The sequence below is a fragment of the Curcuma longa genome, unplaced genomic scaffold (genome assembly GCF_044706935.1).
Source record: "Curcuma longa cultivar G26 ecotype Majalengka, Jawa Barat unplaced genomic scaffold, ITB_CL_G26_1.1 contig_21901, whole genome shotgun sequence".
Taxonomy (NCBI): domain Eukaryota; kingdom Viridiplantae; phylum Streptophyta; class Magnoliopsida; order Zingiberales; family Zingiberaceae; genus Curcuma; species Curcuma longa.
Window position 1 is genome coordinate 1 of NW_027431765.1, and position 58011 is coordinate 58011.

Sequence of the window (58011 nt, forward strand, 5' to 3'; positions counted from 1 at the left end):
TTACAATTCATACAACTATTTGTTCCCTATACATGACGGATAAGAAATATTGATACAAAGTCATTTTCCTTCACAACAGATGCACTCTCTCTAACATATTATAGGTCCTTGGGTTCCGACTGTAGGCACCGAGCAAGCTGCATTCTTCTCTGCTTTGAGTCTAATGCAATTCCCCACTTGAAATAGAGGTCTTCTCTTTCCACTGCCCAAGAGAAGGCAACTGTGATAAGAAGGCAACGACAACTTTGTAAAACCACAGAATATATAAACGATTTACATTGTCTAACAGATATTGTCGTGCAACATTAGCTACTAATTGAAAACAATAAAATTTGCAATTGCAGCAAAAGAACCGAATCATACCTTTCAAGTAGCACACAACTGATGTATTTATAGACATTTGCCTATCTAACAATTTCCTTGCTGCAGTAGCACTTTCAGGAATTAATTTCTCTTGGAAAGGAAGAATTACCTCCAAAATACTTTGATAGTGATCACGAAAAGTCATACCTCAAATTCATCAGACGTTGTAGAATTTACAATGACATTCTTTATGCTTTGATAGTGATCACGAAAAGTCAAAGGATTTAATTTCTCTGGAAATTTATTCAAAATGTGCCACAAGCAATATCGATGCACCGTATTAGGGAAAACATGTGCAATAGCTTTTGTCATAGCAAGATCTTGATCAGTAATGATCACATTTGGTGCTCCTTTAGGCATGGCATCTATAAACTTATTAAACAACCAAACAAAGGAATCAGTTTTTTCATCGCTTAGAAAACCACAACCAAAAACAATTGTCTGATGATGATGATTAACTCCAACAAATGGTGCAAAAATCAACCCATATTTATTGGTGTTATATGTCGTATCAAATACAACAACATCACCAAATACAATATTAGCCGTCCTCGATACATGATCAGCCCAAAAACATCTACTAAATCTATTTTCTGAATCAGTCTCATAATCAAAGAAAAAAGCTGAATTTTTTTCCTTCTCAGATGTAAAAAACTCAATCAATGCATGTTTCAGCATCAATACCCTTCAAATCATCTCTTAGTTGTTGGTCAAAATTTCTAAGATCTTTTTCTGTGCAACCTACTCGATCGGGCCCCCCGGACTCTATCTCAAATATTCTCATTTTTTGAGAAGTTGGCAAATTAGCCTCAGAAAACTGTTGAGTCAATGCTTTCTTAGCGGCTGAAATATGACGATGTGAGCGAAGCAAATGTACCTTTGAAGGAGTCGAGAGGGCATGATTATGACTTTCCATGATGTGACTGATAATCCAATTAGGTCCAGTTTGTTCTTTTACAAGTGAAATGTGTGACTTACAACCGGTTCTAATATCACTGCGGGCTCTTTCCATAGATTGTTGATCATAGTTTACATTTCTATTTGCCCTCATTTTATCTGTTTGACCTTCTTTAAAGCAAACAAATTTTTTCCATACAACTTCATTTGTAATCTTATTCTTTTTGCTATTGCTCATCCTTGCACTAAAACCAGCTTCTCGTGCATATTGATTATAAAACAAAAATGCTTCCTCTAAAGATGAGAATTCCATACCAACTTTGGGCTTCCTATCATTTTCAACTTGGGGAATATATAACTGATTATCACAGTCATTTCCTTCCATTGCCGAGGATTATCAGATTCAAATTAAGTGATTACCACCCCTGTTTAACAATTAATCACTTAGAAAAAGAAAAAGAGAAACAATATTCCTTTCACATTAAGTATTGTTTCAAAAATTTTAATGATAGTTAATGTTCTAAAAATTCTAATCAAAACATATCGATAACAAACATCTATAATGGTGTAGGTAAGAATACTGATAATTGTCTTTCAACATGAGTGTGCGCACTATAGATAATACATGTTTGGTGGAATGAGAATATTTTTTAATTTCTTTGGTTACTAACTGGTTGTTAAGGGGATGCAATTAATAGGCAGACACCCTAGACCTTAGGCAAGTTAATGCTGCCTTAAGGATGTATAAGCCCTTTTACTCTAACTTAGTTCCTGGACCATAACAAATATTGAAATAACTTTAGCCTATGAACATGCCTAAAAAGTCAACAATAAGACATGCATTATTAAGACCATTTGTTCTGGTATTTTGCTCTAGCTATGATAGGTTTTTCAATCTTTTTCCACCAAGGTTTTGTATTCTCACATCCCCTCACTAGTGTTTTGTGGATAACGATATGCACAAACATAAGAAAAAATAGGGAAAAAATAGGGTTAGGGACCTTTAGCTGGCGAGTGGCTTCGGATCACGATTTGCAGGGGCGAGGCCGAACTGTGGCGAGGAAGAAGAGCTGCTGGGGCGAGCCTCCTTGCGCTGGCGAGTAGCGAAGGAAGAAGAGAGGCGCGGTGAAACCCTAGCCTAGAACAGGGCGAGGGCGCGCCGGAGCGGTCGGCTGGGGAGCTTCGGCGAACAGAGGGGGGAGGCTCCTTGCGCACGGGGCGAGGCTCCTTGCGCTCGCGAGGAGTGGTGAGGGCGAACGGCAAAACCCTAGAGAACAAGGCGAGGGCGTGGCGGAGTAGTCGGCTGGGGAGCTTCGGCGAACAGAGGGGGGAGTGGGAGAGAAACCCTAGGCGAAGGAGAGCTTCGGCGAGCAGAGGGGGAGTGGGAGAAGAAAATCGCGCTTTGTCGGGGAGAAAAAAATCGGGAGAGAAACCCTAGCTTCGAGCGCGGGAGAAGGAAATCGCGGCTGTAATGGAGAAGGAAATCGTGATTTTGCTGCCAAACACGCGAAGCGGAGCCACGTCAGATATCCAACTCAGCAGGCGCGCAGGAGGCGCTTATACAGGGCGCTCAGTATAGCGCTTCTGTATATATATATATATATATATATATATATATATATATATATATATATATATATATATATATAATTGCTATCCTGGGCGACAGCTTCCTGCGCGCCCCGTGAGCGCCTCCATCCGAGCCGTCCGTCCGTCCGATCGCCCGATCCGAGCCGTCCGATTGCACAATGTTTCTCCTCAGACCTTCGCCGCTTCCCGCCGCCCGTTCATCGCCGTCCGACCACCGCCGGCCGCCGGACCGGGCCCGTTGGAACCGCAACTCGACGGCGGTCTGGAGGTGGCCGGATTCCGGCCCCGATTCGGCCGGAATCCGGCTGAATTCCGGCCGAAACCGGCCAACAGACACTGTTGGCCGGTTTCGGGCGGATTTCGGCCGGATTCCGACCGAATCGGGGTCGGACTCCGGGCGCGGTCCACGCGCCCGGTGCCGACGCGTCGACCGCGGCCGGAGTCCGACCCCGATTCGGCCGAAATCCGGCCAAATTCCGGTCGAAATCGGCCGCCGGTGTTTGGCGTCGATTTCGGCCGGAATCCGACCGGATTCCGGCCGAATTGGGGCCGGACTCCGACCGCGGTCGACGCACCGGCGCCGGGCGCGTCGACCGCGGCCGGACTCGGGCCGCAATTCGGCCGGAATCCAGTCGGATTCCGGCCGACAGTGGCGCCAGACACTGTTGCCCTTGTTTCGGCCGAAATTTCGGCCGGATTCCGGCCCAATCCAGCCGAAATCCGATGCCGAAATGTGCGCCGGTGAGTCTCGATTCCAACGGGTCCGGTCCGGCGGTCATTGGTGGTCGAACAGCGATGAACGGACGGCGGAAGCGCGTGGAGGTCGGCGGTCAACGTGCACGGACGCGTAGGAAGTCGGCGCTCATAATAGCAATTATATATATATATATATATATAGTTATATTAAAAAATTGGGGCCCTAGACAGGCCTATGTCTAAAGCCGACCCTGTTGGGGAGTGGAGATCATGCCTTGTTTTCTTGTGTCTAGTTGAACTTGATTAATTGATTGGACTAAAGAATTTGGTCTTGTTGACTTGGCAAGTTGAGAGATTGGACAAACTCATCAGTCTTGGAAAGTCATAAGGTCGGCGACTCAATTGGTCGAATTAGTTGGACATGTCAAACTAATTGGGAAGTCGACGGGTTGAATTTATCATGAAGTCACTGAGTAGGATTGAATGGGAAGTTGATGAGTAGGGTTGAACTAGAAGTCGATGGGTTAGATTGATCAGGAGGTCAACGACTCGATTAATCAGACTTGGCACATCACATGGAACTCGATCTTATCGACTCAGTAAGTCCAAAGATTGGACAAACTTGACAGTGCTTGAGAAGTCAGGAGGTCGATGACTCAACTAGTCGAGTCAGTTTGACAGGTCGAAGTCGATGGATCGTATTGATCGGGAAGTTGACGGGTCGAATTGATCAGAAGTTGATGAGTAGAACTGATCGAAAAAGTCGGCAAGTTGAATTGATCATGAAGTCAACGAGTAAGATTGAATTGGGAGCCGATGAGTCAGACTGATCGAGAGGTCGACGACTCGGCTAGTCCGACTTGGCACGCCACATGGAACTAGATCCTACCAACATGACAAGTCGGGAGATCAAACAAATTTAACAGTGCAAGTCAGAAGGTCGGTGACTCGACTGGTCGAGTATTTCAACATGTTAAACTACTTGGGAAATCGATGGATCGAGAAGTCGATGGGTCAAATTGATCGGGAAATCGACGAGCATGATTGATCAGAAAGTCGACGAATCAAAATTATCAGGAAATCGATGAGTCGAATTGAACTGGAAGTTCGAGCTCAGATAATTGGTAGGTTGACGACTTGACTAGTCGAACCAACTCGACAAATCAAACTCGACACACCACATGAAATTTATGTCAATCAAGTTAAAAGGCTCATGATATGGACTCTTACTTACCTCTATATTACAAGCCATTCTAAAATTCCATTTTAGGCAAAAATATAGTAGTGGGAGCATTCCATTTTATTAGTTAGCACACTAGATAATTAAAACCATCAATTTGGGTTAAATCTATTAGGTTATCTTCCGTCTAATAATTTAAGTGAGTTGAATTGATATTTTATCGATTTATTTTAAGTTAGATCCAAGTGAGTTGGCCCGCCTAGGCCCGCGACTCGCATGAGTCAGTCTATGAGTTGAGACAAAAATTTCTTCTAAAATTTAAAATAAAATTAAAAATTTTAATAAGTTTGTGAGCTTAAGCCATCTAATTTCAAACTTGAAATTTAAAATTTTAAATATTTTTTATTTTTTTTGATAGACTCGTCACCTAATTTAACTTTTATATATATATTTTTAAATTTTTTGATAGACGTGTGAATTGATCCTCCTAACTTATAATCTGCCTTGAGTTAGGTAAGATTGAAGATTTTCTAATTTGCTCAAATGGATATTGGTCTGATCTTGAATTTCATATGATAAATTTTTAATGAATTAATTCATCCCATCATAAATTGACCGTTTGACCACACTGATAATGCATTTTAATACTTTCAACCAAATACTCTATTAGTACATGGCTCATCATTTGGTTGTAATAAAAAAATATATCATTTTATATAAAATAAATAATATTTTATATTTTATTTAAAATTCTTTTAATAATGTAATTTTTACAAATTTAACATCTACTCAATGATTCACAGAGTGTTTTCACTTTAGTTGGACTTTTATTTGTTATCAATTGGATTTTTTTACGGTCATAATAATTAGGATTCACCAACTAGAATCATCAGATTAAGTAATTTTTTTAAAAAAAATTTTAAAGAAAAATTATTTTATATGAAACTGAATATTAAATTATAATTCTAATATACAAATAAAAGATGAAAATTAAAATTACATCTAATAAAAATAAGAACATCTAATTAAATGATTAATAAATACTTTAATTAACTAATATAAAATTACAATAAATACATATATTAAATAAAGAAATTAATAAAAACTTAATTAACTGCTATAAAATTAAACGATTAATAAATACTCCAACCCTAACAAGCTAAACTCGATCGATACTGTCGCGAGGGAAAAGAGAAATCCCCAAACTGCTCTATTACGTGCCCTAATCGTCGACTAAACGAGCAGCGACAGTCACATGCAGCAGTACCGACGCGCCCACAGTTGGCGACGCAGTCACGTGCGCCAACAAACACACAGCCACAGACGAGAGCAATCGCAACTGGAGATGGCAAACGCAGCCAAAAGGATAACCTCACCCTCCTTTTCCGCCCGTTCCTCTCCTCGCCAGCCACATGAAACCCAGGAATAGTCCCAAAATCCATCCCTCCGATTATACAAAGCGCTGTCAGTTCCATTCAAAGTAAACACAACAAATTTCTCCAGAAGAAGCCCTAAGTTTATGGAACACAAAACCTAAAAACAAATACAAACATAATTATCGAGTCGACTGATCTACTTCTTCGCCTTCTTCGGCGTCGCCTTCTTCGTCCCCGATTTGGTCGGTTTGGCCTTCTTCGCCGCCGCTGCGCCCTTCGCTGGAGCAGCAGGTCTCTTCGTCGGCGTGTCCTTCTTTCCGATCTTCGCAGCCTTTGTCGGCCGAGCGGCTGCCTTCGATTTTGGTTTCGACGCAGGCTTCCTCTTCTCGCCTGATTTTTTCGCCGGAGCGGCCTTCTTCACGACCTTCGCCGGAGACTTCGCTGCCGTCTTGGGCTTTGGCTTCGGCGCTGCCTTGGGTTTCGCAGGAGTGACCTTGGGCTTCGCCGGAGCGGCCTTGGGCTTCGGCTTAGCGGACGGCTTGGCCTTGGCCTTCGGTTTGGGGGCAGCCACTGCCGCTGCGGCTTTGGGCTTAGATTTGGCGGCGGATGCAGCAGGTTTGGCCTTCGGCTTGGGCTTCGCCGGAGCGGGGCGAGCGGAGGGGCTGGAGAGCTTGAAGGAGCTCTTAACTCGGGTCAGCTTCCCCTCGGCGGTGAGCTTCTTGAGCTGAACGAGGAGAAACTTGCGGAAATTGGGCGGCATGTGCGCCTTGTGCTTGTCCTCGATGAATTTCCCGATCGCGTACGGGCTCGATCCGCCCTTCTCCTTCAGCGTCACGATCGCCTCCTTGATCATCTGAAGACCCAGAGCCACTCCAACATCAGAACCCACTAAAATCCACAAACCAGATCGAATCCAACCCTAATCTCAAGAACACTAACCTCTGCATAGGGAGGGTGCGCCGCCAGCTTCTTCGCCTTCGATCCCTTGGACGCCATGGTTCCGGTTTCGCGAGCTCGAAGGAACCGAATCGAGCAGTCGACGCAAAGCGAGAGCGTGGGATGGAGTGGCCGCAGGAGAGAAGGCGGAGTTTAAATACAGATAGAAAGCCGGCTCGGCGAGCGCCTATTGGTCCGCGGGGGCAACACACGGATCGACTGCGCCCCGCGCTTCAAATTTGGACCGTCAGATCGCCGCTCTCGGGCGGCTCAGATTGGGCGAAATGTTCAGGTCAGGATGAAGCTTGGAGCCTTTGAGGTAGCTATGCAACTTGGTGAGGGCTTTGGTGTGCTTCTCTTCTCACTTTGGATATGAATAAATCGTGTTGCCATGGTTGGTTTTGAGTGAGTTTTTAAGGAGGTTGTAGCTTTGAACCTTAGCTTTCCGACGAGTATAATCTCGCCTCAATCGGCTAAGGGATCAATGAGAAATTTAATTTTGAAGATTTAGTAGTCCGACGTATGTTTTTGTGTGAGTTGGTCGAAGATTTAGAACTATCAATGGAAATTCATAAAACTTTTTTGAAAGATTATGGTTTAGAATGATAGTAGCTTGTGAAGGAAATGCAAAGAACTCAAAATTATAAAAATGGATTGAGAATCGGATGGATTAGACTCTCTTTAATACTTTCGAACTCACACACTCTAACATAGCTAATTTCACATGACTATTAGGAACTAATTGCTAAGATCGTATTCTAATATCATAGTAAAACAACTTGCTATGTTGATTCTAATATCAAATCGAGTTGTTGTGCAAGTTTATAATTTTGGATGTGTTCCTTTATTGTTGCTTCGATAATTAATAATGTCTTAAAATGTTATGATAATATTCTTCTTTGAATGGACTAAATTGGGTTGAATTATAGGAAGTATTTAAAATACTCTTTAGGCAATAGATGGAAGATGCAAACGATTGGATGATCAAATTAAATTAAGAAAGAAATATAGAATTTAGCTTTAAAATAATTTGTAGAATTGTTGGATAAATTGTGTCATTACTCCTTTACTAAAAATCTTGCACAAGTAGAATTTTGGGTGTAGTATCATCTTCTCTAACAACTATTTTCAATAGAATATAATAATATTTAATGTACAAATATTGAAAATCCTACTTTACTAATATTAGTAAAAATCTTTATTTACTAATCTCTTAAATCCATTCAATCTCTCTCATAAGGATGAAACACCTAATTAACTCAATTGGTTTCAACTTATTTTGTGTATCAAAATCTATTGTTTGAGCTTTTTATATGTGTTCGAGTGCACAAATAAATGAGAGAGATTGATTCTTTGTGAGTTGGTGTGATCGATAGGTTGAAATGAAGGATGACATCAGATGTCTCTGTGATTGTAAAGTACTTTTAAAATTTAAAAGAAAATTTTATAAAATGATAATTAGATTTGCTATGTTTTATATAATTGAATGTTAGGCTATGAAGCAAACATACGAGTAAATGATAAGAGTCTCATATATGAAGATGTTAAGATGGATATACAAATATACGTAGATTGATAAGATAAGAAATAAGAATATTAATGAGAAAGTTAAGGTTATATCTATTGAGAAAAAACTCTGAGAGACCTATTTAAAATGGTATGTGCATGTACTTAGGCATCCAATAAATATCCCAGTTAAGTGATACAAGACTATGACAATACACACATTAAGAAAGGAAGAAGAAAATCAAAAAAGACTTAGTATGTAATAGTAAAATAGGATAAATTTGTTTAAATATAGATAATAAGACAGTAGTAGGAGGTTAAGTCTAATAACGTAGGAAGATCTATATAGTTGATCTCATATAGTGGGATAAAGATTTGATTATTGTCGTTGTCTTCTTTAGTTGGTAGCTTGAAGTGAATATTTATATGATTTGGTTTATTATAATGATTCACCATTTAAAATGATGTTTTCGTATTTCATGAATGATATCATTTCATATTAGTCCTAAGTAGATGATGGAGAATTATGAATGATAAGCAGGTTTGTAGAAACCTCCTACATGGCATAACCTTGACTCGGTCAATATAGATTCCACATAATATCTTCTTAATTTGGTCAGCATGTTTCCACATGGTACGCCTTTTGATTTGATTGACGAGAACTTATGTTATAAATAAGGCAAGTCAGACTTAGACAGAGTTCGACAACATGACAAAGAGCTCGGCAACACACAGGAAGAGTTTGCGACATGTAGGGAGAACTCGGTAACACACAAGAAAAGCTTGGCAACATACAAGGAGAGCTTGACAACATGTAGAAAGGGCTTGACAACATGCAAGAAGAGCTCGACAATGATCAACAGGAGCTCGACCATACTCATTGAGGGCTAGCTAGTAAATAAAGGCCAACCGAGTTCAGCAAGGAGGTGTGTCAATTATGCAAATATTAAAGACTATTCTCTTCAACGAGTGACAGTTACATGTATGAGCTGTCAGGAATAGATAATATAAAGCAAAGGGGTGTCAGTTACTGTTAGTGTTAGCCCTTGAACCAATCATGAGATGTATTACATTTTATTAATAAAGGTAAAATTTTGGTTATTATATTTATTTCATATTTATGTCAAATGAATAAGTATAATAATGTCCTTGGGTAGTAGATTTTAATCTATATCATATTAATTGGTCGAATTGATAGTGAGATGATGTAAAGAGCACGACTCTTAACTATTCCTAATCAAGTATTAATATACAAGGATAACATTAATGCGTTGAGACTAGTGTGTAGGTCAGTTGATGATTTGATCTCACAAGTCATGGATATGAGATATCACGTTGACCCTCCTCCGTCGTGGCCAACTACAGCTTCTCGATTTACCTCCTCACAAATGGTCGTGGGACCGACCGTGTGGGGCCGCTGGGATGGCAGATTCCACCTTTTGCTGAAGAAAGGGATATCACGTTGATATATGAGTCTATATTAGAGAATATATACTAAATTGACCTGCCATGAAAAAGTTTCATGGATCGTTATATGAATATCATAAACTTTCTCATAGTGACTATTGGTATGAATAGTCCTTAAATCTGAAGTCACTACGGTTCCCTACATAAGGAGTTGTATACTTTAGATCGTCAAACGTCACACATAATAGGATGGATTATAAAGTCAATCACTAGGTATGCAATAAATTATGCGGAGGGATGTGAGTGATGTAGATGAAATCTATTCTTCCCATATGACGGAAGTGATATCTATGAGTCTCTTAATCGAGTAAGAACTATTAGAACGCATGACCATGCTCAAATGAGTCAATATGAGATATTGAACTCATTTACTTAAGTGAGTCTACTCAGAGTTTCTTGTTCTTACAAAGATTGATAAAAGAATGACACGGTCTATGACTCATTGATCAATTTTGATATCGAGGATAGAAGGATAAAGTCATATATTATAAAGATACGGAAAGGTTAGGTTGGATCTTGACTTTCTCGTCACTTGGATAGCAATGATGCATTGCTAGATGTCGCTCATTGTTTATGTGTTTAAACCGGTTTAGATACATTGCTAACGTTACGAGAACATATTGAGTCACACACAAAGAACACGATGTTTCAAAGATAAATTGATTTTAATTTGACTAAAATGTGATCTAAAATTAGAATAATTGAGTTAAACTCAAATGAATCCAATTGGATTATGGGATTGAGTCTAATCCGAGTTAGACTCAACTACTTAATAATGAATAATATTCATTAAAAGGTTTAATGAAACATTATTAAAGAGTAAGACCAAGAGACATTCTATTCATTGGATGGATAGAAGATGAAGAGCAAAAAAAATACCAAGAGTTTTTGATATTCATTATGATTTATGGATATGAAGAGGAAGGGAAGCTCAAGGGGCAAAGCTCAAGGGGCAAAGACCCTTTGTATTTATTGGATGAATACAAAAAAACTTTTTATAATTTTGAAATTGAGAGAGTGCTCATCATCCCTCTTTTTCCTCCTCTCCTTCTTCTTGGTCGAAACACTCAAGGTGTGTTTTTGGTTCTCTTATCTTGTGAATCATTCCAAGTTGCTAGCGCAACTATGGTGGTTCATTTCCAAGACACGGTCATTCTGATCATGTAGAGATCCGACGAACCAAGGACTAGCTAGCTGTATACGCTAAGGGCATGCAACAAAGGTATAACTCTTAGTTAGAACTTTATACGAATTTTTCGCATGGATCATTGGAAGGGATCCTATTTTTTGCTGCGTATATTATTGTTTTTCGCATAAGAGATCCCAACAGTTACAACAATTATAGAAAATTAGAGTTATACGGTTGTTGTGAGTAATAATAGTGTCGTCCAGAATAAAGACGCCACATAATGACAGAGAGCCCATTAATACAAGAGAAACACTTTTTCTTCTCTTTCGCTATAAAAATGACATAATCAATTCAACGGGAAAAGTATGCTTAATTCATTACCATGTCTCAATTTTTACTACTGTTCTCCATCCTACTAGCTACTTCATTCTTTTCTTAGTGACTGACTTCAGCATTAGAGGGGTCACACCAAGGTATGCCTTGGTTCCCCTTCTAACCTCCAGTTGGTTTATTTCAGAACAAAAGTAGAGTGCTCTACGAGTTAAAGCAAAAGTGTTCAGTGGAGTCAACATCATCAAGGAAAGCAAATCCTTTGTGAGGGTCCCTACAAGGCACTACATAAACATATTCTGATATCACTGTTAGATTCGATAGAATCCATATATATCTCCAAAATAGTATGATATTGTCCACTTTGGGTCCACACTCTGATGATTTTGTTTTTGAGTTTTACTCAAAAGGCCTCATACTAATATAGATATTTTCATCTTATAATTTTAAAATCTTTTTCATGTATTTTGAATATGAAATTTTAATTGTATTCTAGCAGACACATCCCTCACATTTCGACTGGAACAACGAAAACATGCACACTTGGTCTAATTTCCATTGCATTTTAGGTTTAGAACACATTTAATATTAAACTAAGGTTGTAAGAAGAAAGGTTCTATGACATACCATGCTCTCTTATAAAGTGACAGTTCATGTGTTTTGTTCGTTTATGAAATACGAGATTGGTTGCAATCTTGGAAGAAACTTTGTTATTACAATAAAACACATCCATAATATTGAAAATTTTGATTTTTCACTCGTTGACTAAGCTCAAGCTCCAATTGATTGACATACGAAAAAAAATCAAATGGTGAATTTCAATAGTATAATATTCAATCAACCGTTATTAAAACCTTTCTTTTTTTAAAACCTTTCTTTTTTATTCTTGCAAATACAAGTCTATGCTATATATTAGCAATTAATATGGGAAATTAAGCAATAGGAAAATGATAAAAGAAGACATTCAATGATAACACAAAATTTAACGTAGTTTGGAATCTAAAGTTCCTACTTCATAATCCATAACTGTTATGATGAGTCACCCTCTGAAATCCTCTACAAGAAATACTTTCTTCTTTTAGAAGTGGAGAAATCTAGATTAACTTTTTTTCCTTTTTGTTCTTTTATAGATAGATAGGAAATATAACTACAAAAGAGAAATATAATATTATTCTGATCAAATATCGTAGATGATCAAACCATTACCTAACGAACGGACTGACGTATATGCTCCTCGAAGATAATCGCTGGAAGGGATGAAGAAATCTAAAAAAAATACTCAAAAAGAGAGTTAGAATGACACCAATGATTAATTCTGGCAAGTCACTCCGACATTTAAGTTCGAGTTTTGTATGAGGAAGAAGATTAAGGATTTGAAAAATTAGAATTTTGTATGTGTATACCTGTGCCAATGGGTTGGGCAGCTTTTTATAAAGTTATCAATGTCTCCAATCTCTAAAATATCAATATCTATTTAAGATATATTCTGAAATATGTAGTACTGTTTATGGTATACTCCGATATACATGCTTTAATTGTCTGTCTTTCAGGATATTTTTCTTATTTTTTTGAGTAAACAGTCTTAGAGTTTCATGATCTTACGTGCGAACCGATTTTATAGGCTCAACCTAGAAGCAGACTAAGAAAGACCTGAGGCTGAGATGAGATTGACGCATGAGGCTGAACTGAGATTGAGACCCAAGACCAAGCAGAGGTAGATGTTGGGATTCGAGACTAAGCAAAGGTCGAGGACGAGATCCAAGACTGAGCAGAGGTCGAGGTCCAAACTCAAGATCGAGTAGAGGTTTGACGCCCAAGGTTGAGATGAGATCAACATTAGGACACGAGACCAAACAAAGGTCGAGGTTGGGATCTGAGACTGAGTAGAGGTCGGCGCCTGAGGCTAAGATGAGATTGACGCATAAGACCAAGCAGAGGTTGAGGTGTAGGGATCTTATGCGAAAAATAGCAAATAATGCAGTGAAAAAATCAATCCCTCCAGAGATCCATGTGAATACAGTATATATGTTTGATCAAGTTGTCACCTTTATTACATGAACGGAACAATCCCGACAGCAACTTTGATTCGGCAGATCTCAGCACGATCAAAATGGTCGTGCCTCTTTGATATCCACATGAACACATCCTTTGTTCATCATATGAACTCAGCCTTTGGAGAAATTACCACCTTCATTGTGCTAGCAACTTGGATGGTTTAGCTAAGAGGAAAAGAAGAGGAGACTAGAAGTGATCATCCACAAATGCATTGCAAAAAATGACTTTTGTACTCATCCAATGAATACAAAAGATTTTTACCTTTTGCTCTCCCTTTCTTTAATGCTCCATTAATCTCTATTAATGGGCATTAATCCTCTTTAGTGGTTGAGTCTAATTTAGATTAGACTCAATCCAATAATCCAATAGTTGAATTCATTTGAGTCTAACTAATAAGTCTAATTCGGATTAGACTTAATCCAATAATCCAATAGTTGGATTCATTTGAGTCTAACTCAATGAGTCTAATTCGGATTAAACTTAATCCTATAATCTTAGGTCCATCATATTTTAGTTAAACTAAAATAAATCCATATCCAAATCAATATATTCTTTATGTGTGATTCAATAGATTCTCGTAACATTAGCAATGTCTCTAAAATAATATTTTAGATACATAAGCAATGAGTGGCATCTAGCAATGCATCATTACTAATCAAGTGATGAGAATGTTGAGATCCGACCTAAACTTTATGTGTCTATTATCTTGTATAACTTATTTCTATCCTCGATATCTAAATTAATCCATGAGACATAGATCATGACATCTACTTATATATTTTAATAGTCCTACTTAATTAAAGGGCACATAGATATCACTTCCGTCATATGAAAGGGATAGATCCTATCTACATCACTCACATCCCTCCGCATAACTTATTGTATGCCTAGTGATCAATTTTATAGTTCATTTTATTACAGGTGACGTTTGTCGATACTAAAGTATACAACTCCTTATGTAAGAAACCGTAGTGATTTCATGTCTAAGGACTATTTATATTAATAGTCACTATGAGAATGTTTATGACACTCATATAACGATCCATGAAATATTCTTATGGTGAGTCAGTTCAGTATATATTCTCTAATATATACTCATATATCAATTTGATATCTTATATCCATGACTTATGAGATTGATCTACATGTTAGTCTCAACGCATTAATATTGTCTTTGTATATTAAAGTTTGACTAGGAATATACAGTTTTCCACTATCAATTCAACCAATTGATATGTTGTAAACTAAAATCTATTACTCTAGAATATTATTATACTTATTCATCTAGCATAGATTTGAAATAAATATAATAATAATAAATTTTACCTTTTATTAATGAAATATAATTCAAAAATTCTTTTATCAATTATCTCATAATTGATTTTAAAGGTTAACACTAAGGAGGTCGAGATCCGATATCAATTGGAAAAAGATAGTCGACTCAATTGCATAATTCTTCTACCTTTTTCTTCTTCTAATTACTATATCTTTAATCCATTCACCTAGATATTTTTGTGATATTTTCTCTAGTGGATTGTTATTCTTCAATTGACTCGTCGTTTGAATAACCTCATGATCTTTTCATTATTGATGCAATTTTTGTGAGTCGAGACATTTAAATCAACTCAAATCCTATAGCCACGAATTTTATCATATGAAGACAGTCTCAAGTCGATTCATGATCATTCTAATTGACTCAAATATAAAATTATAAAACAATTGATCGACTCAAGCTACATCAATTGATTATATTCTAGTTCAATTGACTCAAGTCAAATAAAATATTTTTCTTCAGCAGTAACAAGCCTATACTATTTAGTTAACTAAGAATCTTAACTATTTTATACTAAATTTGCTTGACTTTGAGCTTATTCATTAACCAAAAACACTTGTTCTGCAATCAAGTATATACCTAAATTTGTAATTTTTTGATTTACCTTCTCATAGATAGTCATGGGGTCGACCGTGTAGCTGCTAGGGTGGCGGATCCCACCTTTTTACAAAAAAGTATTTACGTAAATTGAAAAAGTTTACCCAAAATATCCAAATAACATTTGCTCGACAAGCCTTTAATTAGTCCTTTGGAACTTAGAGGGATTAGGATCTATTTTAAAGATTAATTCAAATAAAATTAAAAATAAATTAAAATATTAAGAAAAGAAATAATTTTATATCTAAAAGAATTTAAGGAAACTTGAGATAAACTCTTATTCTTTAATTATAACTAAGAGAGGAGAAAATATCAAAAAATTTTGATATACCACACATATTATACCCATATACTATTTATATTGAAAATTTTAGTATATCAAAAATTTTGATATGATATTATACCATACCAAATTTTTTGATATTGGTATAAGATTTACTATTTTTAATATTTCAGTATATACTAAAATATTAAATGAATTTTTTATATATTATTTTGAAATTGCTGCTTTACATATGATATTGAATTTTAAAATTCATCACCATATTTATATTGATTTTAAAAAACCAACACTGAGGTCGCAAATGCAGCAAAAGTCATGGAAAATTAACATCACTTTTGTGACTTCAACATCGTATTCTAAAAATATAAATTACAAAAAAGTTGGCAAACAAATATAAAATATTAAGAATCAAAGTGAGAAAAATCTATAGGAGTCATGAGGAATCAAAGGCAAGATTGAACAAAGGGTGGAAGCTTATTAAGAAGTTAAAATCTTTTCATTCATGACTTTAAGGTATTAGATTTTAAAATTCAGTATCATATTGATGTTGATTTTCGAAACCAACACCGAGGACGGCAAATGCAACAAAAGTCATGGAAAACCCAATATCACTTTTGAGACTTCTGTGTTTGTTCAACATTTTTTGAAAACATGAATTACAATTTCAAAATAAGTTGGCAAACAAAAATAAAAATACTAAGAATCAAAGCAAGAAAACCCTATATATAGGAGTCATCAGGAATTAAAATCTTCTTATTTATGACTATTAAGGTATTATATTTTAAAATCCAATATCACATTAGTATTGATCTTCGAAAACCAAGAGGTCTACAAATATAGTAAAAGTCATGGAAAAACCAACATCACTTTTGCAACTTCTCCGTTTGTTCAACATTTCTTAAAAATATGAATTACAAAAAAAAAGGTTACAAACAACCTTCCTAAAAATATAAATTACAAAAAAAAATGGCAAACAAATATAAAAATATTAAGAATCAAAGTGAGAAAAACCTATAGGAGTCATAGGAATCAAATTTCTGACTAACATATGAAAAGAAAAGGCGAGATTGAATAAAAGGTGGAAGCTCATTAGGAGTTAAAATCTTCTCATTTATGACGGTTAACATATAGTATGTGTTATATATGTTGGGTTACAAGGGTGCAAATATAGTCTCACATATAAAGTACATGGAAAAGATCATGGGGTTAAAAGGATAGAAAATATCTCCATTGGTATGATGAGGTCTTTTGGGGAGAGCCCAAGAACAAAGCCATGAGGGTTTAGGTCCAAAGTGGACAATATCATACCATTGTGGAGATATTTTGATTAGAAGTGGGTGCTTCCGTGTCTGAATCAAGAGGACCAGACATCAGGTGATAAGTCCTAGTAGGTCAGATGGACCGAGGGGTAAAAAGTCCTAGTTGCGACTAGGTGGAAAATCCTAGTAGGTCGGGTGGACCGAGGGGTAAAAAGTCCTAGCTACGGCTAGGTGGGAAGTCCTAGTAGGTCGGGTGGACCGAGGGGTAAAAAAGTCCTAGCTACGGCTAGGTGGGAAGTCCTAGTAGGTCGGGTGGACCGAGAAACAAAAAGTCCTGGTGGGTCGAGGATTCAGAGTATGAGGCCTTTTGGGGAGAGCCCAAGAACAAAGTCATGAGGGTTTAGACCCAAAAGTAGACAATATCATACTATTGTGGAGATATTTTGATTCCATCGGTACTAACAATATAATCAAATAATTATGTTATAAATCTAAATTTAATTAAGTGAAAAATAACAAAAATGTTGAATTTTAAGTTGCTGGATTTTAAAATCCATGTTTGGGTTTTCGAAAATCAATACTATGGTATTGGATTTTAAAATCCAATACCAATGTGATGTTGAAAATTAGATAAATTTATAATTTTATTATACCAAATAATTTTTTTATGAATTGTATAAAATTTACCCATACTAAAAATTTGGTATATTGAAGTTTCAGGATACCGAAATTTTTGTATGGTATTGATATATATTTTTTAAATATTAAAATTTTTGATAGTATCTGATATGATATAAAATTTTTGATATAGTATGATACACCACCCCTAATTATAACAATTATCATATAAAAAATTAGCAAAATTAATTTATTCTCTCAGGTAAAAGTTCTACCAAAATAAGCTTTTAAAACTTTTTAAAAACATTTTTTTGCATCACAATACTAGACTAATTCATAGCATTTATTGTAGACCCAACTCCAATTCAAAATCGACGGTTCAACAGTTCAAAATCGTTAGTTCCACTGTTCTTGGCAGGTCGATCCTTAGCTTTAGTCGTCTAAGATGATTACGATTTATGGATTGAAATCGTTGGTTCATAGTAATTTGGTTCACGGTTCACCACGGCTCAATATTATATTAAAAAAAATTTAAATTATAAATTAAAAAAATAAAAATAAAAAGGCTCCCACTTATTTAAGTTAATTACGTATCCTCTTATGTTATAGGAAAATCAAAGCTCAAATAGTTATCTTATGACCATTTTACCTTAACAAGTGACATTGCTATTCACTTTCATTTTCTTTTCACGTAGTATTTGTTCTTTCGGTATCAAATTCGACTTCGTCATATGAAAGTTGTATTCCTTGGATTTTTTTTTAACTCTGGTCCAATCGTTGAGTAATGCTCGGGCTTCTGACGAGTCGGGAGACAAAGTCGATTATTGTTTATCCAATATGTTAATGCCAACACTGAATGTCTGTTTCACAACGGTTGACACTAGATAAGTTAAAATTTCTATGACAATCATATGGATAGGACAAGAAATGTTTGAGCCTTCTGTGACTATCACTTTAGGATATTAAAATTTATTTTACTATCTGCTTCATTAAAATCAAAAGAAATCGTAAAATGATTTCTAAGTTCCTGTGTGGAACTTGAGGATACTCGTGGATGTTTTGCCCGTTCTTTTAATAAAAGTTATATTTTTGCAAGTTTTAAATTACTACATTAGTATTTTATATTTCAGAAATATTAGTTTGTATTACATATTTTATATTATATTTTTATAAATATCATATAAATATTATATACAATATTATTAAATCAAGCGAAGAAGAATTTTTAAATGAAATTAAAGCATCATAATCTAAAATTAATATTTTTTTATAAAACTTCTAATTTATATCTAAGGTATAAAGCAAATGCAACTAAATAAATTTCAAGAATAAAAAAAATATTTTTTCCATTTCACTTTCATTGCTAATACATAAGAAAATTAAATTCATTGTTACTATTTTCATTTAAAACTAATACTATATTACAAAAAATCATCAAAATTAAATGTGAAATAGAATAATAAAAATAAAAAATTATTCAATTGCATAATTAAATACTTTTAAAATATCATAAATCCTACTATAAATATTTTATTGGTGTGAAAATAAATATATTTTAGTATTTATTAATAATTTTGTGCAAACAATGAGTTTCATATATTAAAATAAATTTCATAACAATTGATATATTCAATTCCAACATATTGGTACATCACGTGAAAATTTTTTAAGTCTCTTTCTATTAGTTTTACAACATCCACTTCATTATTTCATGATAGATGGATACAACTATAAATAGGAAATAACAATTCTAATTAGTTTAATATGTTTTCTAAAATTTTTAATCCATCTTGAGCACAAATTTAAAACATAAGATACACAACAAATATGAAAAAATAAACTACCAATAATAGGTTGACAAATAAATTTTAGTTTATAAATAATAACAGTATTGGAACTAATATTATCAAATGATATTAAAATTATTTATGAGTTAATTCATATTCTTCTAAAATTAAACTTAATAATTGTAAGATGTTGTGAACAGTATATGATTTATCAAAAACTTTATAAGCTAATAATCTTTTTTGGATATTGTAGGAGTTATTAATTCAATGATAAGTCACACCCATATACGAATGTATTTATCAATGATCACTCTAAGTATCAGAACATAAAAAAACTTTATTATTTAATTTATTAAATTCTATAATTAATTTCCTCCTCCTTATTTTTACTAATATTTTAATTATTTTTGTAAGTGTAGTTCTAAGAACACATTTAGCAGATGGATTAAGAGATTCTTTATAAAAATCTTCAAAAGTATATTTAGATCCAAACTAAATGAAAGATATTCTACAAAAATAAATCTAACTAATGATTCTTTTAATTTATTATCAAAATATAAAAATAAATCAGAGTACTTACTGCTAGTGAAAAGCCTAGATAATTATGTTTGATAACGATCGATTTCATATTCCGTTGGGTGCTTCGTTCTACATGTCGTTTCAACGACACATAGTCGCCATCGGCTTGGAATTTATAGGAAGCATTGCAATGCTTACATTTTACATGTAATTTTTCTGACAAACCTTAGAAGTAATTGCATCGATACTTCTTTATGTTTCGGTGTCAGAAGTTGCTTGGTGTTATCATCGGTGGATTGAATGTTGAACTGATTTGGATTTACTATTTTCTTGCTCTTCCGAGATTGAGATAATGAAGCTCCTCGACCTTCTTCCATTGTTGTTGGAAGTGAATGTCAAAAGTGCATAGAATTGGAGTTGAAAGTATATAGAAATTACGGAATTGAGAATGAGAGTAGAGAAGATATATGAAAACAATGAAAGGAGCTCTCCAGTTATAGAGTTTGGAGAGTAACGAACATTAAATCATAGTTATTAATCAAAAAATGATCAAATGATCTCAATCATTGAAAAAATATATAAAAACAATGGCTAACCGACGGTTCCAATGGTCGAAAACAGTCACAAAAAAAATTGAACCGTCAGTTCGGAGGTTTTTATTGGGCTAGAATCGTAATCAGCTTGGCACCCTGTCGAGCCTGTTACAGTTCCAACCCAACAACCGGGTCAACGGGTGACCTGTCCTGTTGACTCGATTACAGATCCAAGTAGGTCCCTAGCACGAGGTCGGGTCTAGTTTGTTGGCGCATACTAATGAATGATATTAAGTTGTAATCTTTGATTCATTTATCAACATCTAATTTTGACTTGCAGTGAAAGAATGGCTGAGACTTGGAACATGAATAAGTGTTTTGAAAAGTCAGTTTAATATTGTTGACTAGTTTTAATGTACTCTAGATGGTTCCATTGTGCACTATAAATAGGAACCTATCATGAACTTGAGAGACAAGTGAGCTAGTAAGAAAATTAAATTAGCAAATTGTCAGGAGCGTGCTATAGCAACTCTTCCATTTCAATCTCTATTCTCATTAATTTCTTTGAATATTTATGCTTCTGCACCCAACAAATTTGGTAGCGAGCTATCATCCTCATCTTTCTTACTGCTGCTGTTCATTCTTATCTTCCTCACTACTGTTGCTCATCATCATATTCCTCACTACGTTGCAGAATCCTTTTTAGCTTCTTGCTGTTTTGAAGCAAAACTTCAGTCTTCATTTGGAAGATCAAAAGCTGAATCTACAATAGAAAATTTCCAAGCAAAATATTTGCAAAAGAGTTCGTGTAGTATTTTTCGAAAGAAGATTTCTCATTTCTTGACTAAATGACATCCACTTTATTTACATATTCTCTGAGCCAAGTACCTAACTTTGAAGGTGAACATTATGAGTTTTGGAGTAGCCAAATGTAAACATTTTGACGATGCCCAACTAATAATGATAAAAATTATGAAAAGCTACTAAAAGAATACAAAAAGAAAAAAAAAAGTATTAGCACTGCATTACATTCAACAAGGTGTTGGGAACTATTTTTGCTCTTATTTTTTGTGTCATGAAAGCCAAAGAAGCTTAACAAATATTAAAACAAGAATTTCAAGAAAAGACAATTGAGTTAAAGCTCCAATCTTTATGGAAAGACTTTGATAATTTAAGATTGGAAACTGTGCGTACAAGATTTTCATGAGTTTCAAATATTGTTAATCAAATTAAGATTGTGGAGATACGATTCAAGATAAAAGAGTTGTTGAAAAAGTGCTTCAATCTCTCCTTCTTAAGCTTTGATCATGTCACTGTCGCAATTGAAAAATCAAAGAACTTGTCGAAAATGATCATGTATGAGTACTCAACCAACTGAACAAGCCTTCAAATCAAAGCAAATATTAGAGGCACTTTCAAGAAACTATGGAGACACTAACAATGAAGGCTTATAATACAGGGAAAATTCATCAAGTGGAGGAAGAATAAAAAGAAGACCAATTGGAAAGGCAAGACATCATAATAATCCGGTAACCCTCAATCTTGCATTATTTACAAAATAAATCAAAGCATGAGTTAAAAAATTACTATTTTTAATGCAAGCAAAATTCCTAACCACTTTCAAAGGGATTGTTGGTTTCAAAACAAGGAGAGAGAAAAAAAAGGAGATGTCTCATATTTTTTGAAAGAAGAACATGAGATTCTATTCTATCTTCAACATGATGACAAATCAAAGTATCAATGGTATTTGAATAGCAATGCTAGCAACCACAGACAAGAAACAAAGATATGTTTGTGGAGCTCAATCCAAACATCAATTTGAGCATCATTTTTAGTAATGGAACCTATAAGAGGGCAAAAGGAAAAGACAACATTGCTATCTAAACCACCAGAGGTAACAAAAATATTTTTTACATTCCAATCTTTCATTAAGAGTATTGAACAACTTATTCAAAAAGACTTTTTAGTTCATTCGATGATGGAAAATGCAAAATCTTTGATAAAGAAAAATGTTATTGTGGCAAATGTTGAAATGTGTGTTGCACTCATCTGACAGTTATGGTCATTTGAATCACAAGGGTCTTCATTTATGCAAGGAGAAAAATATGGCCACTGAATTATTAATCATCGAAATGTTAAATAATATTGGCAACGATGTGTCTACGGAAAGATGCATAAGCTTCCATTTTCAAAATTTTCATAGTGAGCAAAAGTACCACTTGAACTTGTCTATTCAGACATTTATGGACCAATGCAAACTCCTACTCTAGGATCAAGAAATATTTTATTATTTTCATCAAAAAAAAAGAAATATTTTATTATCTTTGTGGATTACTTCACAAGAATGATATGGATTTACTTTCTCATTCAAAAATCTAAAACATTATATTCTCTATTTTTTTACAATTTAAAGCACTTGTAGATACGATGAATATGGATTGATTCAAAAACACAATGTCTAGCTCATTGCAAAAGGATATTCTCAATAACCAGGGATCCATTTCATAGAAACATTTGCTCTAGTTGTAAGAATAGAGATAATTTGTACTGCTTTAGCTTTAGTAGGTCAGTTGAAAGTAAATGTAGAATCAATATTCTTGAATGGAGAAAGTCAAGAGGAAGTATATGTTGAATAATCTGAGGGTTTTGAGATCAAAGGGAAAAAAACGTATTTCAGCTAAAAAAAATACCATATGGGTTATGACAAATACCCTGAGCATGGAATAATAAAATTAATAATTATTTTATCAAAAATGGCTTCAATCGAAGTGCAAGTGAATCATGCATCTCTCCATGTGAAGATAGTTGAAAAGCATTTCTTAATAGTATGCCTATATGTCGATGATCTCATCTACTTAACTAATAAAATTATTGTGGGAGAATTCAAAAATAAAATGACGAGAGATTTTGAAATGATAGAACTAGGACTTATGAAATACTTTCTTGAAATTCGAATCAAACAAAGACCTAGAAGATTTTTCCTATCTCAAGAAAGATGCATTGAGGATCTTCTCAAAAAATTCAACATGAGCTTGAACAAACCAATCTCCACTCCTATGATGTTGAATGAAAATTTTCAAATTAATGACAACAGGGAAAAAGTCAATACCACTCTCTATAGGAAATTAATTGATTCATTAATCTATCTCAATGAAGGCTAGATATCACACATTAAGTAAGTTTACTCTCTAGATTCTTCAATGGACCAACAAAAATTCATTTGACAATGGCAAAAAGGGTCTTAAGGTACCTTAAGGGTATAAAGAATCATGACATTGATTTTAAAAAAGATAATAATTGCAAACTTATTGGGTACATCGATAGTGATTGGGTAGAATCGATTGATGATTAAAAAAGTACTTTTGCATATATCTTTTGTCCAGGATCATATGTGATATATATCTTAGAGTTTAAAGAAGCAAAAATTTGTGACATTATCTTCAATAGAAGCAGAATACATAGCTGCAACAAACGCAACTTGTGAGACAATTTGGATTAAAAGAATTTTGAAAGATTTAAAATTCAAGCAAAATAGCCAATAATATATAATTGATTGTGACAATATATCTACAATTGTAATGATAAATAATTCAGTCTTTCATGCATGATCCAAGCATATCGAATAACGACATATTATTATTTCATTTGAGACTTAGTTACTTAAGGAGAACTATGTATAGAGTTTATTAAGACAAATAATCAACTTAGCAAACATCACGATAAAAGCGTCACAATGGATAAGTTTGACAAATTCAAAAAGTAACTCAAGATTACAAATTAATTAAGGGGTATTAAACTATATTATTTTGTAATCTTTGACTCATCAAGTTTGATTAGAATATTCTAAAACTACAGTGGAAAGAATGGTTAAGACTTATCAAGAGTTTAATATTGTTGGTTAACTTTAATAATGTACTCCAGAACGCTTCATTTTGCACTATAAATAGGAACTCATCCATTTCAAATATCTATATTATCAATTTCTCAAATATTTACGCTTCCACACCCAACACATGCCTCATTTCTCAGATAGTGTATTTGACTATATATAGTGATAGAAATTTAATTTTGTAACTGTGATTGAAAAATTATTTGATCATTAATTTAGCGATCACAAATTTAATTTGTCAGTAAATTAGTGATTCAATTTTATTCTATTATTAATAACGATCGAAATTTTATTCAATCACTAATTTATAATAAAAAATTTATTTTATCATTAATTGGTTATTAAAATTTTATTCGATCCTTTTATTCGACTAGTGGATTGGGCAGCCCAACTCGATCGATCGCTGTTCTCGACAGCTTCATTGTTGCTGCCAGGTTAATGCATACACAGTCCCTCTGTCATTGCAGAGGACGAGACAAAAGTGCAGGCGTGGAGATGAGTCCGTTGTTAGAATTAGCCGTTAGTATCAATTCGGATTGAGTTGGATTCGAGTTGGACTCAAGTCAATTCAGATTGTGTGAGACTCGAGTTGGACTCAAGTCACATAAGCCAATTCGAATTTATCAAAAGATTATCATGCATGAGATGCATGATCTTCCTTAAAAGAAGAGAAAGATCTTCATGCATGAGATGCATGAGAGTTAATAAAATATTAATTCCTTAGATCACTAAAGGTCAAAAACTCTTCATCCCATGGTGGGATATAAAAAGGGGTGAGAGGCTCTTAATGAGGGGTTGTTGGATGCTCTTGCTCTCCCTCTTCTTCTTCTCTTCTACCACCTTGGCCGAACCCTATCTTGTGGCTAACACCACAGTTTGGTTCTTCTCCATCTCAGTGTTCGTGTGGATACCGTGGAAGCGCGAACACTCTGATCGTGCTGAGATCCATGAACCTTTGAAGGCAAGAGTTGCGGTCGGGATTGCGAAGGGCTCGCATCAAAGGTAACCTCGATTCTAGTAGGTATAGAATCGTCAAACGAGTATGTTTTTCGCACGGATCTTCTGGAGGGATCCTGTTTTCCGCTGCGTATATACGATTAAAATTGTTTGATGACGCATATAGATCCCTACATCCGTTACTGCCTTAATTTGTCATCCCCTCTCTCTCTCTTCGTTCGATTCGGTGCCATTTGCAAGCCAATGCGGAGGTGGCTGTGTGTTCCGAGGTGGGCGATCGATCGAGCAGGTCTCCTTGTTTCCTGCCGTCTTGCTTCGCCTCTGTCTCCTTCTGGTCTGGAGGCGTCGGATCCTCCCTACATCCTAAGTTTTCATTATTTTCCTAAATCAAATATTTTCTATGTGAATTTAATATTTAATTTAATAAGACCTTATTTAATTATATTTATTTAAATTTAATAAACAATTTAAACCATTTTCATTCCTTTTACTTTTGTTTTAGTGGAGCCTAAACTTCATAGTTTAGATTCCAGCTTTTCATTTTGTTCACGTGTTAGTTAGTTTAATACATTTGCTGATCAATCTTTGAACCCCAATCACTTTGCTAATGATGATGTTTAGATTGACAGAGCACTTAGCGATTTTTTTACGACACTAAATAAAATAATAATAAGGATAAAGATAAAGAATGCGATTGTAACCTTGGGGTGATGAATTTGGCAAGAAAGTCTACTTCTTGAGTCAAAGTTTGGCAAAGTAGAATGGTTGCTTGTCCTCCTCCTTTAGGTTTAGGTCATTCGCCACTATGTGTATATGATATCGACTCTTTCTCTCGAATATCTAACCACTTTATTTGATTGCTTATTTAAGAATCTAGAGTCATTGTAGTTTCAAATCTTCAAAGTAAACACCTCTCATTTATTTACCCTTTTTCTTTTTTTTTTTTTAGATTTAAGAGAGATAGAAAAATCATTTAGAATTTTTTACTAAATAAAATTTTAATTGATATTATTCTAATGTAATTGTTTTCAACAATTGATTATGGAGGCGCATTTAAAATTATAAAATTCTCAAAAGATACATCTAATTTTTGAATTTCTCAAAAAATATATTTATTTTTCATATTATTTCTCCCATCAATAATTATGATTTTAAAAAATTATGCTACATAGTGGTGTGTTGTTCTTCGAATGCAATATTACTATAATGATTGATAAGAGGGATAAATAAAAAAATAAAATATATTTTAAAAGAATTTTATAATTTGAAATGCGTTTGAATTTTTGGGATTAATCATTTTGTTATTTTGATGGTGATTTTTTGATAAATATCTTCACAACGTGGCCTTGCTTCGAGTCGACACTTGGCCGGCTGCGACGAGAGCAGTAGTTCGCGCCAAAAGGAGCTACGCAGTACGCTACCCATCACTGTCCATTCATCACTCGCACGAATCTCAAGATAGACTTCGTCGTAGATTCTGTTCGAGCAGAGATCGATACGTCGGTAACACCTACCCGAGATCGTCTGCACTCCAGTAGCGGAGTGGGGTCCATTGTTTCGTCCAATTACGAGGCGGGGGTTTAACTTTCGTAATCGGAAAACAGTCGAATGTCGTGTCGGGTACTCGTTTTAATGCTTCTCTTGGCTTCGTTGCATCGCCGCTTGGTTGCTCATTCATTGCACGCCACTGTCTCCGAGCCCTTCGCCCTCACCAATGATTGCAATCATTCTTGCGATTATTGCTCTTCTCTCGATTTGTTCCGTGTGATCTCTGCTCCGTGGTTTCGCTGTCGTGATCTCGATGCCCGCTTCGCTTGCTCCTTGGAGGTATCCTTCGAGGCCGGAGAACTTGGAATGCTTAGCCGTTGAGGGGAGCAAGAGCACAATGCAGCAGAGAAGCAGACAGCGCCGCCGGGAGGTTGCACCGGCTGCCGAGGAGTTCGGCCTGCGTCGGGCCTCCATCAGCTCAGCTCCACCTGAAGGTGCTCTTCTTTTAGTTATTCCTTGTTGGAGCTCCAATTTGTCGCCAAGTTTTGATCTTTCTTTAGGTTTTTGGAGTTTCTGTGTATAGGATCCCTCTGAGCATGGAAAACAAGCGAGCTTCTTTTTCGTCTCCTTTTGTAATCGAGGTGTTCTGCTTTTTGGCGTGCCATTTGAGGAAAAAAAAGGGGTTTCTTTTGTGGGTCTCGAAAGATGCGACCCTTCCGATCAGAGCCTTGAAGAAATTTCATACTTATGCAAGAATTTCTTGTTTCATTCAGTTCTTCTTTTCCAAGACCGATTGTTGTGTTACTTCCTTCTGTCATGTTATTGCTGTCTGTAATTTTTTGGGAAGGGATTGCTTCTTTAGTTCCATTGTCGTTCTCGGCTCGAAGTACGAGTACACTATTCGTACGACATGTTTAGCCGTTTCCTTGCTAGGAAAAAAAACAGTTTTTCGCACCCTGTTTTGGTACAGTGAACTTCTGGTTGATGTCGTATTTGCTTTCTCAGCTTGGAAGGTCATTTTCTCAATCCCAGTCATCTCATATGCCACTATGAACATTTTAGAACTTTATTACATTTACTCTTTTTCAAGTTGCTTGTTCGTTTTTGCCCCGTAAATTCAATATTGCGTTTACCTCTCACAACTCTATCAAGATCAGATTCCAATAAGTTTTTTATTAATGTTATCAGAAAGTAAAGAAAGGAAGAAAAGATTTCTCAGCTGCAAAGATATTAAGGATGCATAAAGTTTAGAAGCATCTTTCACATTTGTTAAATTGTCATATTTGTATGTCCCAGCAGCTAAATTTACTCTAATTTCTGTCTGATTATGGCAGCTTTCTTAATATCTATAGTTGTATAGCCAAATTCTTCTCAATGTTCTTGTGAGAAAATGGATGAGAAAGTAGATCTTAGCAGCCATTGCCTACCTCAATGTTGAAACTAACCAACTCATTAACGTGAAAAGACCAGAATCAGGGCCCTTATTCAATTTTCCTAAATTGTGGTGCCATATAAATTCTTATTCTCGTCAATTCAAAAGCTTAACTCAGCTCCAAATCATTAGTAGTGTGGACAAGGTAGCCTCCAATTTCATAGCATGATAATTTACTCCATATATTGCGTAATTCCACATTCATCATCACAGGTGGTCTTTCTCCATTGCATAAATTGATTTAAGTCTAAAAGTAGGTTCATATTAATACAACTTAGCTTCCTGCTAACTTGAAAAATGTATATATTTAAACATACAATTCTCCTTGTAGGAACTTTGCTGATTTTCTTTGCGATGAATATGGTGAATGCATGCCCTGTTAATATTTTTCAGACAATTTTTCCTATATCAGATTTAATTTCCTTTTGACTTCTTCTGTGTTAAAGGTTAATAGATTTCTTACAAATTTTCAATTTGTAAAACCTCTGTAAATTTGAAGAAATGTTGTTTGTGAGTGCTGAAATGTTATTGTCTCGTAATAGGGATACTGTACTCTGATAGTAACATTTACTTTTTCATCATTATTTCAGGTGATGCAAGCCTGAAATTTATAGTATCATGCAATTTGAATGATCATTTTAAGATATTTTCTCATTTCAGGTCATTATGGCTTCAGAAAACAGTTAAATGACACATGCATAGCAAGTGATTCTGGTCGTTACATAAGTTTTTTAGCAGAAGAGCATTCTGTAAGTGTTGATCTCTCATGTTTTTGTAATAAATCTTGTTGCCAAGTTCATTTGGTTTTGTAAGAGGGGAAGATTCTATGAGTTTGGATTTCTTCTTTATGTTCTTATATTCCAAAATTCTGATGATCAATTTCATTTAGTTAATTTTTCCTGCATCTCCGAAATATGGCTTGCCATCGTATTGCTATTTTCAATTGAAGTCCTTCAGTACAACTCTGCACTAACATGATCTATTGCTCTTATGTTTTCAGTTTGATAATAGGATAAAGAAAAGCCCATCCAAGAAAACCAGTGAAGTTCTGATAAAGGATTTGATAGAGGAAGAGTTGTCGAAAGGGAAAGAAACTAAGCATTCTTCACCCAGTTTAATTGCTAAGCTGATGGGTCTTGATTCATGCCCCTCTCTTGTCAAACAAAAGAAGAATACGAATAGCCCAGGCCTTTTCGGAAATTATGTGGATGCTAAGGACTGCTCGCAATGGAAACACAAGGAGAGGCAAGAGCTCAAAGAGGTTTTTGAGATAAGCAATGCAAACAAAAGTAAGAAGCAGGCAAGTTACTCTGATACGATGGCAAAACATAGACAAAGAGCATATGAAGATTATGTGAGGAATGCGAGGGAGGACTTTATGGATGTAAGTGGGCAATCAGCCATTGAATTGTTTCACAAATATAAAGAATTCAGTGGTACATTTGGAATTACAGATTCAAGCAAGGATCTTTTTTGGGAACTTCTCCAAGATTCCAACTCTTTATTTGCAAAGCATCTTGAAGATCTGAAACATGCACCCTCATCTCATCGAAGTAAGATTGCAACACTAAAACCATCTAAATGTAGGACCGAGAATGGGAGGGATAAAGTTCAGTGTTGGTCATCCAAAACAGGAAAAAGTAATGATAGGTTTGCTCATATGCATCAGGAAATCACAGGCTCTTCTAAGACACATGCAGCAAGACTTAGAAAATGCCATGTTGAGGAAGACACAGGCTCTGTACCATATAATTCATTGTCACTGCAGAGGAGCAGATCCCGAACTGCTGTTCGTCCTGCTCATATTGTTATCTTGAAACCAACCCTTGAGAAAACACAAAAGGTTGCAGAGGCTAGTTTTTTAACCCATGGTAACCTCTGGTTTAGTTCCAAGAAAGACAGAAAATTTGCAGCATCAAGAACTCAGGAGCTTCATGAACGGGAACATATAGATATTTTTCCCCATGAAAAGGATGAAATGGATCACAAAGTAAATGGTTCAGAAGAAAACTACAGAAAGATCACACCAAAGATGAGGCATAACAGGAATAGACTTAGCAAATCAAATTTTAGCCCTCGAGCCACTGTGTACGCTGGAGACAGGTACTCAACAATGATGCCAGACATAACAAAACTCACCCGCTCAGATTCAGTTCCTCAGTCCCCTGACCCTTTTGGGGAGTGGGGTAACAGATTCAGCACATCATCGATGTATTCAACTACATCTCGCGTGAGCATGGAAGATCTGAACCACCACTATTCTGAGAGATGGAATGTGGGCCATGAGGTTCAGAACTTGGGACTTATTCCTCGATGCTCAAACACACCTGGTGAAACTCTTGAACTATCGGAGGAAGAGACTGGAAAGTTTACTGTGGATTTTTTGAATAGTAAAAACGTATCAACGGAATACTTATCTAGAGATGAAATTCTTGATAGTTGGAGCTGTCAGTTTGGTGCTAGCAGCAAGGATGCCCCAAGAGATGGGTGCTCCATATTTTCTTCAAGACCCAATTCACTTCCAGCTTCAGGTAGTGCGAAATTTGGGGACAGAAAAAGAGTTGGCGGTAGCACCACTATAATCAAAGATGTAGCAGACATAAAATCCTATGTTTCTTCAGGCTCACTGTCAGCTAAGCAATCTGAGCACCAAAACTATAATTATCAACTAGCTGACTACGTCACAGTGAAAAATATGGTACCTGAACGGGAGATTCATATTAACTCAGAGGGACTTAGAAAGAGAGTTCATGTGGAAGATCTTCTCACCAAGACTGAGTTAAACACTGCAACTACTGATCCTGCCATGGACCAGAGATATCAACTAAATGATAGTGCCTTCATTCCTATACCTAGAGATAAGGTATGGCATTTGACCACTCGGGAGGAGCAAGCAACGAAGTCTGCATTTCATGTTCCACAAGACAATCGATATGGTTATGATAAGGATATAGTACTTCAGGTGCTCCTCTGCTGTTTTAGTTCTTTGGTAAAGTTTTCTTTAGTAGATATGATATCTAAGAAACATTATAATTCGCTATAGATCTAGTCCTTTCACATTATCAAACAGATCATATATATAGCATAGATATGATATCTAAGAAACATTATAATTCGCTATAGATCTAGTCCTTTCACATTATCAAACAGATCTGTATCAAGAATGTTATATATATATAGACGTTTGGGGAGTAATATCATGTATCTTGCCACTGGCACAGCCATCAGTTGACACTTGTGGGGTGTTATAGACTGATATGATCAAACAGCTCTCTTGTATACTTTCTGTTTCATTGTCTTATTATTGTCTAATAAACCATCACTTATATATTCAACTAATTCAAGAAAAAGACTTATTGTTTGTTGTTTCATGCATGAATCATTTCATATATTTATGCCATTATAGAATATGTAAGACTATCAATTTATAAAATGCAAATTCTTCTCTCCAGGAAAAATCAAGTGACCATATTGCCAAATTACAACCTCTAAGATCCAATGACCTTGAACAGCCTAGTCCAGTCTCTGTTCTAGAGACTCCGTATGAAGATGAAACTTGTAGCTCAGGTTGCTTTGAAAGATTGAGTGCAGATCTTAAAGGCAAGCCACCAGAACTGCCATTGATTTTCTCCTCCTAATTTTTTAAAAATTGTTTATGATTACTTTGGCTAAATTGCAGAGCTACGAATGCAACTTCAGCATCTAAAAATGGAATCGGCCGCTACATGTACAGAGGAAAGTCAGGTTCTATTGCTAAGCGATGAAGACGATTGTGTGCCTCTACCTTTAGTAGGTCTACCTGAAGTAAGATTCAGAGATATTGATGATAGAGACTTCACATACCTACTTGACATATTTTTGGTGTCAGGAACCAAAAGTATTCATGACAATAAGCTCTTAAAAGAGCACTGCTTGTTCGGGTTTGCTCTAGACCAAAGTGTTTTTGTTAATCTCGAGAAGAAGTATGGTGCAATTTCTTCATGGTCAAGATCAGAACGAAGATTGTTGTTCGATCTTGTAAATTGCAGTCTAGCAGATTTAGTTACCTCATACTCAGATGTCCACCTTGGGGTTACTATATCAAAGCTAAGTCTACCAACATACGACAGCAAAAGTCTTGTTGAAGCTGTGTGGCAAATGGTGGTGAAGCAAAGGAAAGAGCTACAATGCAGTCAGGAAAAGAAGATCCTTGAGCCAGCATGGTTGGGCTGGAAATATGATGCCGATGTGGTCGCTATAGATATTGAGGAGATGTTAAATGCCGATCTTTTGCACGAACTTGTCAGTGAGCTTCTCTTAGCATAGAGCTTCTATGACAGCTTGGTGATGGAGGCATCATTTTCTTCAAGCTACTTTGGTGGTAACAATCACCCATCCTAGTTATCTCATAACTCCACTCCAATTTAGCAACTAGCAGATGTTTAGGAGCCCATTTCTCGAAAATTTACAACAGTTTTTTGATGCTCACCCTCAAAATACATGTGATGTATATTCTAACCGTGAAATTTATGCAGTTATCATAATTGAGACTTGACTAGAATATAAATATATAAACTGAGATTAATTAAGTTCTAAGCAGCTCTTCTTGAAGGCCCTAAATCTCAAAATTTAAGTTTCTCAATCTGTGATGCTTGAGTAACACTGCTAATCCATCTTTATGCGGATTCAAACCTCTCAAAAGTGATTGTGCATCAGAATTTAGATGATATTTTAACTAGAAAGCAGTGCCTTTCTTCTTTTAGTTTAGTTTATGATGTATTGAGACTTCTGCCAGAGGTAGAGAATACTCTACGCAGTTGACAAAACTCTCTCTATTTTTCTTTGTTTGACCTGATCATGCCGTGAGGAAGAACACCACAAGTGGGAGATGAAGGTTCTACAATTAGTTTATATATATATTTCGAGATGCATTCAAAGTCCTTAGGCTCTGTGTGGATATGTGCTTTGTAAGACTGATGACTTTGAGGCTTCAGTTACTTTGGAGTTGTATATTTGTGAGTTCTTTCTTCAGTTGCATTTGGTCTTGATTGGAAAAAAGAAGGTTTCAAGTCAAGAATCTAAGAATAAAGAAAAATTAATATAGAGAATTGTGACAATTCTATTTTTTTTAATGGTCAAGAGTCTTCTTCCACCTGTATTTATATATAATTGTTGATTAAGTTTTTTTCCCTATAAACCAAGATTAATTTTTTTTCATGTATACTTTAAATTTGAGAATTAAAATTCAGAATAAACTTTGACAGTAATGATAATATCTTCCTTCTAAACAACTTAAATAAATCTGTAAATAATCTTTGATTACTAGCAAATTAAAGTCACATGGATCATGGTTTTCTTTTTCAAATAAAAAGTTGCATAAAAGTCTAAACACTATATCAATGCATTCGTGCATGCATATATAGAATCAGGGATGTCAAATTGACCGTGAACAAGTTTAAACAGGAGCATATAATGTCCATAGAATAATCTTTCGATTTGACTTGATCTTATTTAGAGACTATTTCTTAGCAAAAGGTCGAAATTCGTCATTCCAACTAGGGATGACAATTAGACCCGGACTCGATGGAGAATCCGTTCCCCAAACCCATTTTGACCAGGGAATCCCCGAATCCGAGAAAGCGGGGATGAGAATGGGGAATTCCCAAATCTCAGAAAGCGGGGATGGGTCGGGGATGGTATTCCAAATATTCCCCATCCCCATCCTCAAACCCCACTTTGATAATTTCATTCATTGAGATTCATTAATTTGATTACATCCTTATATCAAATGAAAAAATAAATCATATTGATAATTACTTATTTGAATACTATAGTTTCATTATTTCTAAAATAAATAATATTTTCTTTTTTTAATTAATAAAAAAGGTAATAAATTTTAAAAAATATTTTTTAAATATGTTATGACGGGGATGGGGATGGGAATACCCATGGAAATACTCGTGGAGAAAATCACCCTCGAAACCCGTGGGGATCCCCGAAACCCGCTGGATACCCGAAATCCGACGGGGACGAGGATGGTATTTAAATTATGATATCCGACGGGGATGGTATATGAGTTTGGGTTTCGGGGACGGGGATGGAGAAGGCCTCCCCGTGAACCCCCGAACTCGTTGTCATCCCTAATTCCAACAGTCTCACACGATCAATTTCATGATCATCTATGAGAAAGATAAATCAAGAAATTATAATTGACCACTATAAAGAAAGTATTACCTCGATTTCGTCGTAGACATGCCATCTAAATTTTTCATAAAAAGAAAGAAATATGTTGATGTGTATCTTAATAACCTCTAGTGCTCTTATCTCAGTCTTGTTTTTTTTTTAATCAAAGATATCAATTTCGAAAAGTTAATTAATTAATTAATTGACTCGGTAGAGTAGAACAAGAAGGTCACATTTGACTCGGCAAAGTTGAACAAGAAGGTAAACCTTCACTAGTTAAGTCACATTTGACCTCATTTCCATTTATGCTCGATTCTTGATTTACTTGATGAAAAAAATGAAAATTATATTTTTGGCATTTTTTTCTTTTATATACTAAAATTTGTAGTTTTTGTTATCCATTTGCTTGTCTATTAACAATGCAAATAAATCTAATTTTTGATAAAAAGAGGTGATTTTTTTTACAAATAAAATGCCTTTTAACCGAAATGAAAATAAAGTTGCCACTTGTCCAAACTAAATATCTGTTAGGGTAGCTGCAACGTTGATTAATGGCTTATTAATGGGATGTTAATAATCTCGAGATGGGTCAGCCTCTGATTGGTCCACTCCACGTGCATTTTATTTTTTATTTTTTATTTTTTAATTAGTGTTATAACTGATGAGCATTGGAGATGCTCTTAATGATTTTTCTCCCTCGCCACTTGTCAACTTGTCGTGTGCCCAAGGGCAATCCGTTACTTCCGCTGCTCCTCCTCTCTTCCTCTTCCTCTTCCTCCACGTCGTCCTCTTCGGTTGAGTGAAAAATTTCATGATTTCACAAGTCAACGTCTCGATGTCAAACTATCCCAACTACGTCTCCCACGCTGCCACACACACATCTGGAAGCTTCCAAGCACAAGCAAGCCAAACCCCGTCCACAAAATCAAAGATCTTTAGATCCCCCGGAAGACTTTGGAAATTTCCATCGTCGTTGTGTGGCAATCTATCATCCAACTCGATTATGCCCGTGGGGACAGAAATGTCCATCCTCGTTGAACAGTCCAACAACGGCGCTTCGTCCTGCTGCAGAATCTATAAATGTTGAGCTTTCTGTGTTGCTTGTGGAACGAAGCTTACAGAGAGATCGAGGAGGAGAGGGCAAGCATGCCGAGGATGGGGATGAGGAGCCTCTTGCCTTCCTACTCCTTCGGTCGACATGGCCATAGCCAGGACCTGGTCGGTAGTCCGTCCCCGGCTGCGTCTCCTCGGCCTCCGCCGCAGGCTTCCTCGCACGCGTTGATGGCGGAGTACATGGCGGCGGAGGCTGTGGTGGCCAGGTGGCGTCCGGGTGCCAAGAACGCTTTTTTGTTCGATGGTGATCGTGCGGAGGCGCTCGAGTTCCTCGCGGCCGTCCGCGGCGTCCACCGGGCCATGCTGCAGTTTGCCTCCGCTGGGAGGTCGCCGGAGGTGAAGTCGGCGTTGGTGAGCGGACAAACTTTGCTGCAGTCCGCCATGGGCCGCCTCGAGGAGGAGTTCTATCGGATCCTCGCCGCCAACCGCGACCGCCTCGATCCCGAGTCCGTCTCTACCCGCTCCTCCACCCAATCCAGCGTCTCCGAGGAGTCTGAGGAGGAGGAGGTCCGAGCCGCCGGAGATTCCATTCGCGAGGTCGAGAACGAGGCGGCCGCAGCCATGGAGGACCTCCGCGCCATTGCCGACACCATGATCTCCGTCGGGTACGGCAAGGAGTGCGTCCGGGTCTACAAGGTCCTCCGGAAATCCATCGTCGACGAGGGACTCTACCGCCTTGGGTTCGAATTGCTCGCGCCTAATTCTCACGTCCACAAGCTCGATTGGCCGCTGCTCGAGATAAAAATCCGATCTTGGCTCGCCGCCTCGCACGTGGCCGTCACCACTCTGTTCGCCGGAGAGAGGATACTCCTGGACCACATTTTCTCCGGCTTCGATACCATAAGGGAGGCCGTATTCGTAGACGTCGCCGGAGAGGCGGCCAGGGAGTTCCTCCGTTTTCCGGATTTGGTCACGAAATCCAAACGGTCGACGGAGAAGGTTTTCTGGATCCTGGAGCTCTACGAAGCCGTCTCCAAGCTGTTGCCCGAGATCAACACGGTGTTCTCGTTCGTGTCCACGGAGGATGTCCGGGACCAAGCCCTAACCTCGCTCACCAAGCTCGCGGAGGTCGTCCGCGCCACGCTCGCCGACTTCGAGGCGGCGCTCCACAAAGAACACTCCAAGGTGACCACTCCCGGCGTCAGGATTCACCCGCTCACTCGTCGCGCGATGAAATACATCGCCGAACTCTCCGACCACGATTCCACCCTCGCCGAGATCTACGCGGTGTTGCCCTTTCAAAAGCCTGGCCTCCACCCGGATTTCTTTTTCGACGCCTCGGACTCTTCGGCGGAGGTGGAGACAAGGACGTCGTCGCTCGCGTCCTCCTTCTCCTTCTCCTCCTCATCGTCCACCTCCTCCGACAGTAATCGATCCGGGATCGCTGGGCGGTTGGCGTGGCTGATCCTGGTGCTCCTCTGCAAGCTCGACAGCAAGGCGGCGGCGTACCGGGACGCCGCCCAATCGTACCTCTTCTTGGCGAACAACCTCCAGTTCATTGTGAACACCGTACGCCACTGCCGGCTGAGGGGGCTGTTGGGCGAGGAGTGGGTGGCGCAGCACGCCGTGAAGGCGAGGCAGTACGCGGCGAGGTACGAGATGATCGCGTGGGTAAAGGTGGCGGCGGAGGTACCAGCGGCGGAGGTCAGCGCCGAAGAGGCGCGGGAGCGGATGCGGGCATTCGTTGCGGCGGTGGAGGCAGCGTGCGCCACGCAGGCTGGGTGGGTGGTGACCGACGCAGGGATGAGGGAGGAGGTGAGGGAGGCAGTGCGCGGGATGGTGCTTCCGGCGTATCGGGGGTTCTACCAGCGCTGGAGGGCTGCGCTGGAGGAGGGAGAGGTGGCGAGGTTTTCGCCGGAGGTCGTGCGGCGGCGGTTGGCTGAGCTCTTCTCCGGGTCGAATGAAATTGATTCTTCATAGCGGAGGAGAATGCAGGAGAACTAAATAACATTTATTATTATTATTATTAATTTAGATATCTAAGTTGACCCAATTGGTACTAGAGAGGTGGATGGTCTTTCCTTTGATTCATCCACCCAGTAAATTTAAAAGTATACTGTGTCGATCACCCAGCATCCGACATTTGGTCTCATCACCCATCTGAAAACAATGTAGTGCTTCAATTGGTAATCGAACATAGGTCTCTTATTTGTCCACTGAGGTGGCTTACTACAACACTGTAATACTAAGAATATAAGAATATACTCTAGTTAATGGATAGACAACATCAGAGTGATTTGTTGGCATCCACTTTCGATGTCATTTTGATTCTCTTTTTGAATATTTTTCAGTCTTTTTATCTCTCCAGATGATTATCTTCAAGAAGCATGCATGTTAATAGTTCATGAATCGGTAGATTGATCATTCACGGTGTATTGATCAGAATAAATTGACATCGTCTGTGAGACACCAAGTCTCGAACTTGCGACTTTGCCTTACGATAGGCTTGGAATACCGAGCCCTGAGCTTGCAATTTTGCCTTACGACAGGTCTAGAACACCGAGCCTTTGAGCTTACGACTTTGCTTTACGATAGACCTGGAACACCGAGTCTGAAATTCGCGACTTTGTCTTACGACATGTCTGAAATACCGAGTCTCGAGCTCACGACTTTTCTTACGACAGACCTGGAATATCGAGCCTCAAGCTCGCGACTTTGCCTTACGATGGGCCTGGAAAACATAAGTCTCGAAGCTCGCAACTTTGTTTTAGGACAGACCTGGAACACCAAGTCTGAAGACTTTGCCTTACGACAGGCTTAGAACACCAAGCCCCAAGCACACGACTTTACCTTACGACAGGCTTGGAACATCGACCCCCAAGCTCACGACTTTACCTTACGACAGACTTAAAACATCGAGCCTCGAGCTCGCGATTTTGCCTTACCACAGGCCTGGAACACTGAGTCCCGAGCTCATGACTTTCCCTTACGACAGATCTAGAATACCAAGCCCCCGAGCTCACGAATTTGCCTTACGACAGGCCTAGAACACCAAACCTCGAGCTCGTGATTTTGTCTTACGATAGGTGTGGAACATCGAGCCACGAGCTAGCGACTTTGTCTTACACCGGGCACGGAACACTGAGCCCGAGCTCACGACTTTGCCTTACAACAGGCCTTGAACACCGAGCCCCAAGCTAGCGACTTTGCCTTACGACATGCTTGAAACACCAAGCCCCGAGTTCGCGACTTTACCTTAGAGCAGGCCTGGAACATCGAGCCCTGAGCTCACAACTTTGTCTTACGACAGGTCTGAACACTGAACCCTAAGCTCGCAATTTTGCCTTACTACAGGCTTGGAACACCCAACCCCGAGCTCACAACTTGATCTTACGACAGACCTAGAGTACCGAGCCTTGAGCTGACGACTTTGTCTTGTGACAGGCCTGGAACACCGAACCCCCGAGCTCGCGACTTTGCCTTACAACAGGCTTGGAACACCAAGCCCCGAGCTTGTGACTTTGCCTTACGTCAGGCTTGGAACACCGAGCTCCGAGCTTACGATTTTGCCTTACGACAAGCCTGGAACACCGAGCCCCGAGCTCGCGATTTTGCCTTAGGACAAGCCTAGAACACTGAGCCTCGAGCTCGCAACTTTATCTTACGACAAGTCTGGAACATCGAGCCTTGAGCTCCGACTTTGTCTTACTGCAGACGAACAGCTCAGCTGACTTTGCCTTGAGTCTCACGACAAGCGACTTTGCCTTCGACAGACCTGGAGCACCAAGTCTCAAGCTCGCGACTTTTTGCCTTACGATACAACAGGCTTCTGAGCTCAGCACCTCATGATAGGTCTTGCTCCAAGTTTGCGACTTTGCCTTACGATAGGCTAGAGCACCAAGCCCTGAGCTCACGACTTTACTTTATGACATGCCAGGAGCACCGAGCCCCGAGCTCGTGACTTTGTTTTACGACAGGTCAGGAGTACCAAGCCCCGAGCTCGCGATTTTATATTATAACAAGCTGAAAAATCGAGCTTATGACTGACTGAAAAATCGAGCTCATCCCGAGCTCACGACTTCGCCTTACGACAAGCCTAGAGCACCGAGCTCCAAGCTCGCGACTTTGCCTTACAATAGGCTTGGAGCACCGAGCCCCGAGCTTGAGATCCTGTTATAGCCATTTCATCTATATGTGACGAAGTGATGACACCTCATCAAGGTATTTTGACGATAACTCAACATAGTCCAGTCAGTCGGACTATACCTCCTTTCGACTAGACTAATTGGGGATATTTGTGATGTGGTAAAAATCTGTTACCTCCACGTGTCATACGACATAAAGTCGTAAAGTTGGTTTATCCTTAAAATTAGGAAACCCTAAGATCGTTTCACTTGGAGAATAAGAAATAATATTTTAAAATCTTTCTAAATGAATATTTTAAAATATATCTTAAACGGATATTAACAATTCTATAAAAGAGGACTTATACCTAGGAGCACGGATATGCACATACAATCCTAATTTCTTCAAGTCATTAAATTTCTTCATCATAAAATCTTAACTTGAGTATTGAAGTGGTTTATCGGGATATGTCATTCTAACTCTAAATATTTTTTTAGATCTTTTTAGCAACCATCCTCAAGGAACGTGCACGTTAAAATTGATAAATTGATGATTTAACCATCCATCCTGTATTAACTCGAATAATACTCCAGAGTTAATGAACGAACTATTCATTCACATCCGTATACATAAAAAATTAAGTTTATTTAATTTCAACAGTACGCGTCACGACGTGAAGGCGAGGCAGCACGTGGCGAGGTACAAGAGGATCCTGTGGGGGAAGGTGGTGGCAAAGGTTAGCGCCGAAGAGGCGTTGGAATAGATGAGGGCATTCGTCGCGGCGGTGGAGGCAGCGTGGGCGGTGCAGGCTGGGTGGGTGGTGACGGACGTTGGGATGGAGGGAGGCAGTGAGCAGGATGGTGCTTCCGGTGTGTCGGGGGTTCTACCAACGCTGGAGGAGGGCGAGGCGGCGAGGTTTTCGTCGGAGGTCGTGCGGTGGCGGTTGGCTGAGCTCTTCTTCGGTTCCGACGAAACTGGTTCGGGTTCGTTCTCGAGTTATCACCTCGGTTCGGAGTCCCGCTCATCTCGGTCCAACCCATCCGACTAAGCGTACAGGCCCAATAAATTCATTTTTTTTCTATACAAAATGGTTTAACCCATTTAATTGGGGTTTTATCAATATTCCCAAATCCCATATTAAAAAAAATAAAGAAAAAAAACGAATCTAGAAATATGAAAGAAATTATGCAACTGAACATAAAAACAAAAAATTATGAATTATACATTAAAAAACAAATATTAAATTGCTAAAAAAATTCATCGTTAAATATTAAATTTCCCATGTAACAAATATTAAAGTGATGTTTATTATGAGTGATGTATTATTTGTCTTCTGCTAGGCTTATGAATTTACTTATATATAAAATGGAATTACATTTAAATAAAATAATAAAATAAATTATATTATAGTAAAAATGTGAAATCCGTTATTCTAGTAGTCTCACATGGCCAGTTTCATGATCATACACTACAAAAATATTATCAAATAGCGACGGACTATTTCTGTCGCTATTCCGTCGCTAATATCGATTAGCGACCAAATAACGACGGAAACAGTCCGTCGCATATTTTTTGGTCGCTGACGTCACTTTAGCGACGGAATAATTTTTTCCGTCACTAATTAGCGACGGAATAAATTATTCCATCACTAATTAATTAGCAACGGAATTTAATATTTTGTCGCAAAATATTAGCGACGGAATATTAAATTCCGTCGTTAATTAGCGACGAAATTTAATATTCCATCGCTATTTAGTTAAAAAAATAAAAAGAAAAAATATTTATTAATTAGCGACGGACATCACGAAAAGCTTTATTTCTGCATTTGCAATGATTGCACGGACACCGTAACTCTGCACCATTCATGCATTCTGGATGACTCTTAGCAAAGTTCACAAACTCTTCAACCCCAGCATAAAATTCAGCTCGGATAAATCCATCGTCTAATCTATTGTACATCCAAGCTTTATTCATATACATTGTAACCTTCTGCAAAAATACATTTTCATTCATTCGAAATAACCATGTACAAGGCGAGGTATATGATTACATATGTTTTATGTAAAGTAAAGTTTTAGTAGTTCATTAACATAGTTAAACAACATATCTAATGAATGTAATCATTCCAATTCAATTTACCAAATCACACCCTAAACAGCTTATCAAAATTTAATACTAAACAATTTACCAAACTTTATACAAAACCATATATGAAAGTAATTAGAAAAGTTTAACCCTAAATAACCTTACCTAATGATATATATCAATCCTGAAATGGATTTTATCAAAATTTAATCCTGAAATGGATTTTGTAATCCTAAACCATATACAATGATAATTACACTTTAATTCTAAAATCATCATAACAAAATTCAAATTTTATATATATCAAAGTAATTAGAAAAGTTTAACCCTAAATAACCTTACCTAATGATATATATCAAAGTTTAACCCTAAATAACCATAGCTAATTATCAAACAGGTTCATTGTATCCTAAATATCCATAAATCCAGCCGTAACCACAAATTTACCCTAAATCCAGCTTAAATCAAGCCATAGATAAATTTACCCTACCTGTAATCAAAGGTTAAACCTAAATAACCCTAGCTGATAAATCCAACAGTAAATTTCCATAAACCCTAGCTGAAAAATTTAGGATTTCCATAAACCCTAGCTGACAAATTTAGGGTTTACCTTGACAAATGGCCGGAGGAGAGGTTCTGCGCGTTCGGTGGAGAGAACGGCGCTGGAGGTCGCCGGGAGGATATGTGGCCCAAGGGAGGTCGCCGGAGTGTTCGCTTGCCGGGAGGAGAGCACGCCGCGCGAGGAGAAATCGCCGCGAGAGAGTGCCGGAGTGAGTGCCGGAGGAAAGAAGCGTGTCGCCGGAGGAGAGAACGCGTGAGGCCGGAGGAGAGAACGGGAGGTCGCCGGAGGAGAGAAATCGCCGGAAACGCGAAGAAGAAAACCGGGAACGCGAAAAGAAGGTTCTGCGCTGCCCTAAATCGCGACATTAGCGACGGAAAGTTGATTTCCGTCGCTAATTAGCGACGGACTATTCTATTCCGTCGCTGAATAGCGACGGAAATCAAGTTTCCGTCGCAAATCCGTCGCTAAGCTACGGTCGCCACTGTTCACGGGTTATTTCCGTCGCTGAATTAGCGACAGAAATAAACTTCCGTCGCTAAAATAGTGACGGAAATTTAATTCCGTCGCTAATTAGCGACGGAAAATAAAATTCTGTCGCTAATTAGCGACGGAATAAAATTTCCGTCGCTAAATTATTTGTTAGCGACGGATAGAAATATTTCCGTCGCTAAATTAGCGATGGAAAAAATTTCTGTCGCTAGTTCCGTTGCTATTTCATGATTTCCTTGTGATATGTAAGGAAGTAAATCGAAAAGTTACAGTTGGCTACTACGGAGAGAGTATTGTTTCAATTTTGTCGAAATTCGACCCTTTTCTACTACAATAAATTTATCTCATATTAACCAACTCAATTATGTTCCGAGAGTAATACAATTAGTTATACAAAATAATTAAAATTAATTCTTCAAATAAAATATAGGTAGAGTTGTAAACAAACAAAACTCGAGGAAACTTGAATAAACATTGTGAACTATTCATGAATAATTTATATAATAAAATTTATAAATTATTTTGATCGGTAAAACTCTTTAAACTTATAAATAAAACAACTAAGTTTGTAATGAGATATGGAGCACCATCCTATAGCTCATTTATTATTATTATATATATAAGTTTTATTAAGTATTAAATTTTTTTAATAAAATAAATAAATAAATTGAATCATCAAACACGAAATTAAAGTGCTGAATTAAAATTGAATTAGGGTCAAACAAAATTCATCAGATAGGCGTGAAAATAAAGAATATGTTGATCCAAATCGAGATTGATTTAGATATGATTTAGCCATGGTTGAACCAAGTTTGATTAAATTAAATTGGTTTGATCGATTTAAAATGAATTAAAAATTTTTTCATAAAACTCCTTTTTTTTATTATTTTCTAGAAAACAATCTCGTTCCTATCATCTCACGCACAAACCTCCACACGTTGGCTTCTTCTGATGATGATCTTCTCCTTCCTTCTCCCTATTTTTTTCTTCTCAATCCCAACTGTAGCTTAGTTATTTTTTTCTTCTCCTTCCAATATCAACTTTCTTTTCTTCTTCCTCTTCTCAAGAGTAACATCCCTCCTTCTTCCCTTCCTTTTATTATTTTCCAACCAACCAACAACAATCTTAGTCCTTCTTTCTCTCCAATTAAAATAGTCCTTATTTTATATTTTTTATCGTCAGACTTGATCGAGATCGTCCAAAAAGAAAATAAGATTTTTGTTCTCTTTTTCTTTCATCCTTTACAATTATTTTGTTATTTATTTTTTCCCTTGACCAGTTTAAGCAAACCCATAGTAATTTCTATTATTCTATTTGATTTATTGTTGATCTTTTGATTTACTTTGTTTTTTCCCCCAACCTTTCTGTTCAACAAATAACAAGTAGGTTTGTTTTTTGTTTTTTTTTTCAATAAATCCAACCACCTAATAATAGTGAAAATATGTTTGCGTAGCCAATTATTCTTAATTTTTCATCAACAAGGCTACTATTTCAGCACCATTTTCATGGTATTTCTTTAGCCAGCTAACAATGATAAATATTAATAGTGTTATTATTGTTATCAGTGTTCATTATATCAAATGCTGCTACTTACTGTGGTATTGGTCAAGCAAGGGTTTGATTGTCAAGCAATCCATATCAATGAATTGAAACACTTTTCATTGATTGAAGGATTTTTATTTGATCGGCTAGCTCATCTAATTTATTCATTAGTAACATATGTTGAACAGTAATTTAAAATATATTGAGGCAATATGATCAATATTCAATAGTAATATATGTTGAATATAGCCTTCGAAGATGACAGAAGGCAGTCGACTCTATCAACAATGATAGAGTGAGAAAAGAGGAGAGCAAGACGTCGCAGTGAAAGCAAATATTCCTATCAACTCTAATTCAAATCCCTCCAACTATAATTCTGGATCCGTCTCTACTTATAATATTAAGTTCACTAACACAAGTTTGATAGAATCAAACTCAAATCAAGCTTAGATCAAACTCAAACTCATCATAAAAAAATTCAAATTTAAATAATCATTTTAATTAACAGCTTGATTTTTTTAAGCACAGTCTGATTTAACTCGATTACCAACACAAAGATTAGATTAGTTTGGCTTTTGTCTGCAGCCTTAAATATAGCTATAGCTTGTTTGTAAATTACAAAAAGGGGAGTTGACATTTGAATTGTTCATGTGCCCTTCGTAATTTGGAGGACATACAAAAGAATTATATATACAACCTACAAATAAAAATACATTCTTTTGATCTCTCCTGATGAACTCATGTTAAACTTACAAGCTTTGTCAATCGCTTCAACGCAATGTAAGTTTATTTATTTGATTTCGATGCGATATTTCAGGCTTCAGTTCCTAACTTTTTAGAAGAGAAGAAAAGATAAGAGTAAAATGACTTATTTTGTTATCAATCTCTAAACCACACTAGCTAGGATGAATTATAAAATCCATGTTTGATTCATATACATAAAGCATTTATTATGATTCATATATTAAATTTAACTTTTCAACTTCAAACTGTTCTTGTTCTAGATCATCAAACTTCCAGCCATCGATTTAATTATCTAGCTCCTAATAGAACATACTTGTAAGCCTTTGTTCCGATAATGAATTATCAAAGTTAATTTAGATTTTAGCTAGAGGTTCATAGGGAAGATGCATGAAGTACGTAGATGAATTTAAGAAGAAGATGATGATCAAGTCTTCTTTTTCCAAAGGTAATTAAGTGCTACAGATCAATTAAATAGAAGAAGAAGAAGCTTCGCCGATCGATCGCATGTGAGATGCATCTTCAACCTCGCTCCACCACGTCGACGCTAGCACTGCAGGAAAGGAGACGGCGGAAGATGAAGTAAAGCGTGGAGCACAACGTCTTCTTCTTCTTCTTCTTCTTCTTCTTCTTTTTCTTCTTCTTCTCGCTGCAGATCTGGCCACTGGAGTGATGATCGCCATTAACGCAGCAGCTGCTCCCACTGTCTTCGCTCCTCTGTTGCAGGAAAGGGAGCACAGCGGCTCTCTCCTTGACTCTCCCAAGGCAACGCAGGGTCTTCTCAGGAACGGTCTCCTTCCTGGAGAAGGTGTAGCTTCTCAGATATCTCTGCCGGCACGAGAAGCTGTCCACCGGCGCCGCTGCCTCTTCTCTGCTCCACCTCCTGCTTCCGCTGTCATCCGCTAGATCTCCTCTTCTTCTACTGGTTACTGACTTCACAAACTCCGCGTCGGATTCCGGCCACTTGTAGAGGTTCACGTAGGTGGCTCTCACCGGCGCGCGAGCGACGTCGATGCAACCGAGCGAGTTGCAGCCGGAGCTCATGTCTCACCTCTAAATTAAGCCTTGAGTCGCAACAAAAGCTAGCTAGCTAGCGATCAGTGTTCAGATATAGAAAATGGTTTTATATATAGCTCCATGAAGAGCATTTAAAGGAATGATGTTGCATGATGGGGCATGAGTGACATGAGGGCCTCACTTTGAATTTCCTGCTGTACTTCATTGATGATGTCTACAATTCATCTGATTAACAGTGCATGAACTTAACTTTATCAGTAATTAAGCCAGCCAGCAACAGGCATGGTCACTGCAATCAATGCACTCACACATTTCTGTTGGTGCAGAAGCCATTTTCTTCTGGCATTCTTCAGTACTATTGAAAGTTGATGGGGTTGAAAGGAGCATGCAAATGCATGTAGGTCTCTAGAAGGTATATAATATAGTTCGTAAAGGTTGATGGCAGGGATTTTCATATGCAGAGAAAAGAGAACATGAGGCAATCATTCATATGCATCATCATCATTAGAGACAGACAGTAATTTTGCAGCCTTCGTCCACACTGCAAGTAAAAATGCATGGCATGCAGCACCAATGACCAACTGTTTACGTAAAGTCGAGCATGGGCTTCATTCTGGAATTGAATAAGTTAGATATATGGCTGCTGAAAAGTTGATATGGTAGGTGAATAGATTCAGAGATGGTGTGCTTTAATTATCCTGTTTCTGTTAAAGTTCATCTAGATTTCACCTGATTTAATTTTCTTGAGAAGAGTAGATATGTTGGGAAAGGAATGAAAAAAAAAGATTTTAATATGTTTGGGAGTTTAGTTTTCAAGAGCTCTCTCCTCAGGCTCCCACTCGATAGTTCCCCTTGCCCAACCTTCCGGTTCGACAATTTAGGCTACTTGACAATTCGGCCCACTCAAGCTACTCAGGCAGCTTGGCTTATTCGGGCCACTTGAATCACTTGGCAGCTTAACTCATTCGGGCCACTCGGACCACTTGGATCACTCGGTAGCTTGATCATACCAGATAACTTAGCGTTCCTTGGTAGCTCAGCCTAACCGGTCTGTGTTATTAAATTAGATAAAGTCTGAATTTAAATTTAATAATTTTAAATTATTGTGTCTTCAGAGAAATTTATCGGCTCACAACAACCTTAAATAGGAAAGATAAGATTGCCCCAGTGAAAGCAGGAAGCTAGATAAGTAGTTAAGTTTGTGTCTTCAGAGAAATTAGATAAATCGGCTCGAATCCACCACATGCGAATCCACCAACCTCGTCGGCTCAAGATAGCTAGAGATAGCTAGAGAGTTGGAAGCTTGAAATCTTATTGAATAATGCATGCGATATATTCTACAGCTGCCAATGCGATGAATCCACGACGACTCAGATCAGAATCGATCTATCGATCGAAGGAGCTAGCTAGCTAGCTACCTCCTCTTGTTCCTGCTCCCGAGCAAGAGACTGATGTAGAAGAGGAACCTGAAGAGGAACCCCCAGGCGACGGTGACCCAGAGGCAGTCCCACTTGCTGAGCTGAGTGATGCTCTGCTGCTGTAGGATCCCCGTGCCGGTGGTGATGCAGGTGCTCCCGGTTAGGTTCACCCCCAGGGATTGCCCCATCGACCGCAGCACGGTCAGCTTCGCCGCCTCCGGCAGCGCCCCCAGCGGCGTGTTGTCGAACATCTGCACCCCTCGCACGAAGCACTTGTGCGGGTCGTCGAACTCGTTCTGCATCACCGCCTCGTAGGGGTACTTCACCAGCGACATGTAGTGGAACCAGAGCCAGTAGTCGTGGATCCTGTCCCGGTTGATGAAGAAGCCGCTGAAGAGCAAGAAGTAGGCGAGGAGGGCGACGACGACGGTGTAGCCCAGCAGGATGTGGGTTACCACGCCGGATAAGAAGGTTACGAACCCGCTTCCGGACCAGAAGGCCGCGAGCACGATGAGGACGAAGAAGACGAACCCCTGCATCCCGCCGGCGAGCCCCACGGCGAAGTAGGTGGTGAGTGCGAAGGCGATCGAGAGGAGCACCAGCGGCGGGAAGCCGACGATGGCGTTGGAGAGGACGTAGGAGGAGCGGCGGTAGGCGTTGTAGGCTGTCTCCCGCATGAAGATGCTGCGCTCTTGGAGGAAGACCGGCAGCGCGTCGGCGCAGGAGTAGAACATGGTGGACATGGCTATGGCGAAGAAGCCGAGCCGCTCCTGCACTCCCTTGGGGGAGTTGTCCAGCCGCCAGAAGATTGTGGCTAGGATGAAGCCGGTGAGGAGGATCGCCGCCAGTCGGATCGCGAACAGCTCAGGCATGCGCTTGGTATTCGTCCACGAGCGCTTCGTCAGCACACCCATCTCGATCCAGAACGGGTTCGCGTGCTTTTGCACCGACGAGGAGGAGGAGGAGGAGGTCGCCCCCTCGGTCGCGCCGGAGACGAGCTTCCCGCGCGAAATGCTGACGCTGATGGCGTCCTTGAGGGACAGAGCCTCCGGCTTGGCAGCGGCCGGTTGGGTAGCCGCGCGGGATTTGTTGAATTGGACGAGGGCGGTGGCGCCGGCGGGGGTTCCCTCGAGTTCGCGGATAAGGTCGAGGGCGAACTCGGTGGGGTTCTCGCCGTCGGGGATGGAGTGGCCGAAGTCGGCGAAGAAGGAATGGAGGCCGTCGGGGGGCCCGCTGTAGACGGTCTGGCCGCGGGAGAGGAGGAGGAGGCGGTCCAGGAGACGGAGGATACGATAACTCGGCTGGTGCACCGACATAATGACGATGCTGCCGCTGTGGGCGATGCGCTGGAGCACCTTCACCACCATGAACGCGCTGGTGGAGTCGAGCCCCGACGTGGGCTCGTCGAGGAACAGAACGATAGGATCATGGATGATATCGATGCCGATGGACACGCGGCGCCGTTCCCCGCCGGACACCCCGCGGTGGATCTCGTCGCCGATGATGGTCTTGGCGGCGGCGCGGAGACCGAGCTGATCGATGAGCGCCTGCACCCTGCTCTTCTTCTTGGAAGCCGAGAGGGAGCGCGGGAGGCGGAACTCGGCGGAGAACATCAACGTCTCCTCCACGGTGAGCATCGGGTAGAGGAGATCGTCCTGCATCACGTACGCTGAGATGACCTTCAACAACCGTCCCTCCAGCTTCTCGCCGTTGAGGGTGACGGAGCCCTGCAGGCTCTCGCGCGCGATGCGGTTCGCCAGAGCATCGATCAGCGTCGACTTCCCCGACCCGCTCGCTCCCAGCACCGCAAAAATCTCACCTTCCCGCGCCTCGCCGGAGATCGAGTTCAGAAGCGTCTTCATCCGCCCCGGCTCCGCCGCCGTCTCCGGCGGATCCAACGCCAATCGGTTCCTCCGTAAAAACCCCATCCTCTCCCGCCGCTTCACGCTGTACGTCAGGTCGGTAAAAGCAAGCACGAAAGGCGGCGGCGGGCGGGAGTCCAACTGGTACTCCTCGAACGCGTCCACCTCGATCACGTGGCGGCGCCGGGAAACACTTCCGACCTCGCTTCCCTCTTCGCCACCGCCGCCGCCGCCGCTATGAGCGTCGCCGACGCGCTTGAACAGCTGACCGAGAGTAACGGACTCACCGGCAGCGTTACCTGGAGGGCTGACACCTGCGGGGGAACCGTAGTGTATGAGAAGCCCGTCACGGGCGACGTCCTCCGCCTCCGCCATCGGCGACGAGCGCCGGTCGAAGAAGGTGATCATATCCACGAAGCGCGTCATCGATCGAGCCACCACCTCAATCAATCAACCTCGATCCTCCGCTCACACAAAGCAGTAGAGATCGAAGTTTTTACGGCAGGGCAATCCATCACACAATCCACACGAGATTTATATAAGAAGACCGGGCGGGCTGCTCATCTTTCCTACGTGCGACGTTGAGACGGTCAAAGTAGCTTGGATTCTTCCTTGATTAGAGGAAGATCAAGACGACAATGGAGGAGTAGTTGGGGGTGTTTAGCTACATTTCACCGCCAAGAAGAAGCTAAGGCGGCTGATCAGTGCATGCATGGTGCAACTGGGGAGGATCACGTCAAGACAAGTGGGTGGAGGTTGAGACCACAAACGTTTTAGGGTATGGTAGTTAGGGTTTAGATGAGCCACCAAACAAGGAGAAGAAGAGAAATTAAGTGTAGGAGATGGCTTATCTACGAACACACACAATGTAGGGTCGTGAGCATGAAGCAATTGAAGTTGTATTATTCTATGCGATCTTCATTTAACTAACATTATTTCATGGATTGATTGTTCACCTACTTGCATTCCTACCGGTCGATTGAAAAAACTATATTTTTTTAAAGCTTTTTAAAAATGGCATTCAATTTTTTATCTATGCCAAAGTCTTCTTTAAGATTTTGAAAAAAAAAATACCATTTGAAAATGATTTTATCCGGTGGAGTTAATTGAAGAGTTTGAGTCGATTGGAATAGTTTTTAATCCATTAGATTATTGATGAGCTGATCTATCGGAGATAATAACTAGTAGATTATGATCGACTGACTGACGCGAAGTAATTGAGTCGATTGATATTAAATTAATAAAATTATTATGTGAAAATTATTAAAACATGGATTGAAGATGATAAATAGACGGGTACAGAAGAAAGAAGCTCGAAGGAAAAAGTCATATTTCTCGTATCATTTCATAGCTCCGTGAAGTTTTTCTTTATTTGTTTTCAATGCTTAACTTAGGGTTTTTATTTATAGTTGATCCAGGGAGGGAATAACTCAGCAAAGTAGCCAAAGTCAAGAGATTTTTGAGTACTTTACGAGACTTAAAGAAAATATTATAAGAGGATAGTCGAGTCGGAACTCATCTTGACCATTCCGAGCTTTAAGTCAGACTTTAGAGAAAGGTGAAAAAAATGAATGATAAGTAGAAAATAGTAAACAAAATGAATTGCTTGTATAAGTATTGTAACTTGTAATCTTTAAATAGAAAGTGAAAGAATAATTCTGATTTTCAAAGGACACACATTTTCTTTTCTTTATTAAAGGACATCTCTCTTCGTAGTTATCGCTTAGCAACCACATTCCATTTTTGCGACAGACTTTTTAACAACTGCCAAGTCGAATCAGAGTTATAATTTTGGGCAGATCACATTTGAATGTGATTTGGAAGGAATTGACTTAGGCCTTCTATCAAGAGTTGACTTGACCCGAAGTCAATTTGATTAAACTCGAACTCGACTTAACTTTACCCAAGTTTGTCTTGACTTTCAGCTATTCCAAGTTTATACTCAACTTTAATTACCAATATAATTTAACTATTGACTTGACTATATCATGTGACATTGATATATTTCTTATCATATTAATAGTTGTTAGATTTGTTTAATCTTTTGTATAAATAGATTTTGTGAGAAGTTTCTATTGGATAAAAGTAGTGAGAGACCAAGAGTTTTAAACCACGTAAACTTTTTGTATTGGAAGAGAAAAATTTTAAAATTTTTAAGCCAAGCACTATTTGATCATTGTACCTAACACAGAGTCACAGACAGCTCATTTGTTAATCATAAACTAAAATCAAAAGGGAAAAAATTCAAATGAGTTATTAAGTTGAGGTTAATCAACCATCACTTAATATAAAAGTCAATAATAGTAATCAACTTCATTAGTTCATTTAAAGCACATATAACCTAAAAGTGATACTCCAATTCATGAATGTTAATTGACTGCCAGCTATTCAATCTTGGCCCATTAGTTGATGGGCTTCCGCCTTTCAACAAGGTCCATTTGGGCTTCCAATTGGCCCAAGCCAATTTAGATTTCACTGTGGTTCCATCAGCGTTCCATGTTTTTAGATAGAGTTTATTATATTAAATACCACTTAAAATATTACTATAATAACAATAACAACCATGTATTATCCCATTAGGTGGAGGTTGGTTATATGGATTTTTCTACACTATTAAATTCGATATCCTACTATATCATCATTTATATTTAAATAAATTTTAATTTATTTATCATTACTAATCCATTATTTATTGATCTTTCTCTTCTTCGTTTTATTTGATATTTATATTTATCATTGTTTTACATCATCTAATTAGAAGTATTTATTGATTATCTAAGTACTTATATAAACCATCTTAAATGTATTAAAAAAATTTTTTTCAATAGATACGCTCCGACTTTTTCTCTAATTAATATTTTCATTTTTTATTATATCCATCCTTGTATGTCTGCACACCTAACTTAACATCTTCATATCTACTACTTTCATCTTTTACTCATATATACTAGAGTCATAACTCAACATTTAGCTCCATATAACTTAGATCTAATCGTCATTTTGTAAAGTTTTCCTTTAAGTTTCAGAGGTAATTTACAATCACAAAAAACATCTGATGCTCTTCTCCATTTCAACCATCCCACTTATATTATTTGTAAGACACCTCTTTTAATCACTTCATTCTTTTATAAAAATGATCTTAAATACTTAAAACTTTCAATTACAGATAACTCGTTAACTGCTATCTTAATAATTATTTCATTATGTATAATATTACTAAATTGATAAACTTTCTAATTCATGGAAATATTATAAAAATAATCTCAATCATAAATAGAAGGATTTGTCTCTAGAAGAATTGGCTAGCCATCTTCGTATTCGTATTGAGAAATTTTTTGTGCTAATAATTTGAACAAACAATCCTTTAAGGTGCTTATGGTGAAAGAAGTTAAATATTCGAGGAACAATAATAATGGTATCTCCTCTAAAAATAAAAAGAGGAAAGTTAATGGCAACAAACAAAATTTTCAAGAACCAAAAGAGAAAAAATAATTGTCATCATTGTGGTAAACCAGGACACTACAAAAAAGAATGTTATATCCTGAAGAAACAAATTAGGCGGGAAGGCCTGAGTTTGTGGTTATGATTGTAGAGGCATGTTTGGTTGAGGATTTCCAAGATTGGTGGATTGATGTCAGTGCTACAAAGCATATTTGTATCAATCGAAATTAATTCTCTACCTATTCATGATAGAAGAAGAGATAATTATCCACATGGGAGAACCACTTTATGGCAACTGTCAAAGGAACTAGTACTATCAGATTGGAGTTCACTTTAGGAAAGACATTTACGTTGACTAATGTGTATCATGTTCCTGAAGTTAGGAGGAACCTTATTTCTGAAGCATACTTTGCAAGTGTTGCTTCAAAATTGTTATTGAATCTCATTTTATAACCATCTTTAAATTTAAAGTAGGCGTATTTGTTGACAAAAGATTGTTATGATGGAATGTTGAAGATGAATATAAATAAAACTATTATTTCTGCTTATATGGTTGACTCATTTAATTTATGATATTTTCGTCTAGGACATGTTAATTCTAAAAAAATGCATGAACATGAGTAATCTCGATTTAATATCAAAACGTAAAGATGATATGCTAGAAAAATATAAATTATGCATGCAAAATCAAATAACTAGAACTTCACTAGTATAAAAAATATATATACTACAAAAAATAGCATATTAGCGACGAATATTTACGACGAAATATATTCGTTGCAAATTTACAACAGAATCTGCAACAAAAATGAAATTCGTCGTAAATTTACAACAACATTTACGACGAAAATAGATTTGTTGCAAATTCAGCAACATATAATTTTCGTCGTAAATTTCGTTGCAACCGAAATATTCGTTGCTAAATTCGTTGTAAATTTGCGACGAATATGACATTCGTCGCAAATAAGCAATGAAAAATTTATTCGTTGGCAAATCGGTGCCAAAACGTGAGATCTATAGAATTTTGGCGACGAACTGTAGGTTCGTTGCTAAGTTTGCGACAAATAGAGAGTTCGTCGAAGATTTTGCAACGAATATGTAAATTTGTTGCAAAATCTGCAATGAACACAGAATTCGTTGCAGCTTTTGCAACGAACTTTCTATTCGTTGCAAAATCTGCAATGAAATTTATATTTGTTGCAGATTTTGCAACAAATTTATTGGTAACGACTAACGAATTTGGATATTTGTTGCAAAATCTGCAATGAATCTATATTCGTTGTAGAATTTGAAACGAATTTAGCGACAAATCATTTTCATCGCCAAATTTTTTTACTTAACCTAAATCTGAAATCATTTCTCCTTCTCTTCTCTTGTAACACGCTGCCGCCTCCCTCTTCCTCTCGATCTTGATCTCGCTCGCTCGTTTCTCACCGCCGCTGCCTTTTTCGCGAATTCGTCGATCGGATCTCTTCGTTGGTAAGGTTTTCGCTCGTTTCTCACCGCCACCGCAGTGCCGCCGCCGCAGTGCTGGGAGTTGCTGGCCGATGCTGGCCAGCACTGGGAGGTGCTTATTGATATATTGTTAAGCTTGAGGGTTATTTATTAAGGTGTAATCACTGGTTGTATATATAGCAAAACTGTGCTTTTAACTTGATCTCAGAACAGAGCAAGTGATAGTTGTTGATCATCTGCTTCTATGATTAATTTTTTTACTCATGCTCTTATTTTTTCTGTGTAGGCATTTACAGGCTCTATTGTTGAGCATAATATTGGTCCTCAACCCATACCGTCATAAAAAAATACCAATCTGTCACAGGTATGACACATGCAACAATTTCTTATCCTTAATTAAGTAGGAATCTAAATACATGATACCAGTACATACAATGTTTTATGAAGTAATCACTTTGTTGATTTAAAGTGCAACAAAACAAGTTTTTGATGATATTTATATGAGACGAGAATAAGTTTAGTAATATGTTGATATTATGCTCTGATGGTGACATGGATGACAATGCAAAGGCTAAAAGAAATGGAAGCTGAGTCTTCACTAAGTATTTTAATGTCAAAATTCATTTTTTGAGTGAAACTTGTTTGTAGATTGATCTTGGAAGTCTTGCGTAAAGATAAAAATTTTAGTGTCAAGGTTTTAAATACTAACTAACAAATGCAAAAGGTATGCAAGCTACCCACTATTAAAAAGCAAAGATAAGAATTTTAGTGTCAATGTTTTAAATACTAACTAAATGCAACAGTCATTCTTCCAGAAACAATAAAAACAGTCAGATGTAAATGCTTTTTATATTTCATCAAATGATTGTTATTGCTAAATCAGTAACTATTAAGTATGAACATGTGATCCAACAACTTGATAGCCACATGGTTCTAGAGTTATGGTTGTCTCAAATAACTAATAGGATATATGTGATTTCTTTCTCACCTTACTGAACTGATAATCTTGGCATTTTTTAGAAATGTTTAAAATAGAAATGTTATTAAATGTCTCTATTAGCTTGACATTCTTTTTTAAAATAGAAATGTTATTGAACTGATAATCTTGTCAGTTAATTACTGATTATTTTTTATTGAACTTTGCATAAATTTGATTCATTTGGAATTGTTTTTGATTCAACCTAAACTCTAAACCCCTTGAAAAGGTTATTAATGCTAAAGAGATCAAGAAATAATACAAAGAGATGAGCAAATAAGACAAACACATCAATAAATGAAACAAAGAGATCAAGAAATTAATAGATTGCGAAGACAACAAGACCTGATCTTGCAATATCTTCAGTTGCCCATTCCTGACAACGATGGCGATGACGACGACGACTACGACGATGACAATGCTGGTGGTTCCTCATGAGTTTTTTGTGTATGAATTTTTTATAATTATTTTTTTATTTATTTAGCATTTTATTAGAGTTGCAAGTTAACCATTCATATATTTGTAGTAATACTGTTTATTTTTGTTTAAACAGGTTTTCTAAAAAAAAATCAGAAAAAGGTAAATCTTTACATATTTAGTTTAATTTATAGATTTAAGTTTTAATTTTAAGCATAATACTTTCTCTTTATCATATTTTTTTGCAGGAGAAGAAAAGATAGCGACGGAGAAGGCAGTAGAGTCTCCGGAGAACACCGACCATGATGATTTGATTATATCTTTTCTTCATCTTCAGACTTTGTTATATTGGTATTTTGTATGGATTTGATGGATTAGTTTGTAGACACTTTGTATGGATATTTTGTATGGATTGTGCATCATTTTGATGCTAGGATGATATGGATTGTATATATCGATGTTATGGATTGATATTATGTTATGGATTGATGTGATGTATGGATTGATGTATAAATGAATGTTGTTGGTATATGGATATTTGTTATTGGTGTATGTTGATATTTGTATGTGACAGGTAAAATGTATTTTGTGAATCGATCCATTCAGATCGATATTTGTATGTATTTATGAAATAATCAAGAAATAAATAGAATCTGTGGAAAAAAAATTAAATTTTGCGATGAATTTTACAATGAAAATCACTTTCGTTGCAAATTGACAACGAATTTTGCGACAAAAATGTGTTCGTCGCAATTCTATCATAAGCTACTATTATCGAAATTCTGCAACGAAAAATTACAGTCGTCGCTAAATTCGTTGCAAATTGGCAACGAACTACTAGTTCATTGCTAATTTGCAACGAACTATTGTTGCCAAATTGGCAACGATTTTTCGTTGTCAATTTGCGACGAATTCTGTTCGTTGCCAATTGGCAATGAATATAGTTCGTTGCCAATTTGCAACGAATTTAGCGACGAATCCGGATTTTCGTTGCAGAAATTTGTGACGAAAAAATAATTTTCGTTGCTAATATTTGCGACGAGTTATTTGCAACGAATTTATATTTGTTGCAAAATTCGTTGCAAAAAATTTTTAACAAAATTCGTTGCAAAATTCGTTGCAGAAGCAGTTTTTTTTTGTAGTAGAATTAATACATATGTGTATGCGATTTACATGCTATACCTACTAGGGGAGGAAAATATTATTTTGTTACCTTTATAAATGATTGTTCTAGATATTGTTATGTTTATTTAATGAGGACTAATGATGAAGTGTTAAAAATAAGGCTGAAGTAGAAAATCTATGTAATTTTAAGATTAAATGTGTCTTAGAAGTGATAGAAGAGTGAATATCATTTTCCTAAATATTGTGAAGATATGGGCATTGTGCATGAAACATCTTTTGCATATACTCTTCAACAAAATAAAATGGCAGAAAGAAAAAATAGAACTTATTGAAATAGTGAATATTATGTTGAGTAATTCACAACTAAGTAAAGATTATTAGAGTGAAGCGATAATGACTGCATGTCATTTTCTAAATCATGTTCCTTCCAAAGAAAATAAAACCATGCCATATAAATTAGGAAAGAAACTCAAGTTTAATCTATCTTACGAGTTTGGGAATGTCGAGCTATTGTTAGACTGCTTGAATCAAAAGTGAAAAAGTTAGGAGAAAAGAGCATTGAATGCTTCTTGGGGTATGCTGAGTATAGCAAAGCATATAGGTTCCTTGTTATTGAACCTCATAATTCTATTCCTGTCAATATATATCATATTTGAATCACGATGCTATATTTTGTGAAAATAGGTTTTCTACTATACTTAAAGTCTTAGATTATGTAGTTTCTCATGATTCTACTACTAGTGCATTAATAGTCAATAATGAAGTAATTGTTCATGCAAATATTGATATTAATCCTCCTAAATTAAAGAAAGGTAAAAGGGCTCGAAAGGATAAATCCTTTAGACCGTGACTTTGTTATGCATTTTTGGAGAGAATTAGGGATTCAAATGTGTAACAGATAACCATATTCGATTTAATAGAATCTGATCCCAAAACATATGAAGAAGCAGTGAAGTCTAGGAATGTTACATTTTAGAAAGAAACAATTAATGATGAAATGGAGTTTATTTAGAGCACTAAAATATGAAAATTAGTTGATCTTCCACATGGCTCAAAATCAATCAGTTATAAATGAATCTTTAAAAAGAAGATGAAAGTTGATGGAACTATAGACAAGTTCAAGGCAAGGTTAGTAGCAAAGGACTTTAAATAAAAGAAAGACCTAGACTATTTTGATAATTATACAACTGTTGTTAAATTTGTTACTATTAGAACTTTAATTGTATTAGCATATCAATCTATCATCTTAAAATATATCAAATGAATGTAAAAATAGTTTTTTTAATATAGAGCTAAATGAGGAGATTTATATGGAACAACT

General features: G+C 37.6%; 5 protein-coding genes across 5 annotated transcripts; 2 read left to right on the forward strand and 3 right to left on the reverse strand.

The window, feature by feature from the left end:
- Positions 1 to 6176: 6176 nt before the first annotated feature.
- On the reverse strand, positions 6177 to 7153 carry LOC141817788 (uncharacterized). Its single transcript, XM_074705414.1, has 2 exons — positions 7042 to 7153; positions 6177 to 6955 (listed from the first exon to the last, which is right to left on the reverse strand). The coding sequence occupies exons 1-2, from the start codon at positions 7096 to 7098 to the stop codon at positions 6299 to 6301; spliced, it is 714 nt and encodes a 237-aa protein (XP_074561515.1). The 5' UTR covers positions 7099 to 7153; the 3' UTR covers positions 6177 to 6298.
- A 19826-nt stretch (positions 7154 to 26979) lies between these two features.
- On the forward strand, positions 26980 to 32795 carry LOC141817785 (uncharacterized). Its single transcript, XM_074705410.1, has 5 exons — positions 26980 to 27282; positions 28881 to 28969; positions 29221 to 31182; positions 31673 to 31820; positions 31900 to 32795. Exons 1-5 carry the CDS (start codon positions 27102 to 27104, stop codon positions 32523 to 32525), a joined length of 3006 nt encoding a protein of 1001 aa, XP_074561511.1. The 5' UTR covers positions 26980 to 27101; the 3' UTR covers positions 32526 to 32795.
- Positions 32796 to 35528: 2733 nt separating this feature from the next.
- On the forward strand, positions 35529 to 37479 carry LOC141817787 (exocyst complex component EXO70H1-like). The gene has a single exon (XM_074705413.1). It carries the CDS (start codon positions 35529 to 35531, stop codon positions 37413 to 37415), a length of 1887 nt encoding a protein of 628 aa, XP_074561514.1. The 3' UTR covers positions 37416 to 37479.
- An 8022-nt stretch (positions 37480 to 45501) lies between these two features.
- On the reverse strand, positions 45502 to 46023 carry LOC141817784 (uncharacterized). The gene has a single exon (XM_074705409.1). It carries the CDS (start codon positions 46021 to 46023, stop codon positions 45502 to 45504), a length of 522 nt encoding a protein of 173 aa, XP_074561510.1.
- Positions 46024 to 47299: 1276 nt separating this feature from the next.
- On the reverse strand, positions 47300 to 49771 carry LOC141817786 (ABC transporter G family member 5-like). The gene has a single exon (XM_074705412.1). The coding sequence runs from the start codon at positions 49700 to 49702 to the stop codon at positions 47411 to 47413; it is 2292 nt and encodes a 763-aa protein (XP_074561513.1). The 5' UTR covers positions 49703 to 49771; the 3' UTR covers positions 47300 to 47410.
- Between the last annotated feature and the right edge of the window lie 8240 nt (positions 49772 to 58011).

What these genes read in the sequence shown, in the direction of transcription:
- LOC141817787 (XM_074705413.1), top strand. Translation starts at nt 35,529, where the DNA reads ATGCCGAGGATGGGGATGAGGAGCCTCTTGCCTTCCTACTCCTTCGGT.
- LOC141817785 (XM_074705410.1), top strand. Translation starts at nt 27,102, where the DNA reads ATGCCCGCTTCGCTTGCTCCTTGGAGGTATCCTTCGAGGCCGGAGAAC. An exon ending in CAGCTCAGCTCCACCTGAAG is followed by an intron (nt 27,283 to 28,880) that starts GTGCTCTTCTTT and finishes TTCTCATTTCAG; the next exon opens with GTCATTATGGCTTCAGAAAA. An exon ending in TTTTAGCAGAAGAGCATTCT is followed by an intron (nt 28,970 to 29,220) that starts GTAAGTGTTGAT and finishes TTATGTTTTCAG; the next exon opens with TTTGATAATAGGATAAAGAA.
- LOC141817788 (XM_074705414.1), bottom strand. Translation starts at nt 7,098, where the DNA reads ATGGCGTCCAAGGGATCGAAGGCGAAGAAGCTGGCGGCGCACCCTCCC. An exon ending in CGCACCCTCCCTATGCAGAG is followed by an intron (nt 6,956 to 7,041) that starts GTTAGTGTTCTT and finishes CTGGGTCTTCAG; the next exon opens with ATGATCAAGGAGGCGATCGT.
- LOC141817786 (XM_074705412.1), bottom strand. Translation starts at nt 49,702, where the DNA reads ATGACGCGCTTCGTGGATATGATCACCTTCTTCGACCGGCGCTCGTCG.
- LOC141817784 (XM_074705409.1), bottom strand. Translation starts at nt 46,023, where the DNA reads ATGAGCTCCGGCTGCAACTCGCTCGGTTGCATCGACGTCGCTCGCGCG.